Source organism: Manduca sexta, chromosome 24, assembly GCF_014839805.1.
Source record: "Manduca sexta isolate Smith_Timp_Sample1 chromosome 24, JHU_Msex_v1.0, whole genome shotgun sequence".
Classification (NCBI taxonomy): domain Eukaryota; kingdom Metazoa; phylum Arthropoda; class Insecta; order Lepidoptera; family Sphingidae; genus Manduca; species Manduca sexta.
In genome coordinates this window covers 10,965,931-11,038,019 of record NC_051138.1, presented here as the reverse complement: position 1 = coordinate 11,038,019, position 72,089 = coordinate 10,965,931, and the positions used below count along the sequence as shown (strand labels likewise).

At 36.5% G+C, this 72,089-nt stretch overlaps 2 protein-coding genes across 3 annotated transcripts in view; one reads left to right on the top strand and one right to left on the bottom strand.

The window, feature by feature from the left end:
- The window catches only part of LOC119190507 (uncharacterized protein K02A2.6-like), a 3,369-nt gene extending 2,021 nt beyond the window's left edge, over window positions 1–1,348 (top strand). The window contains exon 2 of the mRNA XM_037442532.1: window positions 495–1,348. Within this exon, the coding sequence (XP_037298429.1) occupies window positions 495–1,343 (849 nt within the window). The 3' untranslated portion in view covers window positions 1,344–1,348. The remainder of the gene's footprint in view (window positions 1–494) is intronic.
- A 15,115-nt stretch (window positions 1,349–16,463) lies between these two features.
- LOC115450882 lies at window positions 16,464–60,284 on the bottom strand. Of its 2 annotated transcripts, none has more exons than XM_030179030.2 (4): window positions 59,195–60,284; window positions 51,957–52,076; window positions 48,237–48,381; window positions 16,464–18,692 (listed from the first exon to the last, which is right to left on the bottom strand). In XM_030179030.2, exons 1-4 carry the CDS (start codon window positions 59,249–59,251, stop codon window positions 18,607–18,609), a joined length of 408 nt encoding a protein of 135 aa, XP_030034890.1. In that variant the 5' UTR covers window positions 59,252–60,284; the 3' UTR covers window positions 16,464–18,606. The 2 variants fall into 2 exon arrangements, with proteins under 2 accessions (XP_030034890.1, XP_030034891.1); XM_030179031.2 differs by having other exon boundaries at window positions 59,612–60,279.
- Window positions 60,285–72,089: the final 11,805 nt, after the last annotated feature.

Sequence of the window (72,089 nt, the reverse complement as noted above, 5' to 3'; positions counted from 1 at the left end):
AAAACCGACCCAGCGAAATTGGAGGCGATTGATAAAATACCTAGACCGAGTAATGTTACGGAGTTGCGATCTTTTATAGGACTAATTAACTTTTACGCGAGATTCGTAAAGAATATGAGCACTATATTAGTACCGCTCTACGAATTATTCAAAAGGGCAAGGTTTGGGTTTGGTCGGCCGAATGTGAACGTTCTTTTAGTAAAATTAAGCAGTTAATGATGAGTACAGAGGTTTTAGCGCATTACGACCCAAATAAGCCTCTTATTCTGACTTGTGATGCGAGTGCGCGTGGAGTTGGAGCGGTGCTATCGCAACCGGCGGCAAGCGGAACGGGAGAGCGCCCGATAGCTTATGTATCGCGCACTCTTACCGACGCGGAAAAGAATTACTCTCAAATACATCGTGAAGCGTTGGCAATAATATTCGGGGTCAAAAAGTTTCACCAGTATTTGTATAGGCGTCATTTTCTCTTGAGAACGGACCATGAGCCGTTGGTATCGATCTTCGGCCCTCATAAAGGAATTCCAACGATGGTAGCTAGTCGTATGCAAAGGTGGGCTATCATTTTATCTGCTTATGATTTTGAAATAGAGTATGTTAGGTCGGAGAGAAATGGTGCCGACGGGTTGTCGCGTTTACCGATAAATAGTAAGCAAGATGTCACTGTGCCGGAACAAACTTATTTGCATTTTGTTCAACAGGCTTTATTGTTAGATTATAAAGAGTTAAAACTACAGACTAGTAAGGATCCGGTTTTATCGAGGATATTGAGTTTTTTGCGCGATGGTTGGCCAAGAGACTGTGATATCGAAGAGTTTAGACCTTATTTTAATCGGAAAGATGAACTCTATGAAGAATTGAGTTGCGTGTTGTGGGGGCATAGATTATTGATTCCGGTGAAGTGTAGGGAAAAAGTTTTGAGGATGCTCCATGAGCCCCATATGGGTATAGTTAAATCCAAGGCTATGGCTCGTAGTTACGTATGGTGGCCCGGATTTGATGAAGAAATAGAGCGCATGTGTCGTAGTTGTGAGATATGTGCTGCTCAGGCGGATGCTCCGCCGCGGCAAACTCCGAGTATGTGGCCGTGGCCGAATCATCCATGGACCAGGCTGCATTTAGATTTCATGGGGCCCGTATTTGGGAAAACATACTTGATCGTAGTGGACGCTACATCTAAATGGACGGAACTTTTCCATATGAGTAATACAACAGGACCGAAGGTCATAGATAAGTTATGTGAACTTTTAGCAGATGGGGCCTACCCAAGCAGATCGTTACGGATAATGGGCCCCAGTTTACGTGCAATGAGTTTGGTAGTTTCCTTAAATCTAATGGTATAGATCACGTTTTTCGGCGCTATATCATCCTTCCTCAAACGGTCTCGCGGAAAATGCAGTGCGATCCTTAAAGAGGGTTATTAAGAAAGCAGTGCAGGCTAAGGAAGAAGTTGATAAAGCACTTTATACTTATCTTTTACACTATAGAAATACTGCGCATTCGACTACGGGAGAAAGCCCTGCAATGTTAATGTTAGGTAGACGGTTACGGACGAAGTTAGACGTTTTAAGGCCAGACAGGGAGAATTTTTGTAAGGAAAGCTCAGCAACGGCAAAGTGGAGCTAGAAAAGGGGTACACAGATCTTTCGATCAGGGTGAAGAGGTATGGTACCGTCAGTATTTGAGTGGAGACAAATGGGTCTCAGGCAAAATTCAGAGATGTTTATGGAATACTGATTACGAGATTGTAGGCAGCCGGGGAGAGTTAGTTCACAGGCATATAGACCAAATTAAAAGGAAGTTTCATAAAAATGAATACCAAATTAGGAAGGAGAACGCTAGTTTATCCCTAGCGATTCCAATGAAAAGGGTGTCTCAACTTCCTAATGCAGGATTAAGGTCAGCACTAGGTTCAGAGCCAGCCACTTTATCATCGGTGCAGGGGCAGAGAGTGTGCGATTCCGCAGTTCATACTCCGGTCAGTAGACCGATCGCGACGCGGTCTCCGTTAGTGGAACTTCAGGGTAGTGCCACCCCGGTATCACCTGAATTTCAGGACGCCTTACCGTATGAGCCAACGACTCCACGTCCCAGGCAACGCCCTATTAGGCAGTGTAGATTAACAAACGTTCCTGATTATAGAATGTGAGGTATTATCATTTTAAGTTGTAGAGTTGAGTGTTTTGTTAATTTAGTATGGAGGAGTGTAGTGTACTGGCTGGTACGTTTTTGTTAATATAATGTTTTGTTTCAAAGAAATGTCAGTTTGTAAATAAATGGATTCCGAAGTACAAACTCAGAATATTATTTCCATGTTTTCTGGAATTCTACAAATATAACAAAATTTTGTCCAGAATCCTAACTGGTTGGTATAACAAATACACTTATAGTAGTATATTATATGAGAGCTTAATATATGTATTAGTAGTAATATTTAACGTACCTCATTTAAAATTTAATTCTACATACCAGCGACAAACATAATCCTTAGATAGAAAATATCACTACGTACATGTAAATATAACGATATCAGTTCTCATATCATTGCATTAAAATACCCTCGTGATATAATATAAATCTGAGACTACACTACAGACTGTACAAAGGATAATGGAATTAAAAGTAACAACTAAAATAAAATCATGCGAAGCTAATATTCATAATGTCTCATCAGAGTAAATATCTGCAATCGGAAATCTTGAAGCCATTACTTCTAAAGATGATGGATGAACTTAAACGACATATAATTATGTTAAACTCCATAGGGCCTAACTATTAGTACCGCACTAACCCGTAGATCGTGAAGCGCGAGCCTTGATTATGTAATTTGTGGAACGAGACCTGTCATTGTGTAAAGAGCAACCATTTAGTCTCTATTATCTCTATTTTCTCTCGTCTGTGTCACGCTGTAATTCAATTTTACTGCACGCGCCGAGTGAATCAATTCGCGTTCGATACCACAGATTTGCTTTTAACAGCTGAGAGATATAAAACGTTCGGCCTATTCAAGTAAATCGATAGGTTTTTTGTAGCGACAAAAACTAACGTGACTAATTTAGGTGAAATCGATAAAAGCAGCTCTTCGTTTTTGGGTAATTTTTTCTGGATTCAACTATCTATGCAAGCTACTTAAATATTGAAAAACTCGATTATTGTCAGAAGTTATCAATTATAAAATAACAAATTGGGATTAAGTAATTCTTATAACCCTTTAAAGGCCTGTCTTTGCCATGCGTAGTGACCGGTCAAATACAGTATGTGGTCTATTGATAACTGAATTATGTTAATCGATTTTATTTAAAAGTAGTCTGTCATGCGGTGAGGCTTTTAGCAAAACTCCTATCGTTCATAAATCATAGAGAATTAGAGGCAATAAATAAATTACTTTTCAGATTTAGCTTTGTAAGCTTTCAGCTAACTGCGTGTTGAAAATATTCCGCTTTACTAACACAGTCAAAAATCCTACTTCTGAACTGCTCTACTCAAACTGATCCGTGTACACTTTTACTGAAACTATTGAGTAGGTAATATACCACAAACACAATATTTTATTGCCTATTGAACACCAGGTGGTTTTTTGGAACAATCTTGACACGTAGAAATTTAAATTTAGAAGTTTTATAGAAGTCTGAACTGCATAATATGCTATATTAAAATGCGATAACACTAACTACAATAGAACACAACGTGAGGATATCTATCATGTGGGATTTCGCAAGAGGACCTACTTAACAATACTCAAAAACATGATGCATGAACCAAAATGACAGACTTCTCTGGAAGCGTGAAGTTATCATCAAAATGATGCTGTTTGCGCACAGACATCGTATAATACCTCCTCATTTCCCTTTAAATTTAACTTCTTTACTTCGAGTCATCCAGATTTCGGATTTTATTTGAATCTGAAAATAAACCCTATATGCTTACTCCGAGGACTAAAATAACTCGATTTAACGTCTCAAGTAAAAAACTTACCCAACGTGTAGTCATTCCAAGTAAACGCAGCAATATTATGTATTTATTTATTATCGTTTACTTTAGTAAGGTTCTCAATAGTTCATACACTTCTTACTTCTAGTATAAAATTATTCACGGTCATTTTGATATAACGTCAATAAATGCAACCAGAATATACATACATATTGTAACCATAGATGTAAAATAAAAAAATGTACCTTAGTTTGGAACCAATAAATATTAATAAAAAGTAATTTTCATTTTATATGCTCTGAGGCCACTAATACTAGAAGAGAATTTGTCGGAATGGCAATATCAACTAGTCACAAAATCACTTATGCCGGCGCCACACATAGCAACAATATTTGTACACTTCTTTCAACCCAAGTGCGGCACAGGTGTTTTTGCGTATTTATGCAAAGTTTGTCTAAATTTTTGCGTATTTGCCATTCGATATCGGTTTTTCGACTACAGATTAAAGCATTCATAGTTAAAAAGTGTGCGTATCATGCCACACTTGCGCAAAGTTCAGTTTTATGGAGTAACTTGACGGAATACCGATTATATGGAAACTTAAAACTAAAACCCATAAAAATACGAAATTGGTCAATGACGTCTGGATTAGATAACAAGTACATTGATACGTTTTAGTTTATTTTCGTACACGTCATGTAATAAATAATTATATACACTTAAATAGTACAAGTATACAAAGTACACTAAGTCGCGTTTCATCGTGTTTGTTGTATCTTTGAATACTTTGAGCGAAGTTACTTACAAAGTATATGTGGCAGATCCTGGAAAAACTGTGTTTAAAATTTGTGGCAGTCTTTCAAACTGTTCAAATATTTGTCTGTACGTAGCGCTGGTATTACACAAGCAACCAATATTCACAGTAAACTATAAAATAATAAAAAATCTGAAAACTAAAACCGCAATTTATAGCTCAAATATTTATTTACCCCCTTATTCATAGACGTTTTTTTATCTAAGGACGGAGTAAAGCTGTAATAACAAGCCTGTTTCTCAGTGCGCAACGGCACTGTGAAACAGGCATAGAGCCGTTGTGATTGTGCTAATATTGTTGTATCTCAATATTAGCCAATCACAACGGCCCTATGTCTCCGCACTGAGAAGGCTGCCATGCCGTCAGCACTGAACACAATATTAGCCAATCACAACGGCTCTATGCCTGTTTCACAGTGCCGTTGCGCACTGAGAAACAGGCTTGTTATCACAGCTTTACTCCGTCCTTAGATAAAAAACGTATATGAATAAGGGGTAAGTATTTATGAATGTTTTTGCACCATGTTAGCTGAGGTATAGACGAATGTGGTTACATTTTGTAACGCAATGTAAAAATAATTCTATATAATATGTGTGTATCAATTAATGGGGCTAAAAAAAAAAATAACCAAGCATTTGTTAAAACTTTAATGGTGGCAGGCCTCACACTACTGGTGGTAGGTCTCTCACATGTGAGAGTTCGCCTAGGTAGTTACCACTACATTGTCTATTTCTGCTGCCAAGCAGCAGTGTGCAGTCACTGTTGTGTTCGAAGTTCCAGCTAGAAGAACATTGTAGCCAGTGTAAGTACTGGACATATTATGTAATAAGGCTTAACATCTCATGTCTCAAAATGGCGAACGCACTGGAATACCAAACAATACTTTGTAATTCTAGGTGCTGAAAGATGTTTCTGCTGTTTATGGGCGGTCGTATCGCTTACCATCAGGCGAACGACAAGATCGTCTCATCATTCAAAGAAATAAAAAAAAAGTGATATAAAATGACATTAATTACCAAAGAAAATTGTAGTGCTCTTCCAAAATATATTAAACCAACGAAAGTATTTAAATGATAATATTGAAACTACTAAAAGTCACCAAGAAAGCAGAAAAATACGCCCGTGCTGACTTAGGACAGACCTAACAGCCGAATAACAAATACGAAAACTCGTAACATTTTTGGTAAAAACAAATATAATATAAAATTGTTAGATCGCCCCACTTCTGTATTCAAGTCCATATTATATCGAATGGTTGAAAAGTTGCGTCCAACCTAAATAGCATTAAACATATTCGTTTGCCGAAACTTGTTTATAGAATACGGGTGCTAGTATTAAATTCCAGTTCTATAACGAAAATGTGGACAAAAATTTATAATTATATTATTAAAAAAAAAAATCTCGTCTCTATTACATTATTATAGAAAATGTGGGCGTTTGCAGTAGATCTGTAGGAATAGATTCGTTCCTGCTAAAGAAAAATAAAGTAAATAATTGGCTATCACTATACCTCTGCATTTTGTCGTCGGAGGCAGTCCAGTTGAGACACATGAATTCCACTACTGAACATAGACCTTCCAACTTACAGAAAGACTTATCAAAAACCTTGTATCCAGTGAGTATTTGATGTTTATCAAATCTTCTCCTTGCAAAACAGTTTAAAGTTTCTAACAAAATAGGCAGTTGCATAGTTCTATTATTTAAAGGTATCTTTCAAATCACGTGTTACAAAGTAATCTCATAATTTAAAGCATCATTAATTTGTTCCACAATCCGTGTAAGTTTTAAGTACTCTCTTCACCGCATATAAAATGAATGCCAGGTGACAAATGTTAATTACACAAGTTAAATTAAAAGTAAATTAATATGAAATGAACATATTATGTTTGTAAATGTAGGCGTATGCACGCTGTACACCGTTTCATAGTTTTTATAAATTTTTTAGTATTATTGTTTTTTTTCGTTAATTTTTAGTTATTGCTAAATACTTTTATGTGGATTTTCTCCGCACTTTTACGGTGATGTGCGTGTATTAGCTTATATAATTAATCAGACTTTGTATAGAAAAGACTAATTAAAAAAAATATATTTAATAACAATATTATAAAAGAATGGACAATTGATGACAAAAAATAAAGCCCGGAGTTTCTTTCTGCCTTTCTTCTTCGGGTAGTCATCGCTTAGGTAGTTAGTGAAAGGCTGGTAGGTTAGCTAGGTTAGGGATTTTATTGTCCTCACCGGTGAGGATCGCGACGCGTTTCTCCCTTATTGCTTATTCAAAAATACATATATACATCATTTTATTTCTTCTTCCCTGCCAGCCCGAGCTGGCTTCTTTGTTTACTAGGTATATTTTTCATTTATTTTATTTTCAATATAAATTGTCTTTATTTATATAAGCTAATCTAATTAAGTAATAATTAAATGTTCTCATGTACCTTGACTTATCATAAGTGCAACCATGTTCGCCTACGTGATGAATAAAGCATTTTTATTTTTTTATTTTTATTTTTTAACTGCTGTTAAACAAATTAACCTCAAACTCTTCGCACCACTCGCAATTACCGACGAGGATGATACCGGCGCGCACTTCACTCCACGAGTTAGTAAGAGGAAAACTTGGTATTTCCAACGCTATTAGGTTCAAAACCATTTATTTCGGCGAATTTGTTTGTACTGTATATACGGCTCAATACGTAATGATCTTTGCCTTGCAGTAAAAAATAAGTGAATTTTATTTATTTTTTGTTTCTCTCTCTCTCTCTCTCTCTCTCTCTGAAAGTAACAGTTGTAACGTAATACTGACATTTGACACTGACAAATGACGGTGTCTTAGTTTTTAAATAAATAGTAAGGTGGACCAAGGAACTCCATCTTAAAACCGTATGTGCGACGGTATCAGGCATTGTTCGGTTTTGAAATTTTTTCTTCGTAATTAATTATTAAAAAAATATAAAAAAAAATACATAATCGAACTCAGTGTAAAAAGGACAATGCCCAAAACCAGGCTATCTTTGCGTCAGTCATGCGTCTTAACCAAATATCCACGAAAAATCATCATTTTAATTATTACTTCAATTGTATTTATTTCAGTCATAAGCGAATGGGGGTTTAAAAAATATGAAAAAAAAAGTTGTTTAATTGTTGCAAATGAAACACCGGATAATGTATTGCCAATATGGCGAATCGATACCAATTCATAACAAATTCCCTTTTTAAATGGAATAAAAAAGTAAATATTATGTACACTAAATGTGCCCGTACTTGAATTTATAATATATTTATTAAATATATTATTCATCTCAAATGTATTGTTATAAAATAATATATTTTACTTAATAATTATGACCAAACTCCAAATAACTGGTAAAAAAAGAGAAAATATTAATTGTTCCCAAACCAAACAGATAGCCACTTGTACTTGCATTGACAGAAATACAATAGTCAGCTAAAACATGTCTGGACTTTATTTTTAATTAATGAATATATGAGTACAGGTTTTTATTACACTGGCAACTGAAATTAATGACATTTTGACACTTCAGATTTTTTGAATGTTAAATCAATAAAATATTTTGATATATTTTATCTTACTCAAGATCGGAGTGTTTTTCTTATGTATTTTAATGTTGAGTCGAAAAATCCTCCTTTAAAAAACAACGTGTATAGTGTGCGTTTCGAACTTTGAGACGGAAGGCTTTTATTAAGCAACACAATGTCGTCTAGAGCCTAGACCCAGGACAGTTAATCGAGACGGCATATCCCGGCGGTGTATTGACTGCACCTTTGCGGCGCCACAGCAACGACAAGTATATTCCTTGGACGAGCTGTCCAGTTTGTAAGTTATGAAGATTATTATTAACATACCAACATTGTGGGAAATATTTTGCCAAAGTTAAAGAAAACAGTTTAACAATAATAATAATCTGAACATGTTTACTCAACTTCTAAATTATATTTTAGGTTTCAAGGCTGGAATGAGTTTATGCTGCCTGCTGGAGATCAGCTAATAGAGAGGTTCACAGATAACAACATGACATGACCCGACCAACGCTGCAAGAAGTCATTCACTCACTTCAGGAGTATATATAAACGTGCTGCAGCTTTATCAAATTCTTGTTTCTATTTTGGGATGCCAAGAATATATACCTCTATTAAAAGTATACATCTATATAAAAATATGCATCGGATTTCGTATTTCTGGTTTTATTTTTCTTTCCTGTGATAATTAACTATTAGCCTAATAAAGATGTGAAGTGAGTTCCTGGGTTCGATTTCCAGGCCAAGCAACATTTTATCTCGGTATTTTTAACATGAGTTGCCTGGGATCGGAATCCTCCAAATAGGGTTCGCGTCAGGCATAAGGCCGGTCATAAAAACTAAGCTGAATCTATTCTACAATATGTGTTGACGCCATATTGGAGTGAGATAATTGTAGGTAGAAATAACGATTAGGTAATCCATGTAATAGAATAAGTCGTAAGTCAGATAAACATATACACAAAAGGTCAGGTAAAATATGTATGCTCCGTGAAAAGCTAATATTCCGCCATACTATGTTAGAAGTTTTATTGGAGTTTCGTCTTATCAGATTTGTTAGTACCTATCAGTTTCTTATGAGGGCAATTGAAGCTAGGTGAAAAGACCATCCACTAATCGCTTATAGCAATAACAAGTAGGTACTGCAATGTTGAACTTAATCAGGCACGTAGGTACTTTCTACCTTACATTATTGCAGTCCATACTTAACCTCAAAATAACCGCGCTATAAAAATTCTGATTACTCCGAACTCCCATCGAATATCCAATTGTTTTCAATTTGTTTAAAAATTACGATATATTCTCTATAGTTTTGTCAAGGTTTTGTACAGACGCAAGCGTAGCCCAACTCTTATACAAAAATGGGCATTCTCCTTTAAGAAACGGTATTTTTGTTTCAGACACGTTTACATTTTGAAATGTTGACAATTATAGATATTGAAGAAAAAAATATATATGGCTGTCTTTATGAATGCAATCGATGTCAAAACAACCATTTTTTACAAGTTTTATCTATCTTTCTGTCAGTATTTTCATACAACACACAAAAACTACTGCATGAAACTGAATGCAGATTCAATAGGCACCATTGGGAAAATATAAAGCGGTGCTTTTATACCGGAAATATTTCTACAAGCGGGTGGAACCGGCAGCAAAGGCTAGTTTATAATATTGTCAGATATACATGGAAATATGAATAGGTTCCGAGTTCCGACATTTAATATCAAAGTACCACTGGAATGCCTTCATGGTATCGAAACAAAAGCAAATACAAAATGTATAATGGCGGCATACGTTGCGGCTTAGGCTTGAACCAACAGTGCATTATTTAGTATCTGTTTTAATCTTTTGATTTATTGTTCAGAAATATCAGATTTAATGCTATTCTGAATTTTTTGCTTTATAAAATAGTATTGTTTGATGGCTTCTCGCAATAATTATCTAAGTTAATAGATGTATTGATTAGCTGAGGCAATTCACATCGAACATTAACTATAAAGGCATGCGTGAGAATAATATAAGAATTAAGTAATTGAAGCTAATTTATCATTACTTCATACATAACATCACGCATTTATCCCCGAAGGGGAATGCAGAGGCGCAACTAGGGCACCCACTTTTCGCCAAGTAAGTATGTTCCGTCCCATGATGTGATAGCGGGCGAGCCTATCGCCATATCGGGCACAAATTCCAGACTCCGGGCTGATATTGAGCAGAAAAAACCCAAATATCACTTTGCCCGACCCGGGATTCGAACCCAGGACCTCAGAGCGCTATTGTACCGGTCATGCAATACAACTACGCCACCGAGGCATCATTACTTCAGTTGGCTGAAATATTATTAACATTATGTTTTTTTACATAATATATTATTATGTAAAAAAACATAATGTTACTAAGAATTAAAATTATATTTTTATGATTACATCCCGAACTGCAATAGATACAAATATTAACAAAAATCTATACAGTGGTTATCTGGTGTCGAAATTCTACCAAAGAATATCATATATTTGTAACCCATATTATAGATACATTTTATTTTTCTTCACTTCATCTATAGAGATGGATATAGATGGAATGCAGTGAAAAATCCCCGTTTTCGCTTCACCCCAATCTTCAGGGCACTCCACTTGCAGTTCGGAACTACCTCAATATCTTGGGCATGGATGTTAACTGCAATCTGAATCGATCGAAGGCGTAGTATTTGCCACAGCCAGAAGAATCGGAACTCTGAACAGGGTGCAGTGGTATTTCACGCTCGGTTAGCTTTGACACGTATATAATGCACAAGTGCGGCCGGTTATGGAATACAGCTCATACCTTTGGGATGGTTCCGCAAAATACTTGATCAATGCCTAGGACAGACTACAGGAACGAGCTATACGTAGTGTAAATGATGTAGACGTCACGAAAAATGTAGGGTCACTGCAGTTCAGACGAGACATTGCCACACTCAGTACACGGTACAAGTACGACTACCGCGCTGAGGTCCGAGATTCGAATCCTGGGTCGGGCCAAAATATTGGGCCTGGGATTTTCCATCTTAAAAATTATTCTGCCGTAGCTCGGAGTCACGAAGTTGGCGGTATACTTCCGTGCCTCGGAAAGCACGTAAAGCTGTTGGTCCTGTGCTTGATTTCTCTCCGGTCATGTCGGATTGCCGTCTCACCGGACTATGAGAGTGAAGGAACTGAGAGTACACCTGTGTATTGCGCACACACTTGTGCATTATAATATATCATGCGGCTGATCTTTTTTTTTATTATAGATGAACTTTTTTATTCCAAATTTCACAGCCATCCGTGCAAGCAATATTTTTAAAAAAGAGCTTCGATATTTCTTCGTATATTAATATTAAAGATTTAGAAAAAAATACTTTACAATGTATATAGATCACAAGACTGGTTTTTAAAATACTAAGGTATTCCAGAATTATGACGTCATGAAACCGTTTAAAAACGACAACGTGACTTTTAAATTCTTAGTAAAGTTAGTAGGTCAAGTGCGAGAATGAGACTATGAGGTCGGTTATTAGAGAGATCGCCTCTAAAAACTTAAGACGACGTTGTTAAACATAATTGCAGTCTTGCAAAATTGTTGAGCTCCGCTGCCCTAATTTTAGTACTGTCGACAGAGTCGTACTGTCGATAAATAACCCTGATGCTTTTACTATTTCACTAAGTATACTTACCTGGTACTAGATTTCTACACACACATCACGCCTTTTTCCCCGAAGGATTTATTAGAGGTGCGACCAAGGCATCCGGTATTAACCTGTATGTCTCGTTCCATATAATAGGGGGTGAATCTATTTCACAAATTCAGACACAAATTCTTGACTTCGGGTTGATGTTGGGTTTATCCGACCCGAGATACAAACCCGGGCCTTAGAGCCATCTACCGCGCACGAAATATAACTAAGCAAGCGAGGCAGTCATTTAGAGGTCATCCTACTTATATTATAAATGCAAAAGCTTGTAAAAATGAATGTCTTATGTATGTATATTTGTTCCTCTTTCACAAAAAAAAAGTGAACGGATTTGGATGAAACTTTACAGTAATATAAGTGACATTCATTAGAATAACACATAGACTACAATTTATAATGAGTTTGTGTAATTTGTCGTAATATAAAAATACAAATCAAAATAACTCGGAAAAAAATGCTACGTTGGCGTACGCTGCCTAAACCGTTGGAGTTAGACAAAAATGATGTAGTATTATTTGTCTTAAATAGTTCTTTATAAATCTTTTATGTGAACGCCACTAGGACAAAGACAGTGAGCCATAAATATGCTTAAAACGGATATTTTTTTACAACATACATTTTTTAATATTTATCAAACTCTTATAAAATAAATACATTTATCGCTTGAAGTATTTAATATAGACAAACTTTGTCTTTTGCACTAAGTAATTTGGCCGAATAGTTTAATATTTATCACGATATGATTGACTTGTATGGACAGCCATACAAGTCATATAATCCAAGGATTATCGATTTTCTCAAAATCTACTGAACGAGTTTTTATGAAGTTTCGTATGAAAATAGTTGACCCTGGGAAGGTTATAGGCAATTTTCTATCCCGGGGAAATATGGAGCAGGACTTTCGTCATACAACGGACTTTTATCCCAGAAAACTCTTCCAAGCGTGCGAAACCGCGATCAAAAGTTTGTTTGTACATAAAGTATAATAACCCACATGTGTTGCGTTCTAAAATCATTATGTATCTACCCGATTTTCAACAGGATATTTTTAGTCAGTGGATTCTCTGCTACCCCGCTAACCTTAAGACAAATTTCATTAATTCAATTAAATTATTATACAAAGAGATTCATACGCAAATGCTTCAACTTCAAAAGGTAGCCTTCGAGCAAAATAGCTTTTATAATAAATTACCAGTAAGCATATCCTGAAAGAGTTGAAGTTTGCACTTCCTTTGGTATTATCACAATACCGCCATTATAATTCAAGCAGACGATATTTTCGTTGTCGTTAAAACCAAATAAAATATTTAAGATTTTCAAATATTATAAAAGTGTTTTATACTTAATTATTCAAATTTATTTTTATCATGACGTTAATATACACAATGTAAGATAGTAAATAATATTTTTATTTTACTCTAAATAAATCTATGTACTTCCGTATACACAAATAAAATTGAAGGTGTTGTAAGATTATCGGATTTCCTAAGCTAATTATTTTACTTTGTCTTTTTAAGCGGCGATAGCCTAGTTGGGTGTGGAACGGACTGCCAAGACGAATGTCCGCAGGTTCAAATCCCAAGGGCACACACCTCTGACTTTTCTAAAATCATGTGTGTATTCTTTGTGAATTTATCGTTCGCTTTAACGGTGAAGGAAAACATCGTGAGGAAACCTGCACATCTAAGAAGTTCTCTATAGGAATTTTGAAGGTGTGTGAAGTCTAAAGTATATAATACAGGGCTGATATTATTATTATTATTTTGCCACGGTTGACATACGAAACGACTGGACTATTTTTGATACTGAAAATTAAACCAATTTTATAAGGAGTCATTTATGTCCCCTTACACTTTGAAAAACGAAAACTATATCTTATTACCACTTTTGACCTGTCTGTGACAAAATTTACCCAAAGCTATTGAAGAAATATGAATGCAACCTTGTAATTTATCGTATCTGCATAGTTTTTCTTCTAAAAACAAAAACTGCATGGCTTCCATGCTTCAACTTGTGTTATTCCAAATAAAAACTAACTCAGATTATATACGATAATTTATCACGTATATAGCCATTTCTATATTAACTTCTTATTAACATCGAAACATTTCCATAATCTTTCGCATTCATATAGTTCGTGTGAAGTATATTCGGCAGTTTACCCAATTACCCTCGCCGTTACCACTATTTTCAACTCATCGATGCAGTATCGCTTTGCTATTGCGATCATATCGCGATAGCAAAGCTCGGTCAACTTCGCAGCATTCATGTAAACATGAGGCTTTGCAATACAAATGTTAAATATTTTTCGGTACTAGTGGTCGTGCAGTGGCTAAAAAAACAGCCGCGAATTTAATTATAATTGTGACAAATAGATATTTTTTTTTTATACACCACGATATGAACTTAAATATTGATAAATCTGATACTCCTCCGTGCGCGCAATGAACTTAAAAATTGATACAACCTTATTTTTATTTTTTAAGGCTACAAGCGCTGTGTTTCTGTTCTATGCCGATGTGTAGATGTTTGATATTACGACAATGTTTGACATTCACTAAGACTAGCCATAAACAAAAGAGTATCCGTGTGTGAAACGCATGGTAAAAAAAAGAGAATGATGTTTTATATAGTATAATAAAAACAAATACTATTAAAGTAAAATAAGTAATTTTATATTCTTTGAAATATGATACCACATTGTTTAATATAATAACAATCAACTCAAAACTTTGTACTTATCTATATAAATAAAAATGAATCACTGAAATGATTGCTGAAATTGAGTATTCAATGCGCTAGAGTTGGACCGATCAGGTCCGCAACCCACTCAACATTAATGTGGCCCGAAAACCCAACCAGATGGCCAAACATCGCCAAAGACTGTTTCCCTGATGACTCACGACCCCCAGCATTGGGGAATCCATGTATGGAGAAGGATTATTAATCTCTATTAGTCTTTCTGAATGTAGTTTTTTTGTATCAGAAATCAAATTATTCAGTCTTAATTTTAACATCACTTATAGAGTCATGTCTGTCTGTAATAATATAATTCCCCCGCTTAACTAATTTTATTTTCTATATTACATCTTCCCAGCGATATAATTGTTCATCTTTTGTTTCAGCTTTTGTCTAAGTTCTCTAGCATTCGTATGAATAATTGATTTAACCTGAGTTTTTTTTTTATTTTAATATTTTAATTTTTCCTTTTCCCACAGTTTATCCATAGGTTCGGCATATTTTTTAGTTTGTCTATTGATAAAAATATTACCTTTCTCTACCTCTTTAACATGCAATCTCTACTGTCAAATTTTATAGTTCTCGCCCTCGCCCTCGCCTTCATAAATGGGGTAAGTACAGAATTTTTGCTTTAAGTATTAATATTTATACTACATATAATCATGACAATTAGTAATGTTGATTGTACTCTTTATATATTTCTATTAGTACTCATGTCTTCGCACCACAGTCAAATAAATAATCAAAAATAGATATTTGTGATTTTTTTTTCACTTTTCATTCGTAAAGATTTATGTGGCACAGATTTTTCAAACCGTTTTTGGAGAAAGACTTTAAGGCTGTGACCGACATCCATTCACTTAAATACCTACCTTAGGGCTTATCTGGTACATAAAAGCTTGCAATAGCTTACGTTTATCTACGTACCTTACTTCCATTTCTTCTCGATACGATTTTCACATAATTTCTTCAAGCCCACTAGTCTAAGTCTTCTCCACAACCTTGATGATGATAGCGTGCCTAATGCATTTTGCAGCTGACTGTCCATGGTCAAACCGCCAAAGCTGCTAGCCCCCAGTAATGGCGTTTAGGGCAGCCGGTAAACAAACAGTAAGACAGAAAAGCGACGATAGCCTAGTTGGGTGTGGAACGGACTGTCGAGACGAATGTCCGCAGGTTCAAAACCTAAGGGCACACATCTTTGACTTTTCTAAAAAAATTGTGTGTATTCTTTGTGAATTATCGCTCGCTTTAACGGTGAAGGGAAACATCGTGAGGAAACCTGCTTAGCTGAGAAATTCTAATCCCTAATCCTAATCCCTCTCAGTAATAGAGAAGGCTAGTGCCCAGCAGTGGGACAGTAATTATTACACAGGGCTGATATTATACCTCAGAACTTTTGACTACGTGAACTGGTTTTGATGATTCTTTTTTTATTTGAAAGCTGGTAGTCCCGGGTGGTCCCATATAAATTTCATTATTGTTGAATCCTCGATTTAAAAGACATGTTAGAAAACTTTTAAAATGATGTCATCCACTACAATGTCCTTAACATATACTGATTTTTAATAACACAAAAAGCAAAAAATATATTTTTAGTTCTGAGGTAACAAACATTAAAAAATACAGTCGAATTGTGAACCTTGTCCTTTTTTGAATTCGGTTAATACTATTCGAGAAAATTCCTTCAAGCAAGCAAGTAAAAGATAGTTAGAAATAAAAAAAACGTTTGCATTCCACATTTAATTTATTTATCATCAGGGATTTTATTACAATTTTATTAATTTCATCCAATGTGTTTCATTGATTTCTAAAAATCGACTGTTCCGTTTTATTGAAGCTGTAGTTATTTACAATAACAATGAATAGCTAACCCCTTAAGATTATACATTTTATTTTAAAACTTTACAAGAAAGCAGTCACAGATAATAAATGGTACAGTAAATCATCTCGTTGCCATGCCTTTTACGTATAGGCTATACCGATTTCATCCGCATGACGAAATCGATAGGCATTCTATGAAATAGCGATCTTATTGTCATGTCACGATTGTTCGTTAAAGTCAAATACCGACAAGTAAAGAATGTATTTCCATATCACCACCAGACGGGTGATCATTACGCGTTAATGCCTAAGCAATTCTGAACTGGCCATAAAATAGTAACGATTAGGCTCCGCGCACGCGCTTTCAATTTGTAGCACCAAAATCGCAGGCGGTGGCAACAAGCCGTTTTATTTGATACGATTGTTATAATAATGAAAATTTGCTCAACTAATTGTCAAAATCAACAGTTCTTAGGAATCACTTGTTAGTGATCCTGTGCAGCAAATTGACAGCATCTACGCAGCGTCTTAACTAGTTCCTGGTCCCAAAATAAACGGGAATCAGTGCATACAGCAGTTAATGAGCTGTTACCAGCACGAATCACTATAAATAAATCGCCGGCTCAGTATTTATCAATCCAACCAAATTTCAATTAGCCGACATTTTGATCGATTGACAAATCAGATGCTGAAAGTACACTACTATGAAACTTACAGACCCAGCAGTTTAATAGTAGTGTTTCTCCACACCATCTGCGGGACGCCTAATTCTACGAATTGCGAAATACTTAAGCATTCCAGTTATTGTTTAGATGTGTCATGAAATGCTATGTCATAGAATTCCTCGGGATATAATATATCGGACACTACATTAACAAACAATACTTATTGTATTAAAATCCATTGATTATACCTAATTGTCGAAACAATTTCCTAAAATTATTATTTATTGGCTAACATTTACACGTACGTGAAAATACAACTTATTCAAAACAATATTTACTTTAACAGATTTAAAGATAATAATGAGGTGTAGGTTATTAGCGAGATTGAGCCCATTTAACAATGTATAAGTAAATTCAATCTTCCAGTTCATTTCATTAATTTTTCTTTAAGTAGCATAGAGCAACACGGCGAATCGGAGTTAAGTAGTGATGTAACTTTTTTATTTAAATTCCACGAACTTTTACTTACATGTTGTAAAACTGACACGAGTCAAATTAATAAATATGTAAAGTCATTATGAAATCTTTGGCAAAGCGGCTTTCAAAACGTGTTGTTCAAGAGAATAAACTACTGTTATGTTTCATATATTATAACAAATTTGATATCTCAATATAAAATGTATTTCATAAATACATTGTTGACAAAATTTTATAAAAAACGTATGTCCTATTATGCCTTTATTTCCGAATTGGTACATAGAAATGTAATGAGTGGACTCTCATGACGCGAACTGTTTCCATGACATGACATCATGGAATAGAACATGGATATCCACGTAAAGATTTGTTTTTATATTACTGGATGACGAGCAAGAGTCTCGCTTGGAGGTAAGCGCAACTCTCCATGAACAGTAGGACTACCATCCAGAAGATTAAATTGCTAATTACTGTCTGTGTTCGCACTGCGCTGATCCTGAGACGAATGTTGAGTTTTAAAATGTCTAGTAATCGGACACACTAAGTAATTGGATACATGGTTTTGAATATAGATTGGGCCAGGAATCCCTCCCCGGCCGATGAGTCTTTTAGAATAATATTGTATTTAGTGACTAACTTAAATAATTACAAACCGACAAACTGTCCGCGCAAAAATGATTCACTGCAATTGTTTCTACCATGAAACCGAATTAGACTCGTATATAATTGTGTTTCATTTAATGAAACACATAAATTCGGGTTGGCACAACTACAAAGTATTAACAGTGTAAATATAGAGAAGATATTTTTTTCAGTCGTAGAAACAGGGCCATTGGTTCTGCGAGTTCTTCAGAACACAGCGATTATAATTTAATTTTGTGACTACCTAGGAGATTCTGATAAATTTATCTCAATACTGTCGGTAAGAAAAGTGTGAACATTATAATCGTGTATAATTTTGCTGAGACGACCTTGTCCGCGGCACTCGCATCTGTAACAAAAACATTCTGAGTTATTGGACAATTACACGCAGACTTATGCTTAATATTGTCGCCAGAGAGATCGTAATGTCAGAAACGGAATAAATATGGAACAGTTTTTATATGCCATAATCCACGCTCTTAGCAAAATAATAATACAGTCTTCATAAGCGTATAATATTCCACACACCGTCCAAAATTTCTTGTTGATTTTATAGTAATTCCATTTACATTATTCCAGAGCAACCTCGTGCTCGCAGCACATTAGTAGCTGATCTCATCCTAGACGGCTAGCTGACGTTAGATCTTAATTACGTTGCCCAACCAAATTATCGTCTAAATCCATTAAGTGGATGAGCGCTCAGATAGTCAAACTAGCATATTCTAACCCCGGGCTTTCCACGGGTTAGCTACTGGACACTGTAAGAATCACGCGTCTATAGGAAACTATCTATGGATATATAAGTTTTGGATCAAAATATTGATATTTATTTAAAAGCTATTACAACTTCTGCGGTCATTATATAATTAAAAGAGTAAGTGGTACTCGCTGTAAGCGCCACAATTTGCTATCAGTAGTAGCCTCATCTCCTAAAACTTTAAATCACAAAATACTGTTTTATAATACTTCACTCTTCGTAGATATTAAATCATCATTTACAATCAAACTTCTTTTAAACCAAAATACATGCTTTCGCTTAGATTAATTGAGGCGGAAATAGAAGAAGGAATGGTACTGCCTTCTAGAGTGCCCTTCTTATACGAGTAACCTACGAGTATAATATAATAAATAAGAAAATATTAATAAATTATTATTCAAACGCTCTCGCATTTTCTCAGACCAATCTCCTACTCTATATCATCTTCTATACTTATAATAAATCTGTAGAGAGGTCAATTCTGTACATGAAATATATTTCAAAAATAACTATGGGGGGGTGATTAGGGATCGATACTGATGCCAAAAATGCAATTAGTAAAATTTTTGTCTGTCTGTCTGTCTGTCTGTCTGTATAACCGTTATAGAAACAAAAACTACTCGACGGATTTTAACGAAACTTGGTACAATTATTTGTCATACTCCTGTGCTAGTTATATTATACTTTTCATCACGCTACAATTAATAGGAGCGGAGCAGTGAATGAAAATGTTGGGAAAACGGGAGAAGTTACTCCATTTTTTAAGCTACCGTCGCGTGTGCAACCTTAATGGTTAAAGCTACACAGAAATCATGTATGACGGAAATGTTCTCCTTAAAATTATGTAAAAATATCCCACGACAGCATATGTCTATCTTTTATGGTTGACTCACAATAACACGTGTAACTCCCGATAGCTTAGCAGTTCGAAGCTTTCTCATTATATTTGTCTACTAAAAAAGTTAACATTATTAAATATTCCATAAAAAAGAATCATAGAAATCGGTATAGAAACACCAAAGTTATACATGAAATACGCTAATAATAAGCCATCACGCGTGAATACTGCATCATGCTATAAGGATTATTTTTGTATAATATATATAAGGTCGCGAACGCACAGGCAGGCGGCTTGCTTGGCACCTAGAGGCTAGCGAATCACCTAGCGAGTAGCTTCGTAAAACGAACATTCTCGAACGTTCGCGACCGGCTCCATTTTTGAAATCCGAAATCCACGCGGGCGAAGCTGCGAGCGGAAGCTAGTTATATAATAAAGTTCTAATTCGCGAATCCTGGACGTGACTGAATTTTGAACTAAAAATATAAATTTTGTTCACGATAATACATTGACCCTCTTTCTCACGCTCTGATCCATCAGATTGATTTTCTCAAATTTTTCAATAGACAAGATCGCGTGTGGTAATCATTGTAAACAAGTAAATAACTTTTTGAGGAAATAAATAATGTACACGCTTATAAAACGGTCCGTATATGAGTACTTTTAATGCTTTTAAGGTTTATTTATCACATAGGAACTCAATTCTAAAATGGTATGAGACTATCTACCCTCAGGATCTTTTAAAAAAACTAAATATGATCACGGATTTAATTTGGCTTCGGGGTAACCAGTTTTGGTACAAAATATTATATCATCCCACCAACGAAATTACTATTCACATCTTTGATATGCGCAGTCAAATTCTACTCCATGCCTTAGGAAGTTAGCATCGGAGGGCTGTTCGCTTTGTAAATGACGCAAATGTTACCGACTCAAAGCCACTACAGTACTAGTAATTAACGCTTTATAATGTAGAATTTGTGTCTTGTAAGTTTACGTATTTAGTATTCGTTAGACGATATGAATGAATCCCTCCTAGCCGAATTTCCGTCACGGCGGCCAATCTCAACGGAGATCAACCAGGTACGCAGGAAATATTATAGTGCACACGTGTATGCGCAATACACAGGTGCACTTTCTGTTTCTTTACTCCCATAGTCCGGTGAATCGGCAATCTGACATGATCGGAAAGAGATCAGGCGTACGACCAACGGCTTTACGTGCTATCCGTGTAACACCGCCAACTTACTGTCTCCGCCACCCAGGCAGTCAAACGACGAGACGATACCATAAGTCAAACTTGACGACGTGGTGCTATTTTTCAGACATTTTGACAGGTTAGTCTATGGTTCCACGATTTACTATTCGACACGTGCGCAATCTTCACGCTGCAGTATTTCAGTTCCAAATACGATTAGGATGTTTTTTAATTTCAATAGCCTCGCAGATCATTCTAGGGAGGAATCGGTGTTCTTTGGCAAGGATTTGTGGCTTGTCTAGTCGCAGATAATGGTTGGAGCCTCCTTCAGAGTGTTCAGCGACTGCAGACTTCGTAGACGCTCTACGTCCTAATTTCAATAGGGAAGATGGTTGGAAGCTTGCAAAAGCCTGGGATCCAGTTCTACATTTAATTAAATCGGAACCCAAAAGACCGGCTGCCAGACTTCAAGACACTGTGAGCTCATTCTGCGTAGATCGGACCACCATAAGCTAAAAAATTAATTTCAATAGGGTAGATGGTTGGAAGCTTGCACAAGCCTGGGATCCAGTTCTACATTTAATTAAATCGGAACCCAAAAGACCGGCTGCCAGACTTCAAGACACTGTGAGCTCATTCTGTGTAGATCGGACCACCATAAGCTAAAAAATTTTAAAAAATTGTATATTTAGTAAATGTAGGTAGATATTGTAACTCTGACTTTGCGGATGAACAACACCTCAGTCCCCCCGTGACCATGAAGGCTGCAAAGTCTTCGAAACGTCGGGAGAAAAGTAAAATATTAAAACCGCGATAAAATTCGTAAAATAGTTTAATTTAAATGACTACCAAATATTTGTTAAGGTAATTGAAACATCTGGCAAAGGTTATCGATAGAGTTAAATCTAACAGCTATTAACGCGAATATTTTTACTAAATAAATACTATCAAACTACCTACTAAGAAAGCCTGAGGCCTAGTAAAACCTCAGTTTTCTCGTAACTTTCGTGTAAGTTATAACAGCATAGTATTAAAGTTAATTAAACTTAAGCACTATCTATGTTTCATTTCCATTCCAAACGCAGCCTTACGACTTACTTACGACTTTACGCAATAATATATACCTAATATTAGCAATGTAGTATTATATACTTTCCTACCGATGTAAATGGGCCTCCTCTACTACTGAGAGGGATTAATTAAGCCTTAGTCCAATACGCTGGCCTAGTGCGGATTGGTAGACTTCATACAGCCTCAAAATTATTATAGAGGTATGCAAGATTCCTCACGATATTTTCCTTCATCATTAAAGCAAACGATAACACACAAGAATACACAAATAATTTTAGAAAAATCAAGTTAAATTTGACTCAAAAAAAAGAAATTGTTTATTAATTGTGAGTGTTTGGTGAAGTAGTGCTGGTGTCATTCACTACAGTATTAAAATCTGGGCAAACTATTACGGTATATATCTATTGTCAGCAACTGAAAACCATGATGGAGGAACTAGTTGCTAAACAACCGAAGCTGGTCTATCACTCTAGGCCACTGCTGCTTCAGGACAACGCTAGACCACACACTGCACAGACAGACAACAGACGGCCGCTAAACCAGAGGAGCTGCAATTGGAATGTCTGTGACATACACGGTACTCCCCGGCCTTGCCCCAACAGATTATCACTTTTTACGTAATTTGGATAACATTTTTTTAAAGAAAAAAATTCGGCTCTGATGTGGCTGTCCAAAACGCCTTCAGACGGTTTATTGATTCTAGCTCCCATGTTTTTTTCTGCAAGGGGATCAATGAACTCCATATGAGATAGCAAAAGTGCATAAACAACAATGGTTCATACTTTGAATAATTAATTATATTTCCAAAAAAAAATCGACTGTATTCCTCCCATACAAAATGCTCATGTCATATGTAAGGACCTAATACCTTGAGATATCAATTTATAACTTAATTATTCTCACAATAGCCATTAGACTGACTACAGAAATAGGTTATAGAAACATCATCTTAAATAATAGATATTCGCTTGTAAAGCTTTTGAAATTTTACTGTCTGCTTTTATTTATTAGAGTCGACTGATATGGTTGACATAGTCTCAGAGGGCAAAGCCCGCCCACCATTCAAGTTACGTAGAATTAAAACCTGTTTCTTAAGAGAAAGGATGCAGATTTAATTTGAAGATATCAATTGGTATATTCCAAAAAATTTCAAAACCTATTCATATTTTAGTCAGAGTTTATTGGTAAACCAATCTCACCTTTGAATAAGATCGTAAGTTAACATTCAGGAAATGGAACTACGAGTATTTAATAAACAAATCTTGAGCTGTTTTTAGCGCTCATTGTCCTTCATTAGCCATTGTTTATTTAAAGAAATTCAGCTATCAAAATCCGTCTTATGCTTTAACATAAAATACTATTTGCGCTGTTGTTCATACAGGTTATTTAATCAAAAACAATCACAAGATGGTGACTTTAACTTGAGACGCGTCTCTACGCGTCTCAGCACGTATCGGCACTTCATAGCGAAAATTAGTTGCACTTATTAACACTTTTTTTTCCCGCGGGGTAAAAACACGTTATCGCTACCACCACAGGGGGGATGAGTGGAACGGTTATGTTGGTTTCACCGATCTCACTGCTCAGTGTCGACATTCAGGAGTATAGGATCATCCGAGCAGGCATGGGACCGAGTCCCTACCCCTTTATATGCACTACACCGGATTTCATTGGTGCATACGGGACGGCCCCGGGGTATCTTGTTCCACTAAGATAGTTGCGCGGAACCATTCCTGCGCAATACCACATTACGGCACCTCTGTAATTGTGGGGGCTAAGATGCTCCCGGACGCTGAAAGACGCCTTTGGCGTCTGCAACATCGGGAGACCGACGTTGTCGTCCACCTCGGAGTCCCTCTATTCGAGCGAACAGCCCCCCACTACTCGCCCCGCGGCTCTCAGTGTATAGGCCCCCATTAGTTGCCTCTTACGACGGGTAGGGGATGCTGTGGCGGAATTCTTTAGATGCCCCCGGGCCACTGGGCACGAGGCGCTGGTCAGTCTACCCGGCGCCTCCTTTGTCTCCTCTGGCTGCGGGCGGGATCGTGAGCAGAACGATCCCGCTCGGCACTCTCCTTTTGCGAGATGACGCACTTGCTAAAGGAGGTCATAACTCGCGAAGACCTCCTGCCGGTACCTATTAACACTGCCCACAACTACTGACCCCACACGCGGCTCACCGAAACAGGTCAGTATGGTGGGATTTCAGCCATAATATTATGTACAATGAACACTATCCAGCCGACTATAAACCATAATACTACTAAAAATTAAGTAAAAAAGCCCCCCATTGAGCTATTTACGTGTTATCGAATAATATTAGAACATAATGCGACCTTACATATGTAAATAAGACATCCCCGAATCTAACACGCTGAGAACAGACTAAAGTAATACGGTTTGCAGCGTGACGGCGAAATAAGGAAGTTTTAAATTATTTACGAAATTTTATGAGACAAAGGAATGTTATGAGACAAAGGAATTAAATTTGAATTTAGATCAAGACCAAGCCTCGCAGAGGTAAGTGTAGACGTACTTTAGGAAATATATTATCTTAATTGTTACTAATATTATAAATGTGAAAATTTATGATTTTATTTAGATAATTATGAGATGTAAACGTAGAGACCACTCAAGTAATGCCAGGAGGTGGAGTGCACCAGGGCCTCGAGGCCTCGATTGGGTGAAGACGTCACTGGTGATATTACACACACTGAGCTTAGGGGCCCCATTTTGTTTACACCTTGGCCCTAGGTTACCTCACTATACCATTGAATGCATTTGGATGGACTTGCATACAGGTCGGATTAACATTATAAGCTTTTTTTATCCCGGAAAGTAGCCAGTGATATTTGAATGCCGGGAACGGCGTTTGAAGCCGGCCGATATGCAAGCAAAGCGTAGCCTTTCGTTTTATTTATTTCTCTTTTATTAGTATAGTATAAAAGGTTTAAGATATTTTGGCTGCTGTTGTACTAAACATAATTAGAGTATCTGTTGTTTGAAGTAAAGAAATATATATAATATTTTTACTTAAAAATGCCGTGACTGCTTGTAACAAGAGTTATTGTAATTAGATACTCTGTTAACAGTCCGTTAATAATAAATAAATAATATATTTAAATTTTTCACATCCATTTATTTTTCACATCCATTTCTTCTCCTTGCCTATTTAAGAATTTTTGCTTATAGACCATATTATACACCGTTTATATTAAATTTCAAAACTAAAATAAACACTATTTGCTTGTGTTAAGTACTTAAAATAAATAATTTATTAAAATAAAAAAACGATGTCATAAAATTATAGCTAAAAAAGGCAATTCTTGGTTAAATATTACATTGATTAATAATTTTGGATTTGCATCCATTAGTCAATTTATACTTGCTTGCTTGAATTTTTTTACTATGTCATATTGTCATTTATTATAGAGAAGTTTCTTACGCACATCTAGTATTCATTTATGAACGTCAATCTAAGATGTGATCTAAATAGTATTTGTTGCTTATTGCGTGTTGAGTCCATTATTTTATGCCGGACTATGAAAATTTTAACTAGTTATAGCTTTTCCACTTACATATAAAAAAAATATCTGAGTGTACCTTTGTAATGTCTCACCTGTTTTACATACCCGATTTACGACCCCATTTACATGTGGGACGACCACTGCTCTCAGGTCCCGGATTCAAATGCCAGGTCGGGCGTAGTGGTACTTGGGTTTTTTTCTTTAGGTAATATCAGCCCTGAGTCTGGAATTTGTGTCCAGTTCCTCCTATAGGCTCGCCCCCAATCACATCATAGGACGGAACGCACATGGCATCAACTAGGTGCTCTGGTTACACCACTGCCTACTCCTTAGATAAAACCGCGATGTATTTTTGTTTGTTTTGTTTATATTTACACAGTTAATTAATAACTAATTATTTGCATAATATAACAGAAAATTATTAACTCAATTCAAAATCATATTGTGGTTTTGTGTAATTTTGCAGTGAGGATCCAAAAGCAAACATTAAATTATACAGTAAATACAGTAATTACAGTAAATTTATAAAATTGCAAAATGTAAACAGAAAATATTATTTAACGAATTTCAACAACTTATAACCCCAACATGACGAATTCTATCAGTCATCTACATTCAATTTGACAAAAATTCATGTCTCGACAGGTTCCATCTCAGAACCAGAACAAGCATAGAAGGAATCTAAATTACCCTCATATACTTATCCTATTTTTTCAAATAGGCCAAAACCGTTGAAAAGAACGAGACGAATATTATGTTGCTAAGGTCGTGTTGCGTACACTTTATAATAATCAAATGGTTACCTTTGGTCCGCTTTATGATGCCGAATTGAAAAGCAAATAAAATTTCAAATCTTCCAACTTGCCAACCTCAAAACAATGTCACAAACGCGCCCACACAATTTAGTTACGTTATACTTCAGCGCGTGCTTTTCAAAAGTGGCTACATGTTGTGTAATATTTTTGTTGTTAATTTTAATAAATACACAGTGCTGTTTAAGTAAAATATAGCCATACGAACAAGCAATGGCCTGCGTTAATGTGGGGTGTAAATCTCATTCTTCTCGTAAAGAAAATGAAACTGAAATCATCAGCTTCCATCGGTGAGTAAACAAAAAACCTAATATAGTTGCTTAAACCCTGTACATAAGTGCAAAAAGTGTTATTAATTATACTTTATTATGCTGTAGTCATATTATAATCTGCTGTTGGCCATTAGATACAGTAATTATTAAGTATTTTTCATTTTTACCAATTCACGTAGTCGTGTTCAATAGTGTTGTGCTGCATATTCTGTCGATAACATAGATGTTAGTTTATTGTAGTTTACTATTTTGCATAAATTGCCTTTTACTTTCAATGTACAGTGGTGTAGTGATAAAAGCCGCTTGGAAACCGTGCGCGAAGGCTGGGGTCGAGGAAACTATCTGATTTTCATAGTGTTTTTCATACAATGTGTTTCATTGCAGATTCCCCACAGATGAAGCTATGAGGCAAAAATGGATCGTTGCCATAGCTCGTCCCAATTGGCATTGGAAAAAACAGCACCGTGTTTGCTCTAAGCATTTCGACAAAGTTTTATTAACATTGAAATAAGTTATCAAACATATGTGACATGAATGATACCGCTGTGTTTTAATTTTACTGTCCCATTTAAGTAGCTTCTGTCAAATCACACCTCTTGGGTAACTTTTAATCCCTAAGAAAGTCAGAAAAGAACAGAAGGCGTACTGGCTTTCTCCTAGACGAAATTCCGGCCGATTTCTTGTTTGTTACTTACAGCGGTTTCCATTCCTTCCGAAATTTCTAACATTTTCTTAATATAATAATCTAAATGCTAAACCATTTTTGTGTGAATGACATTTCGGAAGGCTTGGAAACTACTGTAAATAGCAAATGAAAATTGGACAAAATTTAGTTTGAAGAAAGCCGCTAGTTCTATAGGTTATTGTAATTTAACAGCTTCTTAACGAGTGCTTTTATATACCCAGACTTCATTTGGTACTTGAATACCAAATCAGGGTTTTGATATCTTTTTTTTAGCCTTTATCTAAAATAGAAATTTGCAACGGTTTGTAGTTGACTGACCGAAAAGTGTTTATTTTAGCAGGTCTGTGAATTTACCATAGCCGATAGACAAAGCATCTATCGATATCGATAAGATGTCAGAAGGGATCGCAACACAATTAAATTTCTTGCTGTCTAAGACAGAGTACACACAAATGTCATAGTGCTACTTCTATGCTTGTCATTGTTCTGAGGGTTCCATCTTGTTCAATTTTTCATGCGACAATCATTATTGTTTGACGTTCAGTAATTTAAACACTGCAGTTTGACACTGTTATTATTTGTAAAGTTTGCAATAGTTGATAAACGAAAAAGATGTTCATTAGCGGTCGCAGAAAACGAAAAATCTTAATGTAAACGAGAATCCTATAATGAAAAAAATAGACATTGCTAAAATTCCCACAATTTTAAAATTTGAAGATAAATTTTCAGAAGGATACCGTAGAAGAAAAAATGCAATATTTTCATTAAAATGTATTTTCATTTATTAGAGAAAATCTTCGCTGTAATAGGGAAAGCAGATTAGTACTTACGTTAATTTGAGATTAATAATCATTTCTTTATCTTTTTATAACGAATCGTAGACCAACCTAACCTCTGTATAACGAACCACGTTGTAACAAATTATTTAATATAAGGATTTATTTTCTAATGTTCCTTAAGTTCCGTTACATCAATGTTGCACTGTATTTAAAAATGTGTGGGCAATCAGTTTATAATAATATTATATTATTGAATTAATATATATTTTAATCAATTGCACACGGCGATAACCTAGTTGGGTGTGGAACGGACTGTGGAGACTAATGTATGCAGGTTTAAATCCCAAGGATACACACTGCTGAATTTTCTAAAATGATGTGTGTATTCTTTATGAATTATCGCTTGCTTTAACGGTGAAAGAAAACATCGCGAGGTAAACTGCATGCCTGAGAAGTTGTCTACCAATCCGCACACGGCCAGCGTGATGGACTAAGGCCTTATCCATCTCAGTAGTAGAGGAAGCCCATGCCCAGCAGTGGGACCAGTATATAATACAAGGCTGATATTGTATTATTATGATTAATTGTGATTTAAAAAGTGCAGAGATTGATTTAGAAGTTATGTTATTATTTCGATTTTCATTTGCAAACATAATTATTATTTAATTTAGGTGTTGCGGAAATGTTTACTACCTATACTATCTACTTGTTATCGAGAAACACGATACATAATGAAACTAGCAATTGCCTCAGCAGCTTCAGTAAACAAGTTGACACGTCTGCGTGGTGCGGTTGTAGCACACTGTGAGTTTCATAGTGCTTATAGACTTTTTTTTATTGTTATTGATAAAGAGCGTTGTAGGGTCCAGATAGAAAGTTGACAGACGAGTGATGATAACCCCTCACCAATCGACACAATTATGATGTTTAAACCGGATACACAGCTAATCCTCGAACGCGACTCACTTACATGGGTCACGACGACGGATTAAACACCTTGGGTAAGCGGTCGTTATCAGAGTCGATACTAAATTATATCCTACCATCAGTAAAATAATAAAAATATAAAGATGTATGTTGTTAAAAATATCTAATTGTTAAAAATACCGAATTTATAATTATACTTATTTACCTACTTTAAATTTATATAATTGATGTTATTTGTACAAATAATAATTTTTATAACAATTATTTGTGCTCGTATCACCGATGACACTCGATAATATTTTTATAAACAGTAAAACAACTAGCAACGAGGGTAGTCGATGTTACGAGCGTTAGTCGACGAACAGTCAGTTGGGAAAAAATTGTTGTAAAAGTATAACCTCCAATACTATAAAATAAAATTGTATTTGAAACATTTTAGGGACTCTTCTTTAAAGTTTCAAAAATGTAAAATATGACCCATTACAGTAATTTTTGTCTGTTTCAACAATTGATACTGCTCGACCAGATAGAGACACTACCATCGTAGCGCTTTGCGTACGTGACATACATTAACAAACAACTGCTAGAGGTTTTATCTCGAAGCAAGCTCTAAAAACATTTGTTGTCACACCAAATAAAGCGATAACATTTCTAGTTTGAAGCTCAAAGCGCTCGCGCATATAAAATTAATGAAAGGGGAAGGAATAATTAATAAAAGGGGTTATTTTGTTTGTTTTTCAGAAGCTTGTATTCTCAACAGTCTGTAACATTGTAACATCAAGTCTGGGCTTAGGTAAATAAGTAATTTGTGAAAACTCATGAATAGTGAAGACCAAATCGGGTTACTTAATAACGATCAAACTAAAAAGTTTTATTTTATTTACATTAAGCATTTATTTTTATGGTAAATATATTTTTATTTTTATATGTACCTACATATAATATATTTGTTAATTAAACGACGCTAAAAATTAAATGTTTTAAAAATACCTAGAAGACTGCGTAATAGTACTTGTATAAATGGGTTAACAGAACGTAAAACAATTGTTGAAATTTTCGTCTGTTTGTTAACGCCAAAACCAATAATTGGATTCAAAAGCTAATAACTGAAAAATATTAAACTTTATTTTGAATAACATATAGGGTAGGTCGGGACCAGACGTAAACACGAGAGAAACGGGTCACATATGTCGCGCGTATTCTAACTTCTCCTCTGCAATCTTCAGGTTAGCCTAGCGGGTGATACTGTGAAGTTTGATGACGATTAGACCTTGAAATTCGAAGATATAGCGGGAAATTTCGTTAAATCAAATAAGATTTTGATTATTCTTTTTGTGTTGGGTTCAGTATAGCTTCAACATGCTACCGTGTTAAGAATAGTATTGTTTGACCTTGAAGTTCGAAGATGTAACAAAGAACTCCTCAAAAGGAAATGTCATTCTTATTATATTGGGTTTAATCTAATCTGTCTTAAAAATCAATAAAATAAAGACTTCGATGACATTGGTTGTTTAAATGATAGATGCAAACTAACTGAATACGAAAACTTTCAATCTTTACACAATAGTCTAATTTCATTTTAACAATACTGTATTACATAGTTTAAAAATAATGCAAAACATGTATTAACTATCCAGCTAACAAGGACGCCATAGATACTCGAGAGCTAAAAATAAAGTACTCAAACAAAAGTAATAAATTAACAGAATTGCTATTTCTAGCGTTTCGTTTGTCGCGCTAAAATTCTCCTTTATTTCTCTCTACTTGCATCCGAAGCGATGAAAGTGCTTGTTTTACGACATAAAAAAATGTAGCTACTGTTTAAATTACTACAATTTTGCATGTTGTAATTCCAACGATGAAATTACAAATTGGATGTTTTTAAAACATGATAATTATTTAGAGAAGCATTTCATTGATCTCAGAAGGGATAAGAAGAATTTCACCTAAAGCACTCGGTTTAAATTCAGTTATTTCTGTTCGAAAATAGTCTTAGTAAGTAATTATGGAATTACACGCATATTTTTTTAGCACGCGTCCTAAGAATTAAATCTCAAACTTCATCAACTTTACGTATATATATTCACCAAATTCTAGATCCCTAAGTTAAACACACAAAAAAAAGTTCTTAGTCCCTAACAAACGGATAAAACTTAGGTTAGATATTAAGAACATAGATAAATGATCACTACTAAAAACATAAGAACTTTTTTAACATAAAGTTTGTAGAGATCCGCAAAAGAGCAGCAATAACTAAGATAACAGTAAGTCACGTATAATTTAGAGGCAGGTTGCGGTACTTTGTAAGATTGGTCGGCAATTTCACTTTTTTTTTACAATCTGGACGTCGGAAAAAAATTCTTATTCCAAGAGACCTTTTTTGAGTAATCTACCCGCCGCGTAATCGTGTAAGTACTTTGAATTAGTAAGTAAGGAAATGAAGTATTCGAGCTGTCATATTGCGAAGTAGCTTAGAATTCCTGGTAAAAATATGTAAGGTTTGATGTATTGTGCTGCCTCTGTAAGCGTGACAAAGTTGCAAAATAATAGTAGGGTAGTGTAAACGAAGATAGGCCGGCTCCTAACATGTTACGAATGTCATGGCCCACCATCCATTTTATCATTTTATTTTACGCGTTTTGATGCAAAAACTAACTTAGTTTTTTTTTTTATATTTGAGTTATTTTATTATTCATTATTATAGTATACAATTATATTTTGCAATTGATTCAAAAGTGTTTCATTAAATTTCTTCATGGGAGGATTTAAAAATAATACCTATTTCCAAGATTTTTATTCACAATGAAAGATTACTAAATCCCACCCACCCAATCTAGGCTTACATCATAGATATAGCAATACCTAACACTCACAACATTCAATCTACAATAGCTGAGGAACTTTCAAAATACATTGAACTTAAAGACGAAGTTACTCGAATGTGGCGTCTTCAAAAGGCAGTAATAGTCCCAATAGTTTTGTCAACCACGGGCGTGATTCCTACACAGCTCCACAACTCCCTACAGACACTTCATCTACCAAAATTCCTATACATCAATCTTCAAAAAGCAGTCATCCTCAACACTTGTCGCATTGTGAGAAAATTCCTGCAGCTAGACCACGATTAAGTTTCTTTTATCTTTCACGTTACAAACAATATTTCACTTTATGTTGCTGCAGACTTGGCTTTGGCCCGTCCGCATCCTGCAACCCGGCCTAAGAGCCGAGATTCAGTAATGGTACAAAATAATAATAATAATAATAAGCCCTTAGGGGCGGCTTTGTGGCGAGCCGACGGTGAGTGGCGACACCGCGTTTCCTGATTCCGTGGGGGCTAAATGAGACCCCCTGACCCTTGGCTTGCCTTAACTGGCCGGCTAGGGGTGGAAGTCGCAAGAGCTAAGAACCCCAGCTCCAGGGTGGAAGTGCTCAATCTGCGTAATAGCGAGGAAACCCGCTCCGAGACGCGACAGCGACCCGCGATGGTGAAATCGGTGCACACCTCTCGACACCCATAAGCCACCCACACCGGTGTTGCGTCCTTGGCTTACGCCACTTATGGGATGCCCATCTAGTGGGGGGCAAGTCACCGTCTGCCTTGAATACATAAGATTGAGACATTTTACTTGGCAGGCGTCCCGTTGTCTCAATCAATAGCCCAGCAACCAGTCCAGCTAGATCCCATCCATAATTCCTATCTTTTCTGCAATAGTCCCTGCACCTTACAAGGGCTGTCTTTGGCTGTATTTCCTCCATAAGTACAGACAGAGAGAGTACTCGCAAGGTGTATAAACCCCAACTAGAGTAATGTATCTTAAAGGGGCCTCTGCGTGTTGGATCCATTTCCCCACGCAAGTCTTCCAAAAGGACCGGCCTTTATGCCGTGATTTCCCGCAAGAAAGCTACAACATAATAATAACAATAATAATAATAAGCCCCCTAAAATCCCAACCATACGTCCGGATCGAACACCTGATCCACGTGGGGGGCGGACACGGTGGAATGCAATTACTGGCACCGGCTAACATGGCTCTGGAAACCCATTAAATATGGAAACTCCTTTAAAAAGAAAATTGAGAGGGCCGCTTCCCGGGGGCGATCGCCAGGGCACACCTGGAGCTGACGCTGGGTGTCTCAGCATGCGATTCGTCAGCGGTGTGGAGTTGAGCAGGCGGGCTCCCACAAGGTCCGTTAGTGGATTAGATATTACAGTCGACGACAAAGACAGATCGACTGACAGCACAATCAATAGCCCAGTTGAACCTTATAGCCCCAGTACAGTATCATATACACCATCAGTCCGATCATCACCAACGACAAGTATTGATGATCCCATCCCAACCTCGGATGTTGCGCGTGAGGTGAATTCCTTTTTACCCGCGTCCACCAAGGCTGGGAAACTTAGGATGCGCATGAAATGGAGTAATGATGTAAACATTATTATTATGCGCACCTATTACTATATCACTAAACTTGAAACAGATTTCACAACGTATAGAAAACATCTTCATGAATATTTTGCACGTAGCTATCCAGAAGTTAATGTTAACGAACAAAGATTATCTGACCAACGGAGAACAATAATACGGAACAAACTATTACCACAAAAAGTACTAAATAAATTAAAAGAAGATATAAGAATTAAACTATTAGATGAGGAACAGCAAACCATTCATAACAATACTATGGTAATTCAGGAGGATCAAGTAAATTCTCAAATGCAATCAAATACTCAATATCAAACTCACATAGAACATCCAGTCACACAATCACAAACATCCACCTTGCATTCACAAACCACAAATACATCCACACAAACAGAATTCATTAATTTACTTTAAGAAAACGATGTTGAAATATTAGTAGGTACGTGATCTGAAATTACTGAAAGCACTCAACAACTATGCAACAAATTCTGAACGACTCTAATGTTATATTCTGGTATGGATCTGGCTTCGCGACCTAGATTGCCCAAACTTAAATACAACACAAAATTTATTAAACTTATTCAACTATATTTAATAACATTATACTTAACAATTTTATGACAACACAACTGTAGGACATAAAGAAAAAAGTAAAGCAGCATGGCAAATTACGCGTGAGAGAGGCATAGAAAAACTTAGGGTAGATATAGGTAGACTCACACAGTACGTAAAAGGTAACAGGTCCAGAAAAGTAACAAACGAGTAGAAGCAATATTTAAAAATACTACCACCCACACTAGACATAAAAATGACAACAAAAGGCCTGAAGAGTATCTGGATACACTAAAACAAAAATTAGCACTCAAAGTTCATAGACACGATATAAAAAGCACAACAACGGTTAATAGATAATAAGCTGTTCTCCACCAACGAAAAGATATTTTACAGACAATAACTAAAAAAACAAACACCAAACACTAATGAACACACCTCAGACATAGATACAATAGAGTTACCAGCAGAGAAACAATTAGAAGAATTTTGGGCAGGGATTTGGGAGAAAAAAGAAAATCATAATGGAGAGGCATGTTGGATAACACAGGAAAAATAAAGATTTAAAGATATAGAAAAAATGAGTTTCAGCGAAGTAACAGCAGATGAAATAACTATTATCACAAAAAATTTACACAACTGGAAAAGTCCGGGAATTGATAAAATTTATAATTATTGGTACAAAATGCTGACATCTTTACATAAACCTCTTGCTAAAAACATAACAGACATAATACATGGTAGACAGAATATACCCGCATTTATAGCTACAGGAATTACTTATATTTTTCCCAAAAACAAATACTCACCACACCCATCACAATACAGATCAATTACTTGCCTACCCACACAAAATCGTCTCCTCTGTTATAACAAAGCGTATTAACTCACACGTAGAACACTATTATATAATTGCAGAAGAACAGAAAGGATGTAGGCGAGGTCGCATGGGATGCAAGGAGCAGTTAATCATAGATTCGACAATTCATAAGCATGCTACTGCAAAAAATCGAAACCTACACTGTACCTTTATAGATTATAAAAAGGCTTACGATAGTATACCACATTCCTGGCTACTTAAAATTCTAGATATATATAAAATAAATCCATCAATTATAGAATTCTTACAAACAGTAATGACATTTTGGAAAACATCTTTACAAATAAATTACCGCCAGCATAAAATTACAACGCGATACATACAAATTAAGAGAGGCATATATCAAGATGACTCATTAAGTCCCTTGTGGTTTTGTCTTGCTCTTAATCCTTTCACACCAATTGCATAGTTGTCAGACCGGATATAATTTTAATACCACTACCGACCATACCATGATATCCCATCTAATCTATATGGATGACATAAAGCTTTACGCCAGGACACAGAAGGACATGCAAAAACTACTTGATATTACAACAGGTTTTAGCACAGATATTAAAATGAAGTTTGGACTAGATAAATGTGAAGCCGTACATATAATAAGAGGTAAAGTTCAACCTGGCGACTATTTAATTAATAACAAGGATATAATAGAGGCATTAGAACCTTCTGATGTATATAAGTATTTAGGTTATAATCAGCTTAAAGGTTTAGACCACACATCCGTTAAACACGCACTAACTAATGAATATAAATTTAGGGTAAATTCCATCTGTAAAACACAACTCTCAGGAAAACATTTGATTAAAGCTATAAATACGTATGCTATCCCAATCTTAACATACTCATTTGGAATCATTAAATGGTCTAAATCCGATGTAGAACAAATAGAAAGAACAACTCGCACCACTCTTACAAAACATAATCATCATCATCCTAACGCCCGAAATTAATAACCAATCCTAATCCAATGCCTGCTATCTAAGACTGATAATTCAATCGTTTTTATGGATAAAGCATGCCAATAACCTATCCATAGATTGAGTAAGCTATCTCTAACAATAATCGATCTTTGAGAGGACGGATTACAGATCATACATTACCCTCTGTTTGAAAATGACAGTTTACGCTTGCCAATACTCTATCTACCCGTTTTGACATTTGATTTGATTGTTGTAAACAATCGCATTTTCCAATCGGACCAATTGCTCAGTTTACTCCATATGTTTTGAATATCGCTTACACTGATTTTAAGGGAAACGAAAAGGCAATGGAAATATCCATATTCTCTAGTGACAGTGACGACAGTGATTTGGAGGGACTAGCGATACTGATAGAGAAACTGAAAGTCGCGCTTCATCACGGGTAATGAAAATAGTGAACTACATGCAGACCCTGGATGAGATTGATTTCATGTTTAGATTAGGCTTTCGAAATCTGCTTGCCAATCATTGTTAGTTAAACTGATGCCGTATATCCGTGTTACTTCTATAGGTAAATAATTTTTGACATTATTTACAAAAAATACCGTACCTACCGAACTATTAGATAGGTACTAACAAGGGGCAATTGCATCGTTTTTACAGGAACTATGGTGTTTCTCCATTCCATCAACTTTTGCTGAGCAATAGGAAATATTTATATTATCTTTTTCAGGACATTTAATACATGGAAGCGTCGCTTCCCTGTGATTAAATTGATATTGCGTTTATCTTTACCTAATGTTCAAGCAATAATAATTGCAACTGCAGTTTTGCACAATATTTGTCGGAATCACAGGTTAGAGGAAATTCCAACCGAAGTGGAGTTATCAACTGCTGATATTATTATGAGAACAAAATAGAGAATCAAGATGTTGGAGAAAGAACAGCATTAACAAATAACTTCTTTACTTAGTAAAATAAAATACCTTTACAATCACTGCTATTTAGTTTTATTGATTATCTACATTTGTAATTCAAAGTAACAATTATTACAAATTAACATAGTTTTATTAGTTAAAAGTTAAAATCATAGAAACAGGCAAAATTTCCATACATTATCTATAATATAATTATATAAATCTGAAGAGTATGTTTGTTTGAACGCGCTGATCTCAGGAACTTCCAGTTCGAATTGAAAAATTCTTTTAGTGTTAGATAGCCCATTTATTGAAGATTATAGGGTATATATATCATCATACCATGATCAATGGTACCAAAAACGGGTAACATTGATTACTTTTGAGAGCTTCCGTTGCGTGCGCTGCGTAAACGGTTAAAGTTATGCAACAATTATGTATAACGGAATTGTAATTTGTTCCATAACACTGGATAATGTGTACAGAGTCCAATTATTATTATATGGCACCGAGTTTACTGCGTACTTCATACTAAAAACTAAATCCTTTAAAGATTTATTAATATATTATCAATAATATTATTAAACTTCGGTGTCAAAATATGTTAGCAACCACATTACTCACGTTCCATTTCAACTAATTAAATAGTTTGTACTTTAAATATGACATGTACTAATTATTAATTATTTCTTTTGAAGGCTAAAAATGCATAAAATATTTTTTTATTACTCCAAGTGTTATTTTTAGCAATTGGGTAAATATTTAAACGAATAGTTTGTATTGAAAATACAAAAAGTATTTTTTTTTACGAATGGAATATTCTGCATAAAATGGAATGGTCAGGAGGGAACGCATCTGGAAAGGATTGCCAGCGATCTATCGTTGAAGGCAAGCAAGGATAGTCGAGTTAAAATATTGGCATGCCGATAGGAGAGCAATCGAAAGATAGTCGGCAATCTAAAATAGGTTTCAGTCTTGGATAGCAGATACATTATTAATTTCGGGCGTAAATCTGCAATAGAAAGATTAACTATAAAACGACAACACGGGGGTAGGGGCTTGATAGATATCCAACACCTGTGGCAAAAACAAATCTATAATCTTAATAAAATCTTCCACTCTAAATCTTTGGTAAGCGACATCCATAAACAAGTAACATTGAATGATCATAATTACACATCGCTTAACTTGGAACAACCTTTGAACACAACCCAAACTAATAATACAGATCCTTTAAAACACAAGATAGAACAATGGAAAATGAAAGTATTGCACGGAAGACACCTTCACGATCTTGAACAAGCACACACAGATTCAATAGCATCAAATCAATGGCTTAGAGTAGGAAACTTATTCCCGGAAACAGAAGGATTTATGTTAGCAATTCAAGACCAAATTATCAATACTAAAAATTACAGAAAGCACATAATTAAAGACCCCACCGCATTGAATGACAAATGTCGTAGATATCAGTCCCAGCCCGAAACAATCCAACATATCACCGGAGCATGCATAACCCTAACCCAAACAGATTACACCCATAGACATAATCAAGTAGCTAGCATTATCCACCAACACTTAGCACGTAAACATAACCTTTTAAAAGAGCCTAACGCTATTCCCTATTACAAATATTCTCCGCAAACGATCTTAGAAAACGCTACCCATAAACTATATTACGACCGTGCCATCCTTACTGATAAAACAATTCATTACAATAGACCTGATATCACCCTTCAAGATAAACACAGTAAAACTACCTACTTAATCGACATTGCAATACCAAATACACATAATATACAAAAGACCGTAACAGAAAAAATAGCTAAATACACAGAACTCAAAGACGAAGTAACAAGAATTTGGAAGCAAGAAAAAGGATATGTTGTACTCATTGTTTTATCCACGACTGGTGTCATTCCAAACAATCTCCATAATAGCCTAAAACTATTAGATCTCAAAAAAACAATTTACATTACGTTACAAAAAGCTGCTATCTTAAATACCTGCCGTATAGTAAGAAAATTCATGACAGAAGTCAGTGACTAAACATAAATCCCACTAATTCATCTATTACCTACGCCACATTTACTTGATTTAGGCCCGTAATGTGGTGTTAACCAACCTTGAGCTGAGATAAGTGTCCATGACAATAAAATGATAATAAATCTTTATTTGGAATAAATAGTATAGTTTTTTTTTTTTTAAATACAATGTTCGAAAATATCTGCATTAGTAGGGTAACTGTGTCGCAGATATTAACGCCCACCTCCGTAAAGTCGACAGTTGTATTCCACAATGTAAAGAAAACTTTCTATAGGTACTTAAATCAAAACAAACAAAATATGTACGTGTGTGTGTGTTTGTCTGTGCGTGTGTGTGTGTCTAAGTAACAAATAACAGCCTCATGATTGGATATAATCTTATTACGTTTTCTTATATTAACGCGAATGTTTGACATTAAAATTAAACTATTTTTCGGATTTTATCGCGGTTTTTATATTTTAATTTTCTCCCAAGGGGGGAGTGAGGTGTTGATCATCCGCAAAATCATAATAACAATATCTACCTACATTTTACAATTATACAACTTTTTACATTTTAACTGTTGGTGGTCCAATCTGCGCAGAATGAGTTCACAGTGTCTTGAAGTCTGGCAGCCGGTCTTGTGGCTTCCGATTTAATTAAATATAGAACTGGATTCCTGGCTTGTGCAAGCTTCCAACCATCTTCTCTAATAAAATTCAGATGTTTTTTTTTTAATTCAATAGACTCGTGAATCATGTTAGGCAGGAATCGGTGTTCTTTGGCAATAATTTGTGGCTAGTCTAGTCGCAGATAATGATTATAGCCTCCATCAGAGTGTTCAGCGACTGCAGACTTCGTAGAGCGTCGGTGTTTCTCGTCCGCTATATGTTCTATTGCGCGGGTCCCTATATTTCTTCCAATGTATATTTATATTTTTTTATATTTTTTTTTTTTATTTATATTTCTATTATGAAAATAATCACATTATTTAATTAGTTATAAACCCGACAAGCTATCAATTATATTATACCTTATTGTGATAGTAAACATCCATTAAATAATACATAGTACACAGATATTATCATATTTTTAATCCCCGAACTATAACTTTGTTATTCCGAACATTTCCTTTTACTAAAACCACACTTTATCAAAAACGTTTCGGCACTTCAAAAAGGTATTCAACAGTGTTCGGAACAATAAATATCTAGTGGAATAATACTAGAACGAACAAACTGCGACTCAAATAAAACTTGTAGTCTTAGTAAAGGAAATGAACTTGTTGACTTGTAACGAAGATGTGTCTGCATGCTTCGAAAGCGGCAACTATAAGACGCTATTTGCATTTGTCATAAAGAATAGCAATTTTACAGCCGTATTTCGCCGTAATGATTTCTTATGTTTACGCGAATGTTAGACATTGAAATTAAACTAATTTTCGGATTCTATCGCGGTGCTGGTATTTTATTTTCTCCCGACGTTTCGAAGACTTTGCAGCCTTCATGGTCACGGGGGGGACTGAGGTGTTGTTCATCCGTAAAGTCAAAGTTACAATATCTACCTACATTTTACAATTATACAACTTTTTTAAATTTTTTAAAATTTTAGCTGTTGGTGGTCCGATCTACGCAGAATGAGCTCACAGTGTCTTGAAGTCTGGCAGCCGGTCTTTTGGGTTCCGATTTAATTAAATGTAGAACTGGATCCCAGGCTTGTGCAAGCTTCCAACCATCTTCCCTATTGAAATTAGGATGTTTTTAATTTCAATAGCCTCGCGAATCATCCTAGGCAGGAATCGGTGTTCTTTGGCGAGGATTTGTGGCTTGTCTAGTCGCAGATAATGATTGGCGCCTCCCTCAGAGTGTTCAGCGACTGCAGACTTCGTCGAGCGTCGGTGTTTCACGTCAGCTATATGTTCTTTTACGCGGGTCCCTATATTTCTTTTTGTTTGCCCGATATAAGACAGGCCACAGTTGCAATCTATTTTGTATACTCCCGGTTCTTGTAGAGGTATGTGACACTTGACAGGTGGTAAAAATTGACTAATCTTCTTAGACGGCTTAAAATAAGTTTTTATGGAAGCACGCTTCAGGATGTAGCCAATCTTGTCGGTGACTCCTCTTACATATGGTAATAAAACCGGAACACGTTCAACTGTGGCTGGTTTCACTCGGTTTCTGTGACGGCGGCGTGGAATTTGGAGCTTGTTGTCTCGCAGTACTTGCTTGACATGTTGCTGCTCAGCGGCCAGGTGTTTCTCGTCACAGATTCCTTGTGCTCTCTGAAACAAAGATTTGCCCACGGTAGCTAACTGTTTTGGGTGGTGATGAGATTCACCGTTCAGATATTTATCAGTATGGGTCTGTTTCCGATATACAGTATGACTTAAGGTCTGATTAGGATTACGGATGATTAAAACATCTAAGAAAGCAAGAGATTTATTGTATTCTAACTCCATAGTAAATTGGATTTTTATTGTTGATGGAGTTAAGGTGATTTAAAAATGCAGTTACTTTATCAGATGGTAAAATTGTGAAAGTATCGTCTACGTACCGTTTATAAAACCTTGGAGTGACCGGGGCTGTACTCAGGGCTGTCTCCTCGAAGTCCTCCATAAATATATCGGCGACTACCGGAGATACAGGGGAGCCCATCGCTACCCCCTCAACTTGTACATAGAACTGATTATTCCACAACATATAGCCAGATGTAAGGCAATGTTGGAGTAGTTCTGCATATTCCACAGGAATGTTATTCTCTGCTAACTTCTTAGATACAATTCTGATGCAATCTTGTACTGGTAAGCTCGTAAAGAGAGACTGGACATCAAAACTGACCATAGTTTCATTGTCAGCTAATTTTAGGTCTTTAATATCGCTGACAAATTGGTATGAATCCTTCACAGACGCTCTAGTATTTCCTCTAAGTGGTGAAAGCACTTTTGCTACGTGCTGAGCCAATCTGTAGGTTGGTGTGTCGATTTGACTCACTATGGGACGTAACGGAGCATTTAATTTGTGTATTTTCGGCAACCCATACAGTTTAGGCGGTTTTGCACACGAAGGAACGAGCAAGTTTACGTCAAGATATCAGCATTTGATTTTAAAAATTGCATCGAGACCTTAAATAAGCGCGAAACCTCAAAATATAATGAATGCAAAAATAAACATATAATAAAATACAACAAATTACTATCAAAATTAAATGTCGATAATCTTAAAAACACCGAGTGTAGGAATGGAACGTGCGCGACCATAGATAAGATACACTCCCGCGCAAACCATGGACAACGCGCAGTAATAAATCTGTCAAAACAAACATTGGACGAAAACACAATTCAGGTTTTATCGAAAGGCTTAAATTTTGCTGTTACTCCACGAAGGATACCGTATGAAGACATTATTTGCAATGTTGAGAATAGTCTCTTCAAAAATAACTTGAAACAGGAAGATTCGGAGGCGATACGCCAAGACATTTCGTCAATTTTGCGTCAAAAGAAAGTGCCGAAACCAAATCTTCCAAAACACGAATATATCGCTTTAAAGAACTTGCGATCGATGAAGGACCTTACCATTCTCCGTGCAGATAAAGGAAATGCGACAGTAGTAATGGATACGTCAGACTACAATAATAAAATGGAACAACTTTTATCGGATGTAAGTACGTATAAAATAGTCAAATCAGACCCGACTACTAAAGTATTAAAGGCTACTAGCTCTTTAATAAAAGATTACTCCGATAAGTTAAATCTTGACGTAAACTTGCTCGTTCCTTCGTGTGCAAAACCGCCTAAACTGTATGGGTTGCCGAAAATACACAAATTAAATGCTCCGCTACGTCCCATAGTGAGTCAAATCGACACACCAACCTACAGATTGGCTCAGCACGTAGCAAAAGTGCTTTCACCACTTAGAGGAAACACTAGAGCGTCTGTGAAGGATTCATACCAATTTGTCAGCGATATTAAAGACCTAAAATTAGCTGACAATGAAACTATGGTCAGTTTTGATGTCCAGTCTCTCTTTACGAGCTTACCAGTACAAGATTGCATCAGAATTGTATCTAAGAAGTTAGCAGAGAATAACATTCCTGTGGAATATGCAGAACTACTCCAACATTGCCTTACATCTGGCTATATGTTGTGGAATAATCAGTTCTATGTACAAGTTGAGGGGGTAGCGATGGGCTCCCTGTATCTCCGGTAGTCGCCGATATATTTATGGAGGACTTCGAGGAGACAGCCCTGAGTACAGCCCCGGTCACTCCAAGGTTTTATAAACGGTACGTAGACGATACTTTCACAATTTTACCATCTGATAAAGTAACTGCATTTTTAAATCACCTTAACTCCATCAACAATAAAATCCAATTTACTATGGAGTTAGAATACAATAAATCTCTTGCTTTCTTAGATGTTTTAATCATCCGTAATCCTAATCAGACCTTAAGTCATACTGTATATCGGAAACAGACCCATACTGATAAATATCTGAACGGTGAATCTCATCACCACCCAAAACAGTTAGCTACCGTGGGCAAATCTTTGTTTCAGAGAGCACAAGGAATCTGTGACGAGAAACACCTGGCCGCTGAGCAGCAACATGTCAAGCAAGTACTGCGAGACAACAAGCTCCAAATTCCACGCCGCCGTCACAGAAACCGAGTGAAACCAGCCACAGTTGAACGTGTTCCGGTTTTATTACCATATGTAAGAGGAGTCACCGACAAGATTGGCTACATCCTGAAGCGTGCTTCCATAAAAACTTATTTTAAGCCGTCTAAGAAGATTAGTCAATTTTTACCACCTGTCAAGTGTCACATACCTCTACAAGAACCGGGAGTATACAAAATAGATTGCAACTGTGGCCTGTCTTATATCGGGCAAACAAAAAGAAATATAGGGACCCGCGTAAAAGAACATATAGCTGACGTGAAACACCGACGCTCGACGAAGTCTGCAGTCGCTGAACACTCTGAGGGAGGCGCCAATCATTATCTGCGACTAGACAAGCCACAAATCCTCGCCAAAGAACACCGATTCCTGCCTAGGATGATTCGCGAGGCTATTGAAATTAAAAAACATCCTAATTTCAATAGGGAAGATGGTTGGAAGCTTGCACAAGCCTGGGATCCAGTTCTACATTTAATTAAATCGGAACCCAAAAGACCGGCTGCCAGACTTCAAGACACTGTGAGCTCATTCTGCGTAGATCGGACCACCAACAGCTAAAATTTTAAAAAATTTAAAAAAAGTTGTATAATTGTAAAATGTAGGTAGATATTGTAACTTTGACTTTACGGATGAACAACACCTCAGTCCCCCCCGTGACCATGAAGGCTGCAAAGTCTTCGAAACGTCGGGAGAAAATAAAATACCAGCACCGCGATAGAATCCGAAAATTAGTTTAATTTCAACGTATTTCGCCGGCTCGAGGCAAAGGAAGCTGAATTAAACAAAATGTTTGATGCTAATACAACTATTTGAATTTCGTTATGCACCAGCACCAACAACGAACGAAACTGGAGTAGAATTTAGAGACGGTAATGTGTAACTTAGACGTCTTTAGCTAGGCTCTGTTAGATTGAAGTTGGGCTTATTTATAAATGGATATTTAGTAGGTGGCTCATATGATAGTTTTTATGGGTACATACAACACGGTCCATTTCCGTCAACAAGCATCAGTTTGCAAACGCCACAGTTTCCTTGTTTCAAAGAAACCGTAGTCAGTATAATTATTGGACAAAACAGATTTCACATCTCATCACTCAGGATAGTGAGGTTGATTTAAAGGCATCAGAGCAGTGTAGTCACTCTGCTGAGCCAAGAAAGTATTAAACTACTACCGCATTGACTTTGTCTTTTTATTTTAAAATGCATATTATATCCATAAAAAGATGTAAATTTTGTAAAACGGCTTAAATCTATGCGACCTAACTTCAACATTAAAGCTAAATAGTGGTTATGCATTCACCAGGCAAGTCAATTAGAACGGTATAATTGTATAGAGCGCTTAAAATTTCCACCGTATGAAATTTCCCGTCATCTGAATACTTATTTAGTCAACTTACCAAATCTCTATAGACATATACCTAATGTAATAGACCAATTGAATTGGGTATTTGACAAATTTTCGTAAAGTACTTTAAAATGTTCTAGAGTCTCTAAAGATACGCTTATCAATTGATTTTTTATATTTAGAGCCATTTTAATAGCAAAAAGACAGTTTTAATAAATACATTTTGTGTTTCCCGCTGAAACGCTAAGTCACGTGACAAATAAAGGGCGTGACGTCATGATGTAATAGTCTTAATGTAAACAATACGTGAGATTCGTTTATTATTCAAGATTATAAAAAGGCCAATACAATAAAATACCTTATAAGTAGCACACCTGATGGTATTATTAACTACATTTCTCCTGGTTATGGTGGATGGATTAGCGATGTATGTTTGGTTGAAAATTGCAACTTTTTAGATCATTGGGAACCTGGTGCGATTATACTAGCTGATAGAGGATTCAAGCATATTGAGCAACTGTGCATATTGAGCAACAGGGATGTAGTTTAGTGAGACCGCCAAGTGTATCAGTTAAGTCCAATTAAATCAAAGTTAAAGCTCGAAAAACTAAGGAGAATGCAAGTTTACTGATACACATTGAAAGAGTCACCCGACGTCTAAGGAAGTTCTCAATGTTAGAACCGCATTCAGTTGTCAATACAAATTTAATTAAGTTTTTGGACGATTGCATTGTTATTGCATGTGCCTTAATTAATTTACAAGGCTCCTTAATTTAAAACATTTGACGAATAAAAACAAAATTTAGAATTAAATGTTTTATTTTCCTATATTAAGTTATAAAAATAAGTTTTTACAATAGATTGTAAACATTATTCTTCTAAAAGTTTACAACTTTAGATAAAATATCATTTACTTTGATCTCATCATACTCTATTGGTATTACATGGACTTTATTATTTTTTTCAAATTCCCAATCTGCCACACAAAATAAACCTTTTGTTAAATTACTCACATACATTTGCAAAAGAACTTAGACTGTAAACTTTTCTGTGATTGTGTTGTTACATATATAATATATAAAACTTTTTTGGCTTGTTGGACATTTAATTTCAATAACTGTGTCACCCTTTAAAATACCATCTGGCGATGCAACTACTATTGGGAATTTTTGGCTGATAATAAAACCACATTCTGCAATCTTGCGATATTTTTTTTCCAACTCCTTTCTTACTACTTCTTCCAATGATTTTCCTCTTTTCATGGCTGGAGTATCTGGTACTTTAGCTCCCATTATTAAGGCAACCAAGGATCCAACAGTTGTTTTGCATCGTGAAACATCAAATACTTTTGATGCTTTTATTCCTGAAAAGAAAATTCATTTTTTTTTAAATGTTAACCTAGTGACTGCCTGGTGGCCACATATACATTTATATCACCACTAGGATGCCCTGTGAATGGGTACCCAACACATATGAATGTGAACACAAACATCAAAGACTAGTAAAGCTACAAGACTAATTTACATTTTGAGATTGCATCTCACATGGAAACATATAATTCCAATATATATTACTCTAAGACAGCATTTTCCAACCTTTCTTAGCTGTGGACCACTAAATGAGCAAAGATGATCACCACAGACCTCCTTAAATCACAATAAAATGCTTCTCTTAAGCACAACCTGAAACTTCATAGCTTTAACATTGAAATCAGCCGACTCTAGATATGTCCAGACCCCAAGTTGGGAATTTTGCTCTAGAACATTGATTTTAAATATCTTACTAGTTCAATTCTTACAGTAATAAATCACATTTAAAAGGGCAACATCACATTTAAAATACAATCAAATACCTATAAATAAATAATACCTTAACTCATGCCATTCTTGAATTTTGTGTTGTGCTCGAGTCAGACTTTCCACAAAATTTATATTTTCTTGTGTAAAAACCCCATTAATTTTGGCTAAAAACGTTTCACAGTCACTTCCTTTCTTATGCTTGATGCTCTAATAATGCATCGAGAACTGAAAAATATCGGGCACTTTGTAATCAGCTTGATGTTTTAGGATTTGAGTTAGCATATGAAATAGCATCATCATCCAACTGTCGTGATGATCTGTAAAAATAGAAATAAAGCATCACAGATAGCCACAATACGAGAAACTTTTCGTTGAAAAGATTTTACACAAATAACAGGTACCTAATCAGAGTAAGATTCCTCATAAGTTATGATTTTATTGGTAACGTAATAATATATTATAATTTGTATTTATAGTCTATAAAGTAAACATGTACCTATCACATGCATGACACAAAGGTTATTTTATAGCAAAAAAAATAGGCTAAGTACATAAATCAAACTGTAATCTATTGTGAATTGAACAAAATATCAGAAAAGGATAGTTTTGTACTTACAATGAAGTTTCCACGTTCCTAAATTCTGCAGAACAAAAGTCCGGGTTTGAGGCAAAGAAATTTGCGATCATAAAAGACTAAATTTTTGGCAAATTTGCACTGTCAGCTTTAATAAAACCAATTTCCATGTTTTTTTTCAGTAAAGTGCACCTTGGACACGAATTAATCATATAAATATTAATGAAACCTACGAATGAAACGCGCCAAAATCTTTTTCGGAATGACAAGACCAAAAGACAAGACATTACATATAATACATCGTGACGTCACGTTCTCTAGTCTTGGTTGCTTGACACGTTTCTTGCAAATGATGCACAGATTCAAAAACTCTTATTTTTATTTAGGAAAATAAAATATTTAATAATTTTTATTTGTAATTTAAGTCAAATATTCTTAATTAACACCTTAAATTATATAATTTTCAATACCAAATTTATTTATTTCTTTACTATGGCAAATACCCTATTCAAAATGAAAGATTATTAACAATACTGCTCAAATTTAATCAGCAGGACAAAGCGACGATAGACTGTCGCAATGAAGGTATGTTGTTACTGACATAGAATCCTGCCATTGTATTGATTTTTCTACTATAGGTTTCAAATTCTGGGGCCATATTCTCTATGACAGTGTTAACCCGAAACACCGACGCGTTACGTTATCTGCGTGAAATTAGCGTGGAATGATGTTCTGTATGCTAATTTCTATTGTTTAACTCGATGCTGTACGCAACGTATTTGTTGTGCACTATAAAAATAACCAGTAGCATAGAAAATAAGGCAAACGCCTTCAACTTTCCAAATAACAATAACATCTCTCGCTAAGCTTTTTTCCTTAAGAATAATTATATTATGGTGGGTCTACTTACGTGTCGGTGGCGTTCGATGTATAGAATACACAACTGCGTTATTCACCTCTGGTAAGGTGGCGGGAGTGGTTCTTATTCTCTCTTCTTCTGCAGTTTTCTCTGTACTCTTGAAATATATTGAGTACATATTTGCTGAGCAACGAATCTGCAACAAGCAATAAGTTTTTAAGGGTAACTGCACGAAAAAATTATTTAAAATGAACTGTAGATACGCTAAGACTTGCAACGAACCCGATGTGATCGGTTTCTGTACGCGATCAGGACTCGTAGAGAACGCGTGTACCATAAACGCGCGACTTAAGATACAGATATTACTAGTTTTTAATAATAGTTACAATTTTATGACTAAAAAAGACATACATACATACAAGTATCTTTCTTGTAAGCGAAGTAGGATATAGAGATGCTATAGCATCGTCCAACGAAATAGGCTATACCATCCCTCCACGACCTATAATATCCCGTGGAACGAAAGTGGTGACCAAGCATAAAATAAATTGGATTTATAATACTATGCATAGATTTTATGTTAAGAAAATGCCAGTTAAGGGTTTGACGCTCACGCCTAAGTTTACAATCGCAGTAAATTTTTACGTTCATACTTGATATAAAATATTTCGCATATACTTGAATAAAGCCTTTATAAATCGTTACAATGCAGGACTCGCTAGAACTGTTTCACGAAATATTCGTCTTTCTTTATATGAAAGCTGGACAAACAGTCACCATTTCATATATATATATATATATATATATATATATATATATATATATATAACTAACAATTTTAATTAGGCACCGACTCCAAAATTGGTATCCAATGTATACTTGTTATGTGAAATTATTTATTGGTTTTAAGTGGTTTTTGAAGGCGGTTTAATTTTTTGTTAAAATTATTTTTATTTTTTGTTTTTTGTGTTAGTAAAAAATAAACTGTCTCAATGGCATAGTTGTGTTTCGCTCACGATACGACTATCGCGCTGAGGAGTTACACCTCTGAGTACCACTGAAAAAGGGGAAAAGGTGTGATGCTATATATATGTATGTAAGAAGTAGATTCAAGCAAACCTAACGCAAAAATACAACTGATATTATTTGGCTCACAGTACAACTATCGGGCTGTGGTGTTACATCTCTGCCTACCCCTGAAAAGGGTAAAAGGTGTGATGCTACATATATGTATGTATGTAAAAAGTGGAGTCAACTAAACCCAACGCAAAAACACAACTAATGTGTTTCGCACGCAGTACGACTATCGCGATGAAATTATACGCCTCTGCCTACCTCTGACACGGGGAAAAGGTGTGATGCTATATATATTTATGTAAGATGTAGATTCGAGGGAACCTAACGCAAAAACACAACTGATATATTTGGCTCACAGTACAACTACCGCGCTGTGGTGTAACACCTCTGCCTACCCCTGAAAAGGGGAAAAGGTGTGATGCTATATACATATATGTATGTATGTAAGAAGTAGAGTCAATTAAACCCAACCCAAAAACACAACTGATATGTTTCACACACAGTACGACCATCGCGATGAAATGTTACGCCTCTGCCTACCCCTGACACGGGGAAAAGATGTTATGCTATATGTATAAGTATGTGAGAAGTACAGTCAACCAAACTCAATGCAAAAACATAACTAAATACGTCACAGGAAAGCTAAATTCGCGATTTCGTTTTCTTGGACGACATAATTATTCTAGTTTTTTTAATTTTAAAACCAAACTACCAAAGCGATCTTGAAAAAAAAATTATGGGACCAATCTGGAGAGAAATTCTTTCGAATAAAAAAAGAATTTTCCAAATCGGTTCATAAATGAGCGAGTTCTGAGGTAAAAAACATACAAAAAAAAAAATCACGTCGAATTGATAACCTCCTCCTTTTTTTTAAGTCGGTTAAAAAAGGGTTTTTAATACACAAAGACCAAAGATGCAATGAATTCACATTTTATATAAAACAGTTTACGTTTTATAAAACTGTTACTTTTTAGAGCAGTATTATAGAAGATCTATCTTCATTATCTACAATACTATTTGTATATGCGGACATCTAATTACATTTTATACAGGTGACCCAAAAATAGTGTTAAGCAAGTTTTCGAGTTATGTATATTTTTCAGAATTTTTGAGAATTTTCGATTTAAAATATTAAGGTTATAGCTTAAGGTCCATTTTTCATACATTTTGTTTCACCTTTAATCTGGGTAACTAAACAAGTATTGACAAGTAAAGAATTTAAATTCACGTCTAGTTAGTGATTAGTTCTCGCAGTTGAAAGAAAAACGTAAAAATAATTAATATGCATGGATATTTCGGCCTTTAAAATTTAATACGACGAAATTTTAAAGGCCGAAATATCCATGCATATTAATTATTTTTACGTTTTTCTTTCAACTGCGAGAACTAATCACTAACTAGACGTGAATTTAAATTCTTTACTTGACAATACTTGTTTAGTTACCCAGATTAAAGATGAAACAAAATATATGAAAAATGGACCTTAAGCTTTAACCTTAAATGTTCTATTTTTAAAAAAGGAGAAGACTTCTTTGAGATTTTTTTGTTACTACTATTTTTTGATGAGGTGTACTTGTTTGCTAAAAACAATCAGCTTCGTAACTTTAATGAAAATTATGAAAATAATGTTTGTGTAAAGTGAAAAACTTACGTTTTCTATTAAATCCTTGATCAGAAATTACGCATATGAGTTAAATAATTATTGTTTGTAATTAACTAAACGATACCAACTTTTTTTTAACATTGTAAGAGTTATGCCTGTATACAATAAAAAAATACAAAAGAACAGAAAACTGCTAATTAAGAATAAGTTCTATGCTCTCTTGCACTTACGTTTTATTTTCCCTATAAGGTGTGTTCAAATTTCAAAGGCGTAATTAGCAGTGGCGAAGGGTCCCATATAAGCAAATTATCTTTTCCATATAAGTAAATTATTATCCCATATAAGGAAATTTATATTGGAATTTTCTCCCAGAATCATCTCGGAGCTTGGAATTTGTACAAGATATGGCGATAGGCTCGCCCTCTATCACATATTGAGACGAAATCCACACGGTGAAAAGTAGGTGTACCAATAGGGCCTCTGCCTACGCTTTCGTGGATTAAGACGTGGTTGTGCGCGCGTTCTTGATTTGCAAGTATCGCAAAAAACTTGTTCATAAGATCATTAAAAAAATTAAAAACCCAAAAAGTATCAATAATTCTTGTATCCCGATGAAACAAGTATCAAAAAACATAAGTCTATACCTATTCAATATTCAGATAATTTTAGATTGCGGAAATAGGCATATACATTTTATGTATTGATGATCAGTCTCTTGGCAGCAACACTCAAAAGTAATAGTACTTTTGCTTAAATTACGACGTTTGTAGATATGTTATTGACCAAACCCGATTTCAGGCCAAAATAGCTTGTTAGGCCAAAGAAGTGCATCCCAAGCATGTTAGGCTGTACTGGTTTAGTCCGATTAGTTAGATAGTGTGAGTTGGCAGACATGCATGTTTCCTTACAATGTTTTCCTTTACTGTTACAACAAGCGATAATTTACAAAGAATACACATAACGTTTTAGAAACCACCTGAAAATCAGAATTTGAACCAGGGGACCATCGTCTCATCAGTCCGTTACACTCCCAACTAGTCTATGGCCGCTTGGCTGTAGAATAAATAATCCAAAATTCATGGTCACCTTACCTTTATTTTTCCCCGAATAAAATGATGTTTTTGGACTGTAAATTGAATTGTGCTGTATGCTGACATCGGACCGCCAAGCTTCTCGCCGTCTACTCGATGCATAACGTGTTGACTTAATGCCTGTTGACAAAAGATGTTGTTTAAACAAGCAATGAAAACGGAATTTTAATAAAATTGTAATTTAAGTGTTCAAACAAAATATTTATAATATCCATAGTAAAAAAAACAGTTGCGTAAGTTTAAGTTACGTAAGACTACAGTCGGATAATAGTTATTGTCAATTACAATGGTAAAAAAATTGTTTACTTGTCTCGACAGGCAAGCCATTCGCCTGAAGGTAACTTTGACGAACATTTATTAATAGTAGTAATACTCGGAGTTATAAACCAACAAGGCTTTACGTGGCACTTCACTGCGCTCATCACTCTAAGACATGAGATCGAATGACTTATATAACAGCCAGTAGTTATTGACAGGTTCCTTAAAACTAGAAAATAATAGTGCTCACACAATGACGCTTGGCAGCAACAATATGATATGATTATTCGCTCACAAAAATAAAACAAACAGTCATACTTATAATATGCAACACAAATCCTCGTACCTATTATATCCGCTACTAATAATCAATACAAAGAATAATTCTACTTCTTTATAATTTCATAAAACAATGTGTTAGCACAATATGCTTTCATGTTATATGTTTTTGTAACCTGTTTTACTTTTACCATTGTATCGGCTATTAGGTCCAACGCTACGAAACAATTTCTTTTTCATTTTGGTCGCTTGTCAGTTCCGCAAATATAGATACTTTGGTCCGTATTCACAAACGTTACTTAGCTGAGTACGGCGCAATGGATAATAAGTTAGTGTCTGCGTGCTTTCAGCATGACTTTCCACGCAGTGCGTATCCAAAGAGGCGCTACGATTGGCTAATACTGAGATACAACTTTATTTGAGTAAGCTGTAAGCTACTCATACTCAGCAGTGCGCGGTATTATGATACCGCGCACTGCTGAGTATGAGTAGTATGCTACAGGGCTAGTATAATTAATTATTATTAGTAACTATTTTCTAAAATTCATAATGTAAGACGAAGTAAATGTCTCGCAATAGCTCGATAATATACTGATATTTAAAAAAAGAAATGTGTAGTAAATATAACCAAACATAACCAAACAGCACAATCGCCTAAACGACAATATCTATCTTTTTTATTTATTCATGAGACATTGTAGCGAACGCTTACCGGAATTACGGTAAAGTGCATAGTAAAATAGCATGTAGTTATTTTAAAAGCGTTAACACTTTTCTCGCCTCGTTTTTGCTTCATTAAAATAATTTCGTAGACACTTTTTGCTAATGGATAGCGTTGAATGTATAAATGTGACTGATGATGACTTTGGTATGATTATCTATATTATGTAAGCTGAAGATTTTGTTTGTTTGTTTTTCCGCGCTGATCTCAGGAACTATTAGTTCTAATTGAAAAATTTATATATTATACAAAAAAGTTCTCGCCACATCTGTCTACATGTCCGAACGCGATAAACCCAAACACTACCAAGCGGATACCGATGAAATTTAGTATGAAGATTTTGAGACTCTGGAAAGGACATAGGGTATTTTCTATCCGGAAAATATATAGGGGGACTTTTATCCTAGAAAAGTCTATGACGCGGGCGATGCCGCACGCAAAACCTATATATTATATTCATTGATTACTGAGGAATCCGATAAAAAAATATTCCAATCGTTCGAGTTTTAAAAGCCTTTAAAAGAATAAAGATCAGAAAGGAATGAGGAAGTTTGGGGCTTCCTAAATCTATCTCACAAAATGTAACGAGCAAATTGTAATTTTAAATCGGCTTCTGGACAGTGGTATTTCATTAGTGGAGCTGTTTATGCTTTTATGCTGCAGATAACAGGTGTGTAACATGGCGTTGTAAGTTATATGACGAGGCCAACTTAGATATAATCAATTCTGCTTCATAGTAGTATTGTGTAGTGTTTAGCGTAACGTTGTAATCAGCGCGACACCTAAAACTATTACACAAATCGAAATATGTTTTAATACATTTTGTTCTGTTTATCAATTAACCACAAAATTATGTGGGATCAGTATTTATGAAAATAAATTAGGAAGTTTATGGAGCAACGAAAAAAAATTGTATTGAGACCATTAGTAAATTAAACCGGCATTGGATGAGGGTTTCTAGCTACTATTGAAAACGACAAATAATTTTGACCTTGTTAGACGACGATATCTACAAATGTAAAATTCGGTGTACCGTTGAGCAGGTAATTTATCCTCGATCAATATATTATGCACAAAGATATATTTATAAAATATTATAGGTTACATTAAAAGGTAACGAAATACGAGTGGTTTACAATGTCTAAGTTTCTATTATAGTTCGAACTAAAGTTTACATCAGCCGGCTTTTAAGCGGATCGATACAGTGGAATTTTGTCAAAGCGGTGCATCTAAATATGGCGAATACATAGCACGGCTACACACAGGCAATGTATTTTTATACATGCACATTAAATTGACGCCACTGCACCTGATGGTAAGTGGAGTGGACACCAATAGAATGTTGACTGACGAGAGAACCCACGGCAGTCGAGACAATTATGCCGGCCTGTTGGAACCGGATATAGACAGGCTAATCCCAGAACGCGACACACTTATATGGGCCATTATGGTGGGTAACACCTTGTGTACGATGGTCGGCTATCGGGCGCATATAAAATATATCCTACCACCAGTTAATGCAGTTACTGCAACAGTTCGTGCACATCTTTACTTGAAGACAATTAGCAAGGCGTATGCGCTGCATACGGGTAGCCCAAACGGAGTCTATTCAGTTCGCTATTAAATTTAGCTTAAAGCGCTTCCCCAAGCTAATGGCCATGAGTATATGTTCCCTACTTAGCTGCAGATGTGAAAGAAAATTTCGTAACAATATATCGTAAAAACTATTTCGTTGTGTATATGTGAGGTATACACCTAAACAATATTTATTTATTTATTTATTTATTGGATTTTTAAGGGAAACATACAAGCAATAATGAATAAAATTAAAATGAAGCAAATTAAGTAATACATGGCTCAATTAAGTTTCCACAATTAATTAGCTCTTTAACATAAAACTGAGAATTTAATATAATTAAGATATAGGAAATAACCCGCCACCAAGAGCAGTAACAACCCAGTAATGCGTACAAATATAAAATAAGAGACAACAAAATAACAGACACAATGCTATCACATTATGTTTTCAATAATCTCATTGATTCCAAGCTGTTTCTGTTACTCGTTTTCTAAACTGATTGAAGGTTAAATTAAATATATCCAGATGGGAAAATGTATCATTATAAGACTTGCAAGCACGGGAAATAAAATTGTTGTTGCAGTACTTAGTCCTCGTAAGGGGATTGTAGAAAAGACGTTTATTTCTTGCTCCAAGTCTCGGGCACTTAAAATTAATTTTATTTAATAAAGGTATTGAATCTGTTAAATTATTAATTATTTTATATAAGAACATCTGATCTCTCACGACACGCCGATTATGAAGTTTGAAGTTCAATTTTGATATTACATAATTATCAACATTAAATCTATTTCTCATATGCTTTAAAAAATTATTATAAATTCGTTCAATTAAGTCTATAAAAACTTTATAAACCGGATTCCAGACCGCTGAGCAATACTCTAGAATCGAGATTTTTTATTTTTTAACCGACTTCAAAAAAAGGAGGACGTTATCAATTCGACGTGAATTTTTTTTGTATGTTTGTTACCTCAGAACTCGCTCATTTATGAACCGATTTGGAAAATTCTTTTTTTATTCGAAAGAATATCTCTCCAGATTGGTCCCATTAATTTTTTTTTAACATCGCTTCAGTAGTTTGGTTTTAAAACTAAAAAAACTAGAATAATTATGTCATCCAAGAAAACGAAATCGCGAATTTAGCTTTCCTATGACGTTTTTAGTTATGTTTTTGCATTGAGTTTGGTTTAGTGTACTTCTCATATACTTATACATATAGCATAACATCTTTTCCGAGTGTCAGGGGTAGGCAGAGGCGTAACATTTTACCGCGATAGTCATACTGTGTGTGAAACGTTTCAGTTGTGTTTTTGGGTTGGGTTTAGTTGATTCTACTTCTTACATGCATACATATATGTATATAGCATCACACCTTTTCCCCTTTTTAGGGGTAGGCAAAGATGTAACACCAAAGCGCAATAGTTGTACTATGATCGAAATATATCAGTTGTGTTTTTGTTTTAGGTTTGCTTGAATATACTTCTTACATACATATATATAGCATCACACCTTTTCCCCTTTTCAGGGGTAGGCAGAGGTTATAACATTTCAGCGCGATAGTAGTATCGTGAGCGAAACACAACTATGCCATTGAGACGGTCTATTTTTTACTAACACAAAAAAGCACAAAAATAACAATATTTTTAACAAAAAATTAAACCGCCATCAAAAACCACTCAAAACCAAAAAATAAATTCACATAACAGTTATATATTGGATACCAATTTTGGAGTCGGTGCCTAATTAAAATTGCTAGTTAAGCTAGATAAATACATTTACGAATATACGAAAACAATGTGCTGCCAGCGTAAAAACTCTGCAAGTCAGATCGTCACCGGAAATAAACACACCACCGCAGCACAGCAAATGGAAGCTATTAAGGATATATTTAAATTTGTGAACTGTACACTACCCAAATTCTTCCCCTGTTGCATATAGCTGGTCAAATGTGGGTGTATTACACTCCCTGCCTCGAAAATAGAGGAAATAAAAAGATGAAACACCATACATGTGCTTGGTATTACACCTTTCACTCTGTATGTTTGTTAGTAGTACACGCAAACCTACTCCTTTTAATTGTTTGAAAGAAATTTAGCTTATAGATGGACTATGCAACAAATATAGCTAACTAGCAATTTTAATTAAGCACCGACTCCAAAATTGGTGTCCAATATATATGTGTTATATGAAAATATTTTTTGGTTTTGAGTGGTTTTTGAAGGCGGTTTAATTTTTTGTTAAAATTATTTTTTTATTTATTTATTAGGCACAGAAACAATGTACAAAGATACTTAATTATCTAATATACAGTAGGTATACATAATAACATTTTAAAATTTGTACACCGATAAAACCCGCGCACATCATTCAAATAGTATCGCTAAATTTTAATTAAAATGATAAAGGTACATACAAGATATACATTTTAAAGTAGTTTTAATTTTTTTATTTTTAAAATAACTAATGACCAATACAATAATATCATTGTCGAGGGTTTTTTGAAGTCTTTGGAGATTCTTATTAAGAAACCTAGCATTTTATAAGCTTTATCAGTAATATTTTCTATGTGCTTCCTAAAAATAAGTTTATGGTCTAAGTGCACTCTACGGATTGGAACACCATCGAACATATAGTACATATGTATATATATAATTTTGAAAATCTTTGTGTCATCTGCGAATAATAGAAAATCAGGGTGAAGGAATTCAAATTTAATGTCATTGATGTAAATTTTGAATAAGAGTGGACCGTGGTGAGAGCCCTGGGGCACACCAGAGGTGACAGGAAGGAAGGACGAACAGTAACCTTTTACTGCCACAGCTTGGCTACGATCTCGTATGTAAGAAATTAGCCAGCGATGGAGATCGCCGTGCACACCGTTTCCTTTAAGTTTTTTTATAAGAATAGAATGCGAAATTTTGTCAAAAGCATTGGAATAGTCTGTATACACGGCATCCACCTGCTGCCCGGCATCAAGACCGCGGTAGACAAAGTCCAGATATTCGCAAAGGTTACTTTCCGTCGATCTCTTGGTGACAAACCCATGTTGCTGAGATATTAAAATGGATCTGAAACTGGGGATAAGGGAGTCGTACACAATTTTTTCTAGCAATTTTGGAATTATACTTAACTTGGATATAGGTCGATAATTGCTGATATCAAGTTTATTCCCAGACTTAAAGATTGGCATAACATAAGATTGTTTCCAAAATGTCGGCATAACACCTTCATTGAGGGAGAGGGAGAACATTATAAACAAAAGCTCGGCTAGGTTTTGACGACAATTATACAAAAAAAGTGGTGGAATACCGTCGGGTCCAAAGCCTTTATTAATATCAATTTTATTAAGAAGTGTTTTAACTTTGTCTACGGAAAGGTCAACAGAATGCAAACAATTAGATTGATGATCAGGGGGAGTTGAGTATTGAGTATCAATTTGATGTCCTTCAAATACTGAGTTAAAATAATGATTAAACAAGTCACAAATAACTCGCCCATCGGAAGAGATAGTCTATCCAAGGAACATAGTCATTGGAAGCTCGTTACTACATTGCCTTTTAGATTTAACGTAGGACCAGGAGAACTTACTATTTACGGCAATACTATCCTCTGCTTGACTATGAACTCATACCATTTTTCCTGTACTAGTTTTTATCTTTCACGCAACAGTTTGAATGTATTATAATCATTGTTACGGTCATAAATCTTCCATTTTCGATGATATTTTAGCTTCTCCTTAATTATTTTTACTAGTGATTTGTTGAACTACAAAGGATAGAGCGTTTGTGAACAGTTTTCGTCGAAACGAAAATATCGATAATATTATTGATGACTCTATAAAATTCATCCATGCAAGTAGACATTGTTAGTAGGTAGGCACTTATTCCAATCGATAAGAGATAAAGCATTATTTATTTTATCATAATCGGCACTTTTGAAAAGTTTAAAACAAATTTCAGGGGGTTTGAGTGTTTTACAAGTAACTATTGAGAACTCACAAATAAATGTTGGATGATATTTATCCTCCGCAACAAGAGGTTCTAGGGATGGAGTAACTTGACAATCAATGTTAGTTAATAGTAAATCCAATTTACGAACAGTTACGTCAGAACATGAGTTTTATTGATGCAAACCATTAAAAGAAATAAAATTAGACAACTCAAATACAATATTAGAACTAAAATCCCCACTGAGAGTAAAATGTTGACTGGTGGTTGAACGGGTCCAAACCGCACCGGGGATATTAAAATCACCTAACACTATGAAATAATCACTGGGACATTTGATTAATTTGTCAGACACATGTTCGTAAAATTCCAATAATACATCTTTGTGTACATTACATTGGGGAAAATAACCACAATATAAGTGACAATAATTTATAATTTTAGAAGTACTTACGTAGGAAAAAGTGATGGATACTATATCAGCAGCCGTATTTAACGTCGGAATGATCATGAAATTCCAAATAGTCAATTCCTTATGTATAGCAATCAGAGCACCTTCACCTATATTATCTCCTCTTGTGATATAATCTCTATGACATCTGTATACTACGTAACGAGAATCAAATATTTCAGAGTCTAAAATTTTCGGAAGCAGCCATGTCTCGGTGATACATACGATATCATAATTATTACGTAAAATACTATTATAAAATGTAATGGTTTTTGTTCTCAAACCTCTTACGTTTTGATAGTATACGGTTAAGTTACGTTGGAATTTTAATGTTAACTATAAGCATTTTGAATATAACAAAATAAAAGTATAAATTCACAAAATTCATAACTTCAAACTAAATCAAATCAGATGACTTACATCCATAAAAGACACAAAAAGCAAGACACAGTGCACAAAAACAAATGTCAGAAAAATAGTATCTTGTCATGGATAGACAACTCATATTGGGATGACAATTACATAATGGTAAGAGGACCTCCAATAGAACAACAACAATCGAGGTTAATCTCAAGTTACCAACTAAAAAAATTATTAACCTTAAGTGGCACTTTACAAAATATTTTAAAAACAATAATATAATTCTTATTTCATCTTGGATAAATCCTTCATGGAATTAATATGAAGCACCGGGCTAGTTTCATTGCGACGTACCATTATACTACAATTTCTTACCCAAACAAACTTACAACCACATGTTTTCGCTTTCATTTTTGCTTGTTGAAGTAACAGTTTATTTGCACTCGTTAAAAGTTCATTAAAGAAAATCGGTGATTGGTTACTGGGATATCCAATACTAGCGGCTCAAAGATCCTTTAATTGCCTTATTTTAGACAAAAAATCATTCTTACGGTATCTAGACATGAACCGGACTATTATATTCTTTTTTTTATCATTTTTATTTCGTGAAGCGACGCGAGTAATAAAGTCTATATCAGAATTAACATTTAGCTTAATGTTTGCGTGCTTTGCAATATTTTCTATTACTTGAAATAGGTTTTCGTTTTTTATATTAGGGATACCACATATCTCGATTTTAGAACGTCTGGCCCACTGGTCTTGAGTTATGCTCCGTCTCTAATTTAGCAATAGATGATTTCAAGTCTGCAGTATCTGTAGATTCCACTTCCAAAGATTTAATTGACTGGGCATGAACATCCAACTGTTGTTTAATATCATCGTATTGTTTATTAATATATTCAACTAACTTCTTAATATTGATTACCTCTTCTTTGATTAGATTAATCTCTGTTTGTATTAGAGAATTTAGGCTACATTCAAGGCTTAAGTTCAGACATTTCATGTTTAATAAATTCTCGTAACGCCAATGAAATAATTTCCTGAGCCATCTCCCTCATTTGTTCACTGGAAATTTGTGTTTCTTTCTCCTGCCGAGTATCTTTCACAAGCCGCCTATTGTTCGCATTATTTGAAGTAGAAGTATTATTGCTTTCCATATTGGTAATATGAACTCCGTACAGAATAGGGCCACGGAGAACGTCGATATGGAATATGGACGCCAATGAGGATTGCTAGGCGCGGGCTGCATACGCATCGACACAGAACCCGACTATTTCCAGCAAAAACTTGTGTCACACAGTGTTTTAGTTTTAAAACATTCGAGGGTATATTTGTTATGATTCGAGATAAGTTTAGTAGGTTTTAACACACTGATGGCAATGAATAACTGCTAAATCATAAACCAGAAGGTAAAAATTCAATTATTTTTTAGGATTGTGTAATTTACACCACTACTGATGCACTTTTTCCAAGTTTAATATTTTTTTTACACTCCGTAGCTAAGCGGTACGTGTCACTAAATTCAACCATGAGTCATGAATATTAGAACTTTTAGCATTTATTTCAAAATTTCTCACAATATAATAATGTTCCATTTTCCATTTAGTACGAAATGAATTTTCCAAAACTATTTATTAAGTCGCATAGACACCGTAAAACCTTCCTTAACACCATTACATTAGATCATATAAACTGTCTAAATACCATCATAATAGAGAATTTAACTTACGAAGATACATGACATGCCAAACGAGTTATGCATACATAGCCCATCCCATCGCGGGATCATCGTGAAGCTGGTAATTAATATAATTGATTTACCTTATCTGATATTTGCTTCCGTTTCGTGCGCTGCGTAAACGGTTAAAGTTATGCAACAATGATGTATGACGGGATTTTTCTTCTTAAAAGGTTCTAAAAAATATATTATAAAACAAAGTCCCCCGCTGCATCTGTCTGCCTGAACGTGTTAAACTCAAAAACTACTCAACATATTAAGATGAAATTTGGTATGGAGACAGTTTGAGACCCTGGGAAGAACATTCGAGATCACCACTTCAATAAAACACTTCCACCGCTTTCAACATACAGTAATTAATATATCTTTGCTCTAAATCACCTCTTTAATTTAATATTGTACACTCTATAACACTTCCAGTATACAGTTCATCATATTGATGTTGACAGCTCAACGGCATGAAGTACACTGCCGCTTTGACAGCTTGCATCGCCTTTTATTCCTTTTGTTCTTAATCAATAAATATAACTACCCTCCTTTATAATTTGTGTTAAAGCAGGCTAAACGACCTACTATATTCGATAATATTGTTATTTTATGAATATGCAAGCTATCAAAATCCGGCAATCATGACATATGTACCTATGTATGTAAGAAGTAGCGTCAACTAAACCCAACGCAAAAACACAACTAATGTGTTTCGCTTGCAGTACGACTATCGCGCTGAAATGTTACACCTCTGCCTACCCTTGAAAAGGGGAAAAGGTGTGATGCTATATATATGTATGTAAGTAGATTCAAGCAAACCCAACCCAAAAACACAACTGATATGTTTCACACACAGTACGACTATCGCGATGAAATGTTACGCCTCTGCCTACCCCTGACACGGGGAAAAGATGTTATGCTATATATATAAGTATGTGAGAAGTACAGTCAACCAAACTCAATGCAAAAACATAACTAAATACGTCACAGGAAAGCTAAATTCGCGATTTCGTTTTCTTGGACGACATAATTATTCTATATTTTTTAATTATAAAACCAAACTACAGAAGCGATCTTGAAAAAATTTATGAGACCAATCTGGAAAGAAATTCTTTCGAATAAAAAAAGAATTTTCCAAATCGGTTCATAAATGAGCAAGTTCTGAGGTAACAAATATACAAAAAAAAAAAAAAAATTCACGTCGAATTGATAACCTCCACCTTTTTTTTGAAGTCGGTTAAAATTACATTACAGACATTTTGCTACATGTAGTACATATATAGATGCCTGCAGAAGTCTATTTATTGAATAAATTATTGATTAATTGATTGATTATACAGGGTGTTTTTTCAAAGTGTAGCCAAATTTTTACGGGTGGTTCAGAATCGGTAGTATAGACGATTCATGAAATAAAAAACATTTTTTTTTTCATAAAATTCCGACTTATTGTCCCTAAAAAACAGAACACACAGACAATACGAAAGGTGTTTATTAATAGTTCTACAAGCCATTCATAAACATTCATAGTAATACCTAATTTTGACCTACGCACGTATTAGCATAGATTATTTATAAAAAAGCTATATTACTGTTTATAATGTGATTATTTGTGTAAGTTATTGTAAACAAATGCATTAAGGTAACTAAACTAGAAATTGTAAACATTTGTCTGAAATGGCGGTAGTGCTTAAATGTTTTGACGTTCGAAGTGATATAAATACTGGCCACTTGGTTGATACGGGGCATTTCATCGTGAGCCGTCGAGCAGAGCAATACTAAGAGACTGACAAGTTAAGTAAATACACTTTATTTCCTTTTAGTTTCTTTCACAATTAAACATTATTTATTAATATGATATGATGATATGATTAAACATTTAATAATTTGGGAGTCGTACCTATGTTAGGGTATATACCCTAACATAGGTACATATTGTATAATATATAAAAATATATAAAAGATATAATAAATGTATAACTGGTGCTATAGTAATGTCTAATACCTAATGTTAATGAAACATTATATCAGTGGCTATGTTTATTGATTTATATCAATATATATATCAATATAATATATGTAATAAATATATTGTATAACAAATATAGTGGGCCTTGTTTCCTTGAAAACGCATCCGCCCTTCCCTACTTGATTACTGACGTAACGTATTTATCACTGATGTCCTGATGGTATAAAATGATTGATACATATGTTCGTTTGCTTATATAAGTGATCTGTGTATAAAAATACAATTATTTTAAAATGTCTCTACTTAAAAATCTAACACACGCACACTGTGCAGGACGCACACACGAAAAGAGCGAGACAGCGCATTCACGCATGCGCAGTAGGTGTGTCGAGCGAAACGACACACCCAGAAAGGGACGGACAATGCGCCCGCGCACGTGTGTGTGACTGTTTTTTAGTGGTACGTTATAAAGCGATCTCACGACCGAGATATTGAAGTGACAGTGTAGAAACTTTACGTAGATATAGTTTTTGCTTTTGCCTACCCCATGCCGTAAACATGGGTATTGTATATAAGTTCATATCAAAGTAAATAGCGTTTTTAAGGCCTTTGTGCGTCGTCTGTAGACAAATTTCTTGTGTTTTGTTATTGTAACTTTTTCGTATCGCACATAGGCGTATTATTTTTATGTATAGTTATAGGTAATTGATTTATCTATAAAACCGTGTAAATTTCACATAGGGGACTCCAGAGGTCCAACTTTTATTTGTAAAATAGTGATAGCTAGGAAGTGAAAATGAGGCTGCAAAAAGGCTCTATTTTTGGCGGCTCTCCTACGGGATAGCCGGGTTATATATAAGCGAATGCAATTTTGGCATTCGGCAGTTCGAGTTCCAGCAAGTTCAGTTCGAGTCAAGAAAAGGAAGAAAACAAGAAGCCCTGAAGTGTTCCAGCCAGGAAAAACAGTGCAAGAAAAGGAGAGAGCGACGTGCATGCTGCACCGCTCACGCCGCACTGCGAAACATACGCCGCTATTGTGTGTCCGCCGGATCATTGTATTATTTAACGTGTGTGAATAGTGAATATACGCTATAAAAACCTCCCGGGCCTTATTAATTGGCATTGCCACCTCCCTTCACGCAATCCAGCACTCATTGTGGGGACGGAAAGGCGTTCCGTGCCGATCCTACGCCCCACACACACATTCAAAACATACGATAAGAAAGGCTCGAAAACAAACGCTTGGGCCGCACCGTACCGCCGCCCCGCCACACCGCCCGACGCCCAGGCACTTCGGCGGGTGCAGGCGCCCGCGCCGATCGCGATCTTCCCTATCTACCTACAAAAACCGTGAGGCCTCCTGCCCCTCCGCAACCCGCGCGGCCCGCCGCCGCCACCCCTCTGCTCTCCCGCTCGCCAGTGTTGACCGTGACCTAATTACGTATGCCCGTGTTTTTTAGATTTGCATTTTGCCAAATTTGTCATAATTGTTATTAATGGCTCAACAAACTAAAGTCAGTTACTCAATCCGTGAATATTATGAGATGATACAGTGCTACATTTTAAGTTGGGAAAGTTATGAACATAAAACATTACCGCGTCTTCAAAGACAATGGAGTGAGTACCTAACTCCCGCGCACCCAATCGAAGAACGAATTTGGAAGCCAACCAAAGGTTATTGGAGTTTGGGCAGTTCAGTACACCCTCTTATGCAGCTGATCAAGGAGGACATGCCGTGATACGCCCGGTCATCGAAAACGCGGTTATCGAGTTTTTCGAGCGGGACCCTCGTGCTGGTACCAATGAGGCAGCTAAACAATGCGGTGTTAGCGAGTATTACGTGTGGAAGTTACTGAATTCTTCAGGGTACCACCCGTATTGTTGAAGGTTAATAGTTGATTCCAATTTTTAAATACGCCATAATAAAGACTAACAGTGGTTTGCGATTTTGAAATATTCAAATAGTATTTTAATTATTTATTTATTATGATGGTTCTAAAACCCGTAAAAATACAGAACTATCTGCTATGTGTAGGTAATAATCATTATCGGACTGTGTGCCCGCGTCGCTTCGCTAAGTAGGCAAGGATCGGTTTACGTTTCGTCGGCAAATTAACACATGTTCACATTGGCTTATGTGTATCGTTGTATGATTGTTATCAATGATCGCGCGTACAAACGTATAAACATTAACCATTAATCGAACACTATTTGAGATATTGTGAAATGTAAATAACTTGTTAATTATACTTAATTTTAAATATTTTTCATTTTATATTAGTCATTATATATATTTGAATGTAATAATAAAATATGGATACTCTGAAAAAACATCCTGTATATATCACACAAGAGATCCCACGGCCTCTCACTTCATAGCCGGCTACTCGCCCATAGCTCACTGCCTGCTTTCCTCACGAGAGCTGCCAATAAAACAAGTATATTTTTAAAAATTATTTAACAAATAAAATATTATCAGCCACATGATATCCATTGCTGAACAAAGGCCTCCCGCAAAATTTTCCAGATCGAATGTCGGAAGCAGCCCGCATCGAGCGATGCCTTTTTTCTTAATTAAATCGATGGGCCTCCAAATAAATTCAATACTTACTTTTTCACTATATCCGGCAGTTCTTGTTTTTCTATTTAGGTATAATGTCAACCCATTTTTTGGGTTTTGTTATTTGAAGACTCCATTGATAATTGATAATTAATATACGTAATTACAAAACAGAAACTTCTGTAATAAGACACGAAATAAGAATTATGAATATTGTTAACAAAGAGAATACAATCAATTCAATTCAATTTTTAGATTATGGCTCCATCGTTGGAAGATGATTATTATGCCAATATCAATGTTGAAAGTAGGAAAAGTTACGGTAAATTTTTATGGGTCTAATATTATCTATGACTGTTAAGCGGTAAATAAAGCAATGGCATTACAAAATAATCGTAAAACACTATACACTACGATTTAATTGTTAACGCCAATTTGACAGAAGTTTTTTTTTCTAAAGTGACTAATGTCAACGCTGACCATGCTGCCAAATGGCAAGTATGAATAAGTTGGAATGTATTTACTATAGTGCCACAAACTTATTTGGCCCGGTGGCCGAAAGAGGAACTAATGACGTCATTTTGAAAAGTCAATATGCCTGCCATTCGTTGACATAACTGCCATTGGTTGTTTGCTTTATGTGTTTATTTTCCGTTTAGTGGTTATAGCTAACGAAAAATGCTGAAAGCTTTAGAAAATTATGCGAAGAATTTTACATTTTAAGAAGGAAGAAAAGCGTCTTCATACACCTATAATACCATTCGAAAAATAGTATGAACGCGTAGCTGCCGCCACGGATTAGTATTGCAGACTTTTGAAAATAAATTCCACGTAAACACTATTTCGCACATGCTAATAGAATAAATAGATGAAAGTATGGATAAATCAAATTCTGAAATGCCTTCTTTGATTGCAGAAGCCTTCAATAAGATAACTGTAAATGAATCGCAAAAACACAGCAATAACGTAAAAAAAATTGAGAACGAGTATAGAAGCAAGGATGCATATTTAGACGATGCCTTTCATTATTAATTTAGCCAGTGACAGTTCAAATAATTCCGGTGGCTTTGGAATAGCTGGAGTATTCCAGTTAGAGAACACTCGCCGTACATTCTATGTAGATGATCATAATTATTGTGTTAAAATATAAATATTTTCGAGGAATATGTTTTATATTTATTTAATTAATATTTTACCAACGTTCTTTCAAATCGCCAGGTGTTTAATGTCAGGTCCAGGTATACAGATAGTGTGTGCATAATTCCACATTTTTGATCTCAAACAAGGAGATCGATTTGGCAACTACCTATGCATTTCATTATTATTAGAACTGCAATATACTTACATATAATAGTTTGTAAAGGCTGCCAAACAAATATACAAGTCTTTATAAGTAAGTACATATATTTGTATGTATGTATCTTTGTCCACGCATTTCTCCGAACTATTAGCATCAGCCGAAAATCGGTTTAGTAGTTTTCATAATATTTTTTTACATCAACTGGTTTACCCACTTTATTGCATAATTTATTTTTACTGGCAACACCAAATGTGGTAACAGCGACTTTCTCACCGGGCCAGATAAGTTTGTGGGAATATACATCAATGTTGAGAATTTAATAATTAAAAATTGTGCAGGACGCACACACGAAAAGAGCGAGACAGCGCATTCACGCATGCGCAGTAGGTGTGTCGAGCGAAACGACACACCCAGAGAGGGACGGACAATGCGCCCGCGCACGTGTGTGTGACTGTTTTTTAGTAGTGCGTTATAAAGCGATCTCACGACCGAGATATTGAAGTGACAGTGTAGAAACTTTACGTAGATATAGTTTTTTGCCTTTGCCTACCCCATGCCGTAAACATGGGTATTGTATATAAGTTCATATCAAAGTAAATAGCGTTTTAAGGCCTTTGTGCGTCGTCTGTAGACAAATTTCTTGTGTTTTGTTATTGTAACTTTTTTCGTATCGCACATAGGCGTATTATTTTTATGTATAGTTATAGGTAATTGATTTATCTATAAAACCGTGTAAATTTCACATAGGGGACTCCAGAGGTCCAACTTTTATTTATAAAATAGTGATAGCTAGGAAGTGAAAATGAGGCTGCAAAAAGGCTCTATTTTTGGCGGCTCTCCTACGGGATAGCCGGGTTATATATAAGCGAATGCACTGTTGGCATTCGGGAGTGCGAGTTCCAGCAAGTTCAGTTCGAGGTTAAGAAAAGGAAGAAAACAAGAAGCCCTGAAGTGTTCCAGCCAGGAAAAACAGTGCAAGAAAAGGAGAGAGCGACGTGCATGCTGCACCGCTCACGCCGCACTGCGAAACATACGCCGCTACTGTGTGTCCGCCGGATCATTGTATTATTTAACGTGTGTGAATAGTGAATATACGTTATAAAAACCTCCCGGGCCTTATTAATTGGCATTGCCACTTCCCCTCACGCAATCCATCACTCATTGTGGGGACGGAAAGGCGTCCTGTGCCGATCCTACGCCCCAAATTTTGGTCCTTCGTGAGCCGGATTAACGTGAGCGGGAAGGATGCCGGTTACAAGGTCCACCGGGAGGCGGGCGGAATCAGCGTCTGTTACAGCAACCTCGGCGACAGCGACTTCGGCGACAGCGACTTCGGCGACAGCGACGTCCGCTACAGCGACGTCGGCGACCGTCACCGGAACAACTGAAGCAACCGAAGAAACAATCGCCGAGAGCACAGCGACACACACCGCTACGCTTCGGGAAACCGCGCCTTGCACCGCTGCGGAGGAGCGACCTGCCGCCGCAACGGAACAATCGACGCAAGAGCGAGCCCGAAGCAAAGCAGCGTCGTCAACTAAACACGCTTCAAGGGCACGCCGCCTGGCACAGGCCAGGGCTGAACTCACCGCACTGAAAATAGAGCTAGCGGCCGCCAAGCTAGCTGAAATCGAGGCGGAGGATAGCGAGGACGACCTCGAATCCGTCATAACGGAGGCCGGACAAGATTGCCGAGTACATAGCTGGGTTCAAACTAGCCAATTACTCGCGATCGAGAGCCGACCGACCGATGTTGCGACGGGAAAGCAAGCCCCTATACAGTCATCGGACCCAGTGATCGCTGCCGTATCATGGGACAACCCGGCGACTGTACCGGCGGGAGCCAGTGCCGTGCACCCGCCGACGCATCCCGTCACAACGCCCGAAACAAATAATCCGTCCGTTTTATGCCATTTTCAGTGAACCCGACTGCGCAGCCTGAAGTGCCAACGATTGAAGCCGCATCGTGGCAACGAACTCAACAAGCTACGCAGCCGCCGCCTGTAATCGCCGCACGGAGCGACGAACACCGCGCTACGAAGCAACCGCCGCCCGTCGTAGCAGCCTGGCTACGAGACAACTCAGCTTCGCAGCAACCGCAATCAACGCCGAACCCGCAACAAGTGCAAGACGGCGCGTTGGTCGCATCGCGACCGAGGACGGAGTATCAAGAACTCGCGTCCGCCATAACACAAGCTGTGCAAGCCGCACAGCATAGGCAACCTTTAAGGTACACAGAGTTGCCTACGTTCAACGGTGATCATCACGATTGGCTCACATATAGAGCGGCCTACATAGAGTCCATGAGCCACTTCACGACGTTGGAAAACATGTCCCGGCTACGCCGTAGCCTCCGGGGCATCGCCAAGGAAGCAGTACAAGGACTGCTTATAACCAACGCCGACCCGAACACCGTGTTAAAGAGTCTGGAAACGCGCTTTGGGCGCCCGGACTCAATCGCCTTAGCCGAAATAGAGCGCCTACGCGCGCTACCCCGTCTTACAGATACGCCGAGAGACATATGCACATTCGCCACGAAGATAGAAAACATCGTGGGCACACTACAAGCGCTCGACTGTGCCTTCTACCTCTACAACCCGGAGGTAACTAAGGCAGTTATGGAGAAGCTAACTCCGACGTTGAAAAGACAGTGGTACGAGTTCGCCGCCGCACAGCATAGAGGTGAGCCCGATTTATTAAAGTTTTGTCGCTTCATAAGAAGAGAAGCCGATTTCTGCAGCCCGTTCGCACGCCTGAAGTCATTTCGGACAAGGCTTCGCCGGCAAGATTCGGCGGCGGCGAACAGCCACGCCGACAGCGGGTACACACGACTGTGGCAGATAAACGGTCGACATGCAGTGTGTGTAACAAAGAAACGCACTCGATGAGTGACTGCGTTCGCTTCCGCGACGCCGCCATAGACGCGCGGTGGGACGTCGCAAAGAAGCACAGACTATGTTTCAGATGTTTGAAATTCAGGAACAAACAACACACATGCAAGCCGAAGAAATGCGACATCAACGGGTGCGAGTATCTACATCACCGCTTGCTGCACTCGGAACGAAAAAATAAGATCACCGACGCACCCGGCGAAGCAGTGAACGAGGCAGTGAACTCAACATGGATTCCACAGATGTCCTTTTTAAAAATAGCCCCAGTGTGCATTTCAGGACCGGCGGGAGTGGCTCGCACTTTCGCCTTACTCGACGACGGATCGACGGTGAGCCTCATCGACGACGAACTCGCTCGAGATATCGGCGCGGAAGGACCGGACGAACCACTCCACATAGCAACGTACGACGGGGAGAGGAAGACGCGCAACAATTCTCGGCGCGTCAAGTTTAACATTGAAGGAAGCCGGGGACGACTTCGCATCGAAGCACGCACCGTCGACAATCTCCAGTTGGCGGCGCAGCGCATCCCGGACGAGGCGATACGGGATTGCGGACACCTGAAGGGCCTACTGTCCGCTAAACGAGCGGAAGAGGCGAAACCCCGAATCCTCATAGGCCAGGATAACTGGCATCTCCTCCTCGCCACGAAAACACGGTCAGGTAGGAGACATCAACCGGTCGCATCACTCACGCCGCTCGGTTGGGTGATACATGGAAGCCGGACTCGGACTCTGGGACACAGAGTGAATTTCGTCGGTCAAACCACGACCGACGAACGCACAGAGGAACTTTTGCGAGATTTTATAACATCCGACAACCTGTTTATAGAACCCCGCAGGCCCAAGAACGACCCCGGCGAGAAGGCGCTCAAGATGCTGAACGAACATACGGAGAGATCGCCGGAGGGAAGATATCAGACGGCCCTGTTGTGGAAATCGGACAGCGTGGAATTGCCGAACAACTATGAAAACACGCTGAAAAGGCTGCACAACATAGAAAACAAGTTGGACAAGAATCCCGACCTTAAAGAAAGGTATGAAGAGCACATGGAGGCCCTAGTCAAGAAGGGCTACGCGGAAATAGCGCCACGCGCGTCCCACACTACAAGGACGTGGTACTTGCCGCATTTAGCAGTCGTAAACGCTCTAAAGCCCGACAAATTGCGAGTTGTACACGACGCAGCAGCCAAAACAAAAGGTACGACTTTGAATGAGAATTTATTAACAGGGCCGGATTTGTTACAGCCTCTTCCCGCAGTGTTATTGAGATTCCGGGAACATCCCGTCGCTGTGACAGCGGACATCACGGAGATGTTCATGCAGGTGGGACTACGCGAGGAAGATCGCGACGCACTGCGCTACCTCTGGCGGGGAAACCGCCGAGATAGCCGGCCGCCAGAGGTGTACCGAATGAAGGTATTAATCTTTGGCGCATCGTGCTCTCCTGCGACGGCGATATACGTCATGAATCGCAACGCGGAGAGACACCGACACACGCATCCTGAGGCTGTCGAGGCGATCAAGAAGAAACACTACATGGACGACTACCTCGACAGCTATGAAGATGAACACAGGGCGATAACAATCGCAACTCAGGTGCGTAACATACACAGAGAAGCTCACTTTGAATTAAGGAAGTGGACGAGTAACTCGCCCGCGGTGTTGAAGGCGCTCGGCGAATCGCCCAATGCAACCGAAGCGGTGGAAATAGAAAGGACTGAACGAGTCCTAGGCCTTATTTGGAGGCCACAAGAAGACAGGTTGGCGTTCAACCTAGACTTGGCCCGCATACCGTCGAACCTACTGAGGCGAGAAGCACCCACGAAGAGAGAAGCATTGAAAATAGTAATGTCGTTGTTTGATCCTCTAGGGTTGGTGTCGCCGATAACTGTGCGGGCTAAACAGCTATTACAGGAGGTGTGGCGACGCGGCACCGATTGGGACGACCCGATCGACGACGAACTGTCCGCCGCCTGGGTGAACTGGCTCACCCATTTGAAGCAACTCAGCGGCGTAACAGTGCCGCGCTGCTATCCCGGCTACTCCCGAGCGAGAAAACTCCAACTCCACGTGTTCACCGACGCCAGCGAGTC

Coding starts and splice junctions, on each gene's coding strand:
- LOC115450882 (XM_030179030.2), bottom strand. CDS start 59,251: ATGATCATTCCGACGTTAAATACGGCTGCTGATATAGTATCCATCACT. Junction 52,077..59,194: donor TATCCATCACTTTTTCCTAC/GTAAGTACTTCT, acceptor TTTTGTCAACAG/GCATTAAGTCAACACGTTAT. Junction 48,382..51,956: donor TTATTCGGGGAAAAATAAAG/GTAAGGTGACCA, acceptor TGCTTGTTGCAG/ATTCGTTGCTCAGCAAATAT.